This window comes from Raphanus sativus, chromosome 4 (genome assembly GCF_000801105.2).
Source record: "Raphanus sativus cultivar WK10039 chromosome 4, ASM80110v3, whole genome shotgun sequence".
Lineage (NCBI taxonomy): Eukaryota > Viridiplantae > Streptophyta > Magnoliopsida > Brassicales > Brassicaceae > Raphanus > Raphanus sativus.
The window spans coordinates 20,569,758-20,641,846 of NC_079514.1; the positions used below are offsets into that span (position 1 = coordinate 20,569,758).

A 72,089-nucleotide genomic window follows, 5' to 3' on the forward strand; every position below is an offset into this window, starting at 1 on the left:
TAAATAGAAATAAATTACTATAATATATTTAGTTATAAATATTTATATCCGTGCATGAGCAAGGGAAAATCACATAGTCTATATTTAAGTATGCATGTCTTTTCCCAAATTAAATAATAGATTGAAGCATTTAATCTTTTTCCTAATTTAAATAATATAATTCCTTTATCAAATCTTAATCAAAATAGATTTCCTAATATATTTCTTATCAACATATTAATATTTATTAGTAATAAATAATAAAATAAGAAATCACATATCCTAATAAATTTATATAACATTATAATAAAATATAAAATAATTTATCATATATTATTAGTAGTTTTTCATAATATAAGTCTAATTAGTTTTGAATATAGGATTTTTATATGATACACTGTGATACAATAGACGATTAAAATCACAAAATATAATTATTTTAAATTAATAAATAAAATTGTAATGTTTTAAAATGTTATATTAAAAATTATGTAATACATTTTAATTTGCAAATATATATATATAATATACCATTAGTACAAAGAAAAAAATTGAAATGAAAGCAAATATTTATACGGGCATGAGTCAAGCTCTAGAAATAAATAAAAACAGCAAGATAATTTTCTTTAACAAAATTATTTGAATAGAAATTATAATTCCAAATATGTTTATATATTTTATGTATTCATAAATATATTTTCTTTGTTTTAAGGGATGTAAAGTTTTTGAATTGGAAAGAATTATGACACACCTCTATACTATTTTAATTAGAAAATTTTAAATTTATATCAGAATATTTTATTAAAATTTTAATTTTAGTTTTTATTATAACTTCAAAGATTAATTTTCAAACTAAATTTATATTTAAATATTACAAATACATCATATAATATTAACTAAAACTAAAAACATAAAATAAAACTACAAGAAAACACGAATCTAAAGACGACCATTTCCGTAGTTAATTCGTCGTAAAAGAGGGTTTACGACGAAACCTGTTTCGTCATTAACCATTTGTCGTAATGCATAATTCGACGCCAACTCGTCATAAGTTTACAAGGAACTACTTTACGACAAGGTTAACATTTCGTCGTAAAGGAGACATAAATGTTCCACGTAAAACATACGCTACTTTTCCACGTAAAAACACGTCAAATTTTTCCATGTAAAGTGCACGTTATTATTTCCACGTAAAATACACGTAAAATTCTCCTCGTAAATTCGACGTAAACATTTCCTCGTAAACCACACGTAAACATTTCCACGTAAAGACGACGTTAATATTCCACGTAAATTACACGTAAAATAATCGTAAACTCGAAGTAAAACATTCCTCGTAAATAAATCGTAAAGTGTTCAAGTAATTCCTCGTTAAAATGACGTGAATTAGCTACGGATTTTCTTCATTTCCTATTTTATATTTACTTTTATTTTTTTTTTAAATTATTTCAAAATATTTGAAATTTAAATAATTAATGCAAAAATATTTTATAAATAATATAAGTTTGGAATTTATATTATAGAATAAATAAAAAGTAAGGGTTTCTCTTAATCATCTCCCGGAAGAGGTCTTGACTCTTCCTCTCTACTGCTTCATCTTCCTCCTGTGTATGGGAAGGCTCTAGAATAGGATTCTGTCGTCGCATCTCCACCAACAACCCCTCCCATTGCGGATTTCCAGAAGCTATGACTTCCAGAAACTCCTCCACTCCACCCATACGAGTTTGGAACGAAGACCGCGTCGACGCCAAATCAGTCCGCGTCGATTCCAACTCAGAACGCAGATGAGTGACTTCATCAGCCCGTCTCTGACCATAAGACGATGTCGTTCTTGGGACATCGTTGACGGAACCAATCCCCAACGTATGTCCCTTTTTCTTAGGGACAGCCTATAAAAAAATTAAAGTTTAATAATGTTAATAATTAAAAATAGGTAGATTAATGATTAAAAATAAAAATAAAAAATTTTACATCCTCGTAAGTCTTATCCACTTCTTGAGTGGATAATGTGACTGGTATTCCATCGGAAAATTGCTAGGGCAGCTGGGGTTTGGCGGTTTTCAATCCGAGCAACCACATCGTTGTAGATTTGCTCGGACCTAGGATCCACAAATTCCCCCGCCTTGTTCTTGTGGGTGCTCTCGTAAAGCTCGTCTTGTGAGTTATCCCGTCTCTTTGGCCTGAAAAACATTTAAAGAAAGTTAGAATCAATATATATACATATACTCATTAATTATTAAAATATTTAATATGGGAAAAAAATTATTTAATTACTATTTTCAAGCGGATACAGGCAAGGGTTTTTGACCCGTACAGTGAAGCATTGGGCTGTTGCCGTGTTCATCTTTGGTAAGACGGGAGGCGGAGCAACTGTTGGAGATCGCAATGGATGATGGCAGCTTCCAATAACGGATGAGGCCATCCCACACTTCCGTGGTGAGCTCAGCGTGTTTCCCGTCCTCGTAACCCTTACACAACCAATCTTCCTTTCAGTTGGCCACGGTGTCCAACAATCGCTTCTTCGCTTTGCTGGTGAACGCCTTCACGTCCTCGTTCACCCCAATGGACCAGTGATATTTTTGCTGTAAAAAATATATTAATAATTAGTTTAAATATAATTATATAAAAGTTAATAATTAAAAATAAACATAAAATAATTAATTAATAAAAATTTACAGCGAACATCTTGTACCATGTGTTTCTGACGTGGTGCGGTGTCTTCTTCTAGTTCGGATGAGCCTCGGAGAAGTATCCTTTGATGATATCGGATACGTTCCCAGCGACAGAATTGTCAACCCCAAACCTGAAAAAACAAAGTTAAAGTATTAAAATTATTTATTACTTTTAAAAAAATAATTAAATTATAAAATTAAAAATTTACGTACCACAGAGTTCCCTCCGGTCGGTCAGGGTCTAAAACTGGTAAACCGCTTCGGCCTTGTTGAGCGAGAAGATCCTCAACCATGTAATATCATATGGAGCGTTCGGCGGCACCCTCAAATCGGGATGAACGTATCCGGGTGCCACTGGCGGAGGCACCTCCTCTAGAACATGCTCAGGATGTGCGGGTGGCGGTGGCGCACCAAACCGAGCAACCGGTGGTGGCGGTGCACAAAAAAGAAGCGACTGAGACTGAGACTCGGAGACATTCTCCGGCATGGAGAAATCTGGAGCTGAAGAAGATGACCCAGCAGCATGATCACCGAACAGTTGTATTTAATGAGAGGTTTTCTTCTTGTTCTTTCTAATCATCTGAAAAAAAAATTTCCAGATGGTTAGAAAACACAAAAAGATAATAACAAATCAATAAATTTAATATTTTAAAAATTAACCAACTAATCAACAAATTAAATAAACCTATCTAAATTCCCTACACTAACCACCTAATCAACACTAATTATCCTAAACTAACCACCTAAGCTAAAACTAGAGAGAGATTAGAGAGAGTACCTTGAGAGGTATAGGAGAGGAATTAGGGACGAAATGAGAAGTGAGATGCTTTCGGGTATATATAGGAAATTACATTTCCTCGTAAAAGGGTCGTAAAATTACGATTAGCAAGGCCCGTGTTTTTTTAACGACGAATTAGCAAGGCCAGTCTTTTGTATTTTACGGCGAATTAGCAAGGCCCGTGTTTTTTTATTCACGAGGACTTTACGAGGAAATGAGCTTACGTGGATTTCGCGATTTTATTTTTTTTTGTTTCGTCGTAAAGGACACGTTAATTTACGAGTATTTAACAAGTTATACTTATAAATCCCTAAACCCTAAACCCCAAGTTCCAATAATCTTAACTAATAAACTATATATGTGCTTAGTTATTTTATTAATGAAATTTTAATTATACAGATTGAGGTTTGGGGTTTGGGGTATAGGGTTTTAGGGTTTTACACATAAAAGTCGGTATTTCCTCATAAATTAACGATTGCTTTACAAAGAAATCGATAAAAACCTTGCTAATTCCACGTAAGACAGTTTCGTCGTAAAGAACTCGTAAATCTATGTGGTATTAACAATGTTCATTTTCTATTTCGTCGTAAAATCCATGTTAATTTACGAGTTCTTAACGAGGTAACCTTTTATATCCCTAAACCCTAACCCTAAATCCTAAATCTCAAATCCCAATACTCTTAACTAATAACTTATATATGTGCTTAGTTTTTTTAATCGTGAAATTTTAATTATGCAGGTTTCTTTGTCTTCTAAGTGAATTGAGGTTGGAATGTAAACCATATATATATATATATATATATATATATATTGACTTATAATTTAAGGAAGTTTTGGTTAATTTTGGGTTTGAGGTTTAAGTTTGAAAATTTTAATTATACAGGTTAATTATGTCTTCTGAGTGAAACCATATATAGATTGAGGTTTGGTGTTTTGGGTTTAGAGTTTTTGGGATTTACACATAAACATCGTTAATTCCACATAAATGAACGAGTAATTAACAACGAAATGAAAATAGACTTCCTAATTCCACGTAAGTATGTTTCGTCGTAAACTACTCACAAGCTTAAGTGGAATTAGAAAGGACCGTGTTTTATTTTTACGTGGAGTTTACGACAAAATGAGCTTACGTGGAATTAGCAAGGTCCGTGTTTTTATATTACGAGTAATTAACGACGTTTACGTGTAAATCCCTATAACTCTAAACCTAAAACCCCAAACCCCAAACTTCCTTAACTTATAACTCAATCTCTTCTTTCCATTCCAAACCCCAAACCCCAAACACTCAATTAACTTAGAAGACAAAATAAAATTATAGAATTTAATTTTCATGATCAAGTAAACAAACTAAACAAATGCATTAATTAGGTCTGAAAGTAAATCATATTTTAAAAAATTACATCATCATACGGATACATCATTCTCTTCATCACTAGAAACATCATCATTTTCATTAAAATCGTCTTCAACAGCTTCGTCTGTGGTATTGTCGGGAAGATCTTCATACTCATGATTATGCGGATCAATGATTAGGACGTCATCCATTTGTTGTTCAGGTTTTTTGACTTCATTGATGTGTTCCTTGAAAAGGTGGTTCTTCTCCACCGATTATTCGTCCACGAGGTGTAACTTTGATAACGACTAACCAACTTATTCATGATTCTCTCATCCTAGGGTATGGTAGGAAGCTAATGTGGTCTGCTTGTGAAGCTTATATGAAAGGCTCGAATTTGTTGTACATTCGTCCACCATTGAAAGCAACTACACCGAATTTGTTAAACCGATGACGACGGGGTCAAACCAGTCACATTTGAATATGACGCATTTCAGCTTCAATAACCTAGGGAATTCCACTTCAATAATCTCCTGCAAGATCCCGTAGAAATCTGTTTCGCCTTTCACACATATTCCATAATTACTGGTCGCCCGGTGTTTACCATACTCGTACGTATGAAAAGTAAAAGCCTCGTGTGAAATAAACCGGTGATGTGTTGACCTTTGCAAGTGGACCCTGAACTAATTCGTGAAACCATGTGGGGTAATCTGGATCCTCATATTCAACCTGCGAAATTAAAGAGAACATTGAAAATAATCATAATAACGGTGAATACATATCATGTATATGGCAAAAAATAGCGGATTGGAATAAATACCTGGCTCTTCAACCGTTTAATAAAGTGTTGATTTTCCCTTTTACTTACCTCAGTTGTGGATATACCTGGGATTTCTTTTTTTTGACTTGAGTAACAAATAGGCTGTAAAATTCACATAATTGTTTATTAAAGCATTCGAAAAGTATATGTTTAATTAGAAGTTTCGATATATGTTACCTTTCAAAACAGCGCATCAATGGATCCTCACAATTAAGTACAATGTAAGTGATATACTATGGATTTCACCCATTTTATACCATGCTATAATGATATTTTTGTTATATAACTAATATGTTTTCTAGCCTATTAGGTATGTTTCAGGTTCAGGAGTGTTTCATGATAAAGTGCTGCTTTTGGAGCATTTTAGAGCACAAGAGATAATACACCCGAGTTGACCATTCAAGACCAAGTCGGAAGTCAACATTCAGAGAAGAATCGATCGATACTCACCTAGAGTTGTATCGATCGATGTAGCTGTGAAGATCCGCGTACTTGAAGATTATAATCGATCGATACACATAAAGTGTTGTCGATCGATAGCGAGGACGAAATGGTTTAGCCGACTACTTCACCAAGGCTCCATCAAATTACGAGATTACCCCTGACGAGTTTTTAACCTAATAGAAATGCTTAAATACCCTGCCTAAGTGTTTTTGGCGGCAAGCGAAAGCAAGCAAGCAGAGAGTGTTAGAGAGAAAGCTAGAGTTTAACTTTTGTTCTAAGTTTTAAGAGAGATTAGAGAGATATCATTGAGAGATTTGTGATTGAAATCCATTTGTTTTCTATTCTCTATCTAATACAATTTCTTTACCTATCTTGTGTTATGAATTGCTTAGTCATGTCTGGGTAGTCTACTTGTTAGATCTAGGGTTTAAATAGGTTTGTGGGATTAGCCGCAAACTATACTTGCTAAGTTGTGATATTCATCAAATGGATTGTACCCTATGCTTGTTCTAGATTAGCTAACTAGAACATAGATCACTAGGATTTTTATATCTTGAATTATCTATTTGAACTAACTTGTCTCCTGTTGAGAAGAGCGAGAGCACTCCTTGAGACCTAGTGTTCATTATCGGCTCGCGCCTAGGCATATCTAGAAGTCGTCGATCGATATCCCGACTGGAAAATCGATCGGCGCTGCGAAAAGTGTATCGCTCGATATCTCTAAAGGATATCGATCGACTCTTTTTCTGGTCAACAGACGACAGTTGAGATCAGAGATCTAGTTATTTAACCAGTGAAACATCACTGATTGTTAAGAGGCTGAGTTCTATAATATCATGCAAACAACTTGTTAGACATTTATAGACATTATAATCTCCAATACCTGAATAAAAGCCCTATGTCTAGCACTCTTCCTTATCTTATAAACAACCATCATATTGTTAGTAGAGCAACTACCTTGCTCATTTAGGATTTTCATTTTATATTTCCATCATAAAAATCAACTTCACCTAAGATTGATTTATTAATTAGATTTAATTAGTTCCATATCTCCTCGTGATTCGATCCCTAAGTACTACAGCTGAACCTCTTATTTGAGAGAGTAAAAGCACTCTTTAGGGTAATTTGAGTGGTATCAGTAAGTGAGTGCACTATGGGCGTCTTCATCACTTGACCACCAAACCTCTTTCGATTTCCCACCCATTCGTCCAATATGACTAAAGATGTTCGGAACACCAGCAACTGCATATGTCGGCGCAACACCTCCATCATCATATCTTCTTGGGGCTCTTTTTCGGGTACGTACATTTGGTGCAAAGTACTACGATGTGAAGTGAGATGTTTCTTCTGTCAAACTTCCAACAATTATAGAACCTTAAACTTTTTCGAGGTTTTTTGCCTTTCCCTTCAAATATTTCATGGCCAGCTCATACTGATACATCCATCCGTAATGTACTGGTCCCCGAAGCAATGCCTCATACGAGAGGTGGACAGCTAAATGCTCCATGACGTCAAAAAATGCGGGAGGAAATATCATCTCCAAGTTGCACAATAAGATGGGAATTTTCTCGTGAAGTTGTTCTACGACATTCTCTTTAAGAGTGTGTGTGCTCAAATCTCTGAAAAATGTTTCAATACCTTGTATATTCCAAAAACAATTAAACACATTAGTAGTCATATTATTTACTAGTGCATATTTTTAAGCAATAAAGAAATTAATGAGTAATAATATATTACCTACAAGTACTTCATGTACTTTTGTCGGAAGTAGCTCCGCAAATGCAAAGGGAAGTAGTCGTTGCATAAATACATGACAATCATGACTCTTCATCCCGGAGAACTTTTGACCATTTTCAACACATCTAGAGAGGTTTGAAACATACCCATCAGGAAACTTCACTTCTGATGCCACCCTGTTGAACAAAACCGACTTTTATTCTGAAGACAATCTGAATATCGGTATGGGAACTTGTCCATTGCTTTTTATATGTAACTTAGGTCTTGAGAAAATATCAGGCAAGTCCAACCTCAATTTTTGACTGTCTTTTGTCTTCCCTGGGACATTCAATATTGTATTCATGATGTTCTCAAAAAAATTCTTCTCTATATGCATCACATAGAGGTTGTGGCGCAAAAGAAGATCCTTCTAATACGGCAACTCCCAAAATATACTCTTCTTGTGCCAGTTGTGGTGAACTCCGTAATAATCAGGCATATTATCGGGAACATGCCAATTACCACCACGAGGAACTGTTTGTAGAGCTTCGTAGTAATTGATTTGCTTTTCAATTTCTTCTCCGGTTAAATATGGAGGAGGAGTGTCTCTCACAACCCTTTTCTGCCTAAACAATTTCTTGTTTCTTTGATAAGGATGATTAATGGGAAGAAATCGACGGTGACAATCGAACCAATTTGTCTTCCTACCGTTCTTCAGCTGAAATGCATATGTCATTCCATTACAATATGGACAAGATAATCTCTCATGTATAGTTCATCCATACAACATCCCATAAACAGAAAGTTACTTATGGTCCACAAAAGCATCGTTCGCATCGTAAAATTTGTCTTCGTTGAGCAGTCATACGTCCTCACCCCTGTTGACCACAAATCTTTCAACTCTTTTATCAGTGGCTGTATAAAAACATCCAGATACCTTTTTGGATGGTTCGGACCAGGTATTATTATGGTCAAGAATAGAAACTCCCGTTGCATGCACATATCCGGGGACTAAATCCATCTGTGCATAATCCGAGATACACATTTCGGCTATTGCTAGCGAATTCTGGATGTACTTTGTTAAAATGTTTCCAAGTTCTTGCATCTGATGGATGAGTCATCTCACCATCCGTCTGAGTATGCTCGGCATGCCATCTCATCTTTCCAGCAGTCTCCTCAGATTGGTACAATCTTTTCAATCTGTCGGTAATTGGTAGGTACCACATCCTTTGATACGGTATCCTATTACGTCCTCGTCCTTACGGTTTGAATCGTGGCTTTTTGTAGAATCAACACTCTTCTAACTTCTCATCATCTCCCCAGTAGAGCATGCAGTTGTCGATGCAAACGTCTATCATTTCAGAAGGCAACCCAAGACTATAAACTAGTTTCTGAATCTCATAATAAGAATCTTTAGACACATTGTCTTCTGGCTAATATTCTTTAAACAAGTCTGCCCATGCATTCATGCAACTTTCAGGTAGATTGTGATCAATTTTAATACTCATCATTCTAGCAGCCAATGACAATTTAGAGAGACATTCTCTACAACCACTGTAAAGTGGCTGATTCGCAGCATCAAACATTTCATAAAACTTTTTTTGCATCTATGTTAGGTTCTTCTGCTCCTTCTGCCATCTGCTCTTTCTGATGGTAACTATTTTGATTCATCCTGAAAATTGCTATTACTACTACTAGCTTCATTCTCATAATTATAACCTTTTCCATGTTGAAACTAGATATAGTAATTTGGCACGAAACCTTTATTTATTAAATGCTTCCAAACATTTCACGAGATGCCAGTTTTGAATTGTTGCATTTCCGACAAGGACAAAATATCTTACCGCTTTCCTGGGCGAGCGGTGTAGAATCTGCTTGATGCATAAATGTCTCTAGTCTTTCCAGATATTCTTTCGTCACTCTTCCGTTAGCATCTCTGTGCGTGTACATCCACCTCCGCAACTGAAAATAATTTTCATCATCGGACATTTTTTTTTCTTTCACGTTTTTAGATTATTTTTTTGTGGTATGTTTCAAATGAAACACAATGGACATATTTATAGACAATTTTTGAAACTGGTATGTGAAATTTTACTAGGAATTTACGATGAAATATAGGTAGTTAACCAAAACAAAAAAAACGTTTTTCAACTAAAAAGTAAGTGGACTTGAGAAGCTGTCGCAAATTACTCGTAATATATTTCCTCGTAAAAAACAGACTTAGTTTATGTCGACTTTATGACAAAATACTATTTTCTCGTAAACAACATGTTACTTACGTTTTATTTGTCGTAAAGTCGACGTAAGTTTACGAGGAAAAAATTTTGTCGCTAATTTTCGTTGCTAAAACCGCGTCTTCTAGTAGTGAAATACCCATCCGGTCCAGCGGGTCAAGATCTAGTTAGCCTTCAAGCAAAAGTTTGAAACAGAACTCAGAAACAAATAGTCAAATGTGCAATTAGGTTCTCTTATCGTTCTCATTAATGGGAATCTTCCGTCTGATAGGTTAAGTGTTTCCTCCATAGGCCTTATCATCTTCATGTTAGTTGTATTAAAGGAATTTGATCTGAAAAAATATTGCATGCAGATGAAGTTATGGAGGCAATGTCTTTTCTCGACAAATTTGAATGCAATGTTTTAACTTGTTTCAATTTGTCAAAGACTGACTTGAGATCTGAGATGAAGTCTGTTCTTCTCTTCTTATAGTCAGTGTGGAATAGTTATGGCTGTTTAGTGGTACCGACATTTTGTTACAATTTGTTGAAAGTGAGATAAATCTCGTTTTAATTATTTGAGCATAATCATCGCTTGATGCTTAGCTTCATTTTCACTTATAAATTCGTTTGAATTTCTACGGAGATAGAAAATGGAATTTTTGAGTTTATGGTTTAATATGTAGTGATTTTGTTCATATCAATAGTTTTATACATTCAATTGCCAACAATCTCCTACACAGTTTCTATGGTGTGAAAGACTCATATACTTGTTCTGCAAAAGTGTAGCAGTGGAATAAGTGAGCTTACATGCTCACATTAGTTCTCTATGGATTTATTTATCTGGAGGCGGTGAACCCGAAGCCTCAACCAAATACAAGCGGCAGCACGGTGTTCCATCGTCTGGATGGATCTGTGCAGTCCTTGGCAGGCGAAGAAGTTTGTTAAAGAGATTGAGTGGATTGTGCAGCAAACCGAAATTCGCATCTGGATCACCAATCTGTGAAAGCGTTACATGAGAGAACCCCAAGGATGGTAAGAGCTGATCAGGCCAGTCACTGTAAAAGTGGAACACAGAGTTCGGGAGAGAAGCAGACGGTTTGTTCATGAAATCCGCCAAGAGAACCGTCCTGGTTACTGCACATTTCTCAGCTATGAGATTGAGTACTTGCATCGCCTCTGTGTGAGACAGGTAATAGAGAATGCCTTCAAGAACCCATACAGTGTTAATCTCTGGCACAAAACCTGATTTCTTAAGCTTTTCAAACCAATCCTTCTCTCTTATATCAGTTGCTACTTCGATTAGTGATTTGGCCGTCATCTTAAGCTCCTCTCTTGAACTTACTGTAGCTTGGACCAGTCTCGTTTTGGTTTGCAAGACATCAGGAAAGTCCACTTCGAATACATCACTTTTGTTCAAGCAGTTTAGTCTGTACGATCTTGCGTCCATTCCTGATATTTCAACCATATCATTATGTGTTATTGGCTATTTATCTTTTATTATTGTTTCACAAAAACATAAATAATAAAAATGCCCAAAATAGGGGAAACCAAACCTGCACCAAGTAGAACAACTTGTGTTGCATCATTGTCGAAAGAGTCTAAAGCAGCTTGGATCCTTGTATCAAACCAAAGAGTTCGAACGGCTAGAATCACACCAGAGACCTCTCGAGCATTGTTTAGCCGGTCTCTCTTAATCTTTGTGTGTAAGTTTCTCAAATGTGTCTCTCCAGCAAACAAGTGAGCGAGAGGATCGTGAATGACATGTTTCCAAAGTGCTCTTCCTGCAGCAGTTTGGCACGCAGACTTCTGAAGGTAATCCCACTCGTTTTGTATGCTCATGTGAAGTTTCTTCACGCCTTCGATATGTAAAAGCTCAGGTATCACGAATTCTTCTTCAATATCCGGCCATGCCATAGTATTGGTTGTAGTTGATGATTCTTCTTCTTGCTTTTTGTTTTCTATTTTAGACATTGTTTCTTCTTCTTTTTTCTCCTGATGCGAATAAAGGTTTTGTCTGGATATATAATGAAGGAATGTGGCGAATTGCTGGATAAGAAAAGAGAACCACACATAAAAACAAAGGCATACGTTCATCTATGCTTAACCAGTGGCCTTCTCTTTTCTGCTAAAAGATCAAACGAGTGGCTCCACACTCAAGTTGCATCAATTACGAGAATACTGCATTAGTGTAATGATTTTGACCAACTAAATCTCGAGCTCGAATGTCCACTAGTTTTAATTCTTTTTTTTAAATAATAAACGTTTGATTTAAGTAAAACTCAAACTCTCAAAAAAGGACAGAGAGAGAAAGCTCTGTCTTCTTTCTAGATCTCAAGAGAAGTGTGTGGCCGGCCGGCGGAGTGGGCTACCACAGCCACTACCGGTCCGGTTTTTTTTTTTTTTTTTTTTTTTTTTTTTTTTTTTTTTTAACGCTGATTTATTATGATATTACAACTATTAGGAACATTACATAGACGATTCGACAACCGACAATACTACCTGTCTTATGAAGATCTACACCTAACTGCATCATCTGAGCCGTCCTATGAAGATCCACGCCTGACCAGATTTACTTGCACCATGTTGAAGATCTCTTGTAATCTTTCCTTCCATAATCGCATAGTTGCCTGTAATCTTTCCTTCCATAATCTGCATAGTTGCCTAATAAATCGCGCTTTTTCCGGGACTTGAAACCTGGATTTGAGAAATTCTGCAATAAATTGCATAGTCTGGGAGTTGAACCCCAGACCTGGGTGTAGAAGCCTTTAGACCTTAACCATTAGGCTAAGGTGCTTCCACAAAAGAGAACCACACTGGATAAGAAAAGAGAACCACATTTCTAAGTATATCTTGATGATAACAATTCTTTTTGTTTAAGCTTTCCTCCTTTTCGTTTTAGAGTTGTTTGATATTTTCGTCGGTTTTTCGGTTTCGGGAGGTGGAGGCTTCGACAGCTCCACCGTCGCCGGCTTTGTCTCCGAGAGGTAGAGGCTACTATAGCTCTGCTATCGTCGGCTTTTGTTCCCGAGAAGCGGTGGCTTTGTCAGTATCGCGGTCGTCGGCTTTGGCTCCCGGGAGATAGTAGCTCCTCTAGTACCGTCTTCTCTGGTTTTATTTTTTTGGTTCTCAGTAGTTTGTTCCTGGTCCTTTTGATCTATGAGTCGGCACTTCAAAGCCTCTCTGCCTCTTGATCTATCATCTGAAACCGCTGCATGGAAGCCGGAGGTGATGGATCGATTGTAGGCGGTTATCTGTTCGAGTGATCTCATAGATCTGTGTTGGTGTGTGGTGAATCGAATGGCTTCGGTTTCGGACGAGATCTCGATGAGTTAGATCGATGGATGCTCTCCGATGAAGGTTTCCGGGCGGTGATGGTCGCGCAGTCTCGATCTGGTTGTAGTGCGGCGCAGGTGACGTCGGTGTGGTTGGGGAGATTAGGGTTTTCTGTCTATGGGCTGTGGTTTGGGCTTTAGACCCGTGTTTTGGTTTTTTTTTAGTTGGGCCAGATGTTTGGGCCTTTTGTTGTAATATTTCGGTTGGGCTTGTTCCTTTATTATTAAAAATTTAGAAGGAAAAAAAAAAAGTAAAACTCAAACTCTACGCATTTATGGACAACTACATCCAACAGTACGATTAATTTGTCCAATGTGTGAAGTTCTGACGTGGTAAGAATTGATAGAAAGTTTTGATCTTGATTGGCATTGCCATTCTCATTTCTAAGTATATCTTGATGATATTTAATTTGTCACACAGAAAAAAGTTCTATTGAGAAACTAGATTAGGTCTATTGAAAAACTAAACCAGAGTAAGTGTTGGGTTTCAGACAGTGTTTTTAAAACCTGACCAGAAGCTGAACCGGAAATTTTTGGGTCATAGTTCAATATGGTTCGACCGGATCAAATCTGGTTTAATATATTTTAGTATATAAGTATAAACTTAATATTTGTAAATATAATACATAATTAAAATACAAATAAATTTTAAACATAAAACATTATAAACTAGTTATGTTTATTTGGATGATTTATAGATTTTTGATAATTTTAATAGTTTTTATAGTTTAATAATTTTGAGATCCAGTTCAGCTATGAGACCGGTTTATGGTCGAACCAGTTATTATACCCAACCCGATATATAATCGGTTTATGGTCGATCCCTGTCCAACCATTGGGTCGGTCCGGTTTAAAAAAGTTTCGGAAGGAGTATGCTTCTTTCAACTTACGGCTCCAGAGGAATTTAGTTCCTTGTCGGCTCTTGGCTCTGGAAAAACTGAAGTCTTTATTGGCTGTGTAATTTCCTTCATGCTTTAAATATAATATACTATATGAGAAAAAAATAAATAGATTAGGTCTGGACATCTGAATATTCAGTCCAGCTCCAAATAAAAGAACTAAACAGCTCCTGATAAGAACTATCTGTTTCAGACCTATCAGGTAAATATTTTTATACCCATAACGAACCGGTAAAAAATCGGTTGGGTTACAGATGGATTTACCGGTTATATATTGGTTATATTTTGTAGGATCTTGTTGTCTTCGCTAGAAATTCAGATGATACATTTTCAGTACGAGGAATAAAAAAATTGAAAAATCAGGGAAATTGCTCTTAGCTTCTGCAGCTCATCCTGTTCAGTTGAGAAGTTTGGTCATGCTCTTGGGTCTTGAGTCATTGAGACTAGATCCTGACAATCAGTGCCAAAACCTGGCACGTGGATAGTTTAAGCATGCATTCCATTGCCCATATAAGGGCCTCAAGCTCCGAGTAAAGTGGTGAGATTCTTCGTCGTTGGTTTCTTGCTCACAATAGTTGTGCTGTTCCTTCTGCAATTTTCCATGTCCATCCACAACCATTAAAGAGTGTGTCATGTGTCCATGAACCATCTTTGATGCATCTTTCAGAATTCAATTATTGTGCATGAGGCATTCTAGTTATTTGTTCTTCATGTTTCCTATTTGCCTCAAACCAAGCATAGCATTCTGATTCAGCATGTCGGACAGTTTCCACCGAGTCTCTGTCTATTCCTCGGAATAGTTTGCTATTCTTTGATTTCAAAATATACCACATAATCCAGGGATATGGATCTCTATCCAACTCAGGATCTTTTATATCATTTTTCCTCCATAAAAGATAGTATATGTTCGTGTAATGACTTGCGGGAAACATCGATGGTGGAGTTGGGGTTGCTGCATGTGCCCATGTGATATATGGTGTTTTAGATATCTTGTATATATGTTTTCTAATTGGTTTATAAGTCCTTATCAAGTCTTTCTAGTGCTTTCGAGTCATTACAGGTCTGGAGTTGCATTGGAGGAGAGTTGGACCAGCTGGAATAAAAGATGCAGAAAATAATGCAATCTGGTGATTTTCACGCAGAGCAGTCTGATGACTGTTCCCAATTGAGCGGAGCACCCGGGTGCCTGTTCCAGCGGCAGAGATTATTAAAGAAATTATAAGACATATCAGAATTTACCCCAATTATTCCCTTTTTCTCTATTGGCCGCCAGTAACTTTGATATATCTTCTTTTTCTATTTTTCTACATTCTTGGACGTGATTTTACACAGAGAAACAGACTCTAAAGCTTTATACTTTTGGATTTCCTACTTTGTAAAGGGTGAAGGCTATCTCTCTCCATATAGAAGAATCCCCTGAACTCTATCTCTTTGTTTATATTACTATTATGCAGTATTATTCATCTATGAACTTGATATTCGTGTTCACGCACACCAATTAACCTAATGTGCACACTACAACAATCGAATGGTATGTCGATGTAGCACTTTAGGATCGAATCCACAGAGACCAACTCTTACACTTTATTTCTATTGGATCAAAATCAAGTTAAGACAAATATGGGGTTTTGATTTAAGTAGTGACGTGCAAGTAAAATAAATGTTTGCAAAGAGTAAATTCAATTTAAAGAGAAGCCAGTCTAGGGTTACTTTATCGGGTGCTAAAACTTGTGAGCTAAACAATTATTCAAGTGCTAATAAGAACAGTCTAGAACTCGGATCACTCAAGTAGAACAGTCCATTGTCGTGGTACTGCCCCCTATGCTGATCGATCTCACCGTCTAACTGTCGTTGAGGTGAGAAGCGACAACAAGCAATAGAGATCAAGTCCGATAGGTTCACAGAACACCCTAATATCTACTTTCGCTGATTAGGGATGCAATGCTCATTCAAAACAGATCTAGCAACCTAAGCACTTTTGATGATCAGATTAAACCTATGATCTAACATTAAGCGGCCAGTTTAATGCAAGCAGTAAGAATGGTTATGAATGAAGACAATCGAGTGATTCACTTATCTATGTTTAGCTCACGAAATCAACACCCTAGAACCCTAGACAAGCTATCCAACTACTCAGCCATGACACAAGAGATCAAAGACATGGATACTGAATAATACTTCATAAAAATAACAGAAACAAAGAGAGGGTTCAGGATAATCTTCTCTATGGAGAGAGAGATGGAGCCTTCTCCCTTTACAATAAGCAACTCCAATAATCTAAAAGTCTCTAATGGTTTTTTGTGTCTAGAATAGCGTAGAATGATAATGAGAAAACAGAAAATATGATATATCAAAACCACAGGCGGCTGGGAGAGAAAAAGAGGATAATTAGGGCAAATCCCGAAATAATAGTGGTTTCCATAACAATCTCTGCCGCTGGAACAATCACTCGGGTTGTTCCGCTCGATCAGGAACAATCATCAGACTGTTCTGCGTGAAAATCACCAAACTGCACTGTTTTCTGCCTCTTTTGTTCCAGCAGGTCCATCTCCCATCCAGTGCAACTCCAGACCTGTAATGATCCGAAAAGGACTAGAAAGACTCGATAAAGACTTGAAAACCAATTAGAAAATATATATACAATGATGTATAAAACACCATATATCAATTCCCCCAGACTTAGATCCTTGTTTGTCCTCGAACAAGACCAAGTATCAAGAACATGGAGAAAGGTTTGAAAGTGTGGAAACTCTCCTATTCTCAGCAACCATACCTTAACCACGAATCTCTGAACCATACAACCAGTAAACTAGGACAACACACCCTTACCAGAACCCCACTGACTGCTGTTCGAAAATCGGCTCCATACTCTACATCTCAAACCTGAAAAAGCAACACTATCGAGACAGAACTCCCTACATTCATTTAAGAGCAGCGTGAGCTTCTCATCACAGTATTCAGGGTAGACGGGCTAGGTGTGGAACAAGATAATTTTATGGTGGAGCTAAAGAGTGTTTAGGGGCTACCATTTTTTTGTAGTGGATGCAGGATATCGCGCAAAATAGTCGTGAGAGGACGGCTCCATTGATGTCCACAGCCCCTTACTCGTTTTGCTATCTCAGGAGCGACTGTTCTTTTCGTTCGGGAACAATCATCAGACTGCTCCGCTCATCTGTCTGCTCCTCATCTCTTCATATTGATACCTACTCTTCTGCTCGACCTTCCCAATGGCTCATGTATCCGGAATTCTTCTCCTTCTCTATCCCCATATGCTAAATAAAATGAAAGAATGATTTTTTTTTCTTTTTAATTTTTTTTTTTTTACAAAGATGGTGGGGTGACGAAGAAGGAGGTAACATGTGATGTTTGGATTGCCACTGGTGGTTCTTCTGGTTCAAATCATTCTGGTTCTCCACCCATGTTCTTGCACAGCTCATTGGTTATGGACCGGTTGCTCCCTTAATCTGCTTGTTCTCCTTCTGACTGAATCTGCGCAGCAGTAACGAGTAAGAGGCTGCGTCGATCCTTTCCTCTCCGATCTTTTTGCACATATCTGCACATATAACACTGAAAAACAAATGCATGAAGGTGGAATAAAGGCTAAGGCGCAGGGTGGGAACTAGCTAAAGATGAGCTAGCCACTCAGGAACAACAAGATGGATATAAAGGATAAGAAGTCCTGAGTGTAGTTCTCGTTTCCCTGATCTAGTGCCCATAACAAGAAGAATTTCAGTCAAGATTAGGTTCAAGTTAGGTGGAGTTGAGTCTACCCAGTGTAACCTGATCGGCTGAGAACTTCTGGAGAATCAATGTGAGAAATGTCAGGGTGTTCCAGGTCCACATGTGTGTCTTTCGCCACTACTAAGGTCACTAAATAAGATAACTAAAGCACGAGGTGGTTAGTGATCAACACAGAATAAGGTCCTAATTCCCACAAATTTTTGATTGACTCAATTCTAAAAACTGACTCAAGAGAAAAACAAAAGAAAGAAACGAGTTAGTAACCGATGAAGACCCTCCCCGAGACTTACTTCACAACGTCTCGGTGTGAAAATAAATCAGAGAGAAGGTGAAAACAAGAATTTACAATTTTTTTTGGTCGAGATACTTACCTGGAGCGGGTGCTCCGAAAAATTCTAGGTGTTCTATCGCCAGATTTTCACCTGGGCGGTTGTTCTTGGCTCCTGCGGAACAGGGAGCTCCGTTTCTTTAACCCAAAATTTTTCGAAGTATCTCGAATTTTCTGCTTTTTGATCTGAAACTCAATAAACTAAAACGAAAATAAGCAAACAAAAACAAAACCAAGTTATATTTACACTTACCAGTGGGTTGCCTCCCACCAAGCGTTTGGTTAAAGTCACTAGCTTGACTTGGTGACATGGATCAGTCGGGTTGAGCATGAGGGCTTGTTCCAAAACAAGCTCCACAATCAGACATGTTCAGCTTCAAAACTCTGGTCAACAACCCTTTCACAGCAGCTTCTCCTTTCTCTTTCAGCTCATTTGTGAGAATAACTCTGACCTTGGAGAAAGGTTTAGAGGTACCCTTGCACTTTACCTCATATTCAATGGATTTCTCATCACACATGCAAGGTATCAAAGTCATGGTAGGATCTCTCTTGGCCCTTTTCTTCTGGATTTTTACATTCACCTTAGCATTCCCACTGAATGTATGGGTATCAGTGTGAGGATCTCCATCCTGGACTTCCTTGACCTCACTGTTTTTATCAAGCTCCTTCCTTGGAACAACCTTCAGCTTTTCTCCACTGAACACTGAGATGCAAGAGGCATGTAGTTTCTGAAATCTGGTGGGAACAGCATGATAGAAGACATTCTTGTTGATGTGGGAGAAGGAGACTCTCTTATTAGGCATATCAACGATTGCTCCGACTGTAGCCATAAATGTCCTTCCTAAGATCAAAGGCATCTCATGATCCTTGTTCATCTCAACAACATGAAATTCAGTATGGAGAACACAGTCCCCAACTTGGACAGGAAGGTTGCGAATGGTGCCATAAGGAACTGCTCTAGAAGAGTTTGCAAAAGTCAGAGTCACCTGAGAAGGCTCAACATCAGCATTGCCCAACTTGTCTACAATCGCCTTTGAGACAAGATTCACACAAGATCCAGAGTCACAAAGAGCTTCCTCAAATTCTACTCCAGCAATGGAACATGGAAAAGCAAAATTTCCAGGGTCATCAACCTTAGGCAACACCTTCAGGTGTCTAGGTGGAATCGGATAGGGAACCTTAGGAACATAGACTCGCACTGGTGGAATATCAGTAGATCCGTCGGGAGCGGGAGCAGTCGCGGGAGCAGTCACTCTATAGCTAGCAGACTGCTTTGTTCTCTGTTCTGCGCCCAGAACAGTCTCAGCGAACAGTTGTTCCGCTTGTTTTTCCCCAGATTTCTCACGTCTCTGCTCGGTTGCATTACAGTGCTCAACCCTAGGATTCATCACACTTTTTCCACGAATGATCTCTTGCTGTCTTTTAACAGTTTCAGCAGTTTGAGCAAGCTGAACAACAATCTTCTTTATGTGGTTGCTCACAGTATCATATTTTGAATTCAGCTCGGTGAACATGCTGTCCATCCTGGTGTTGATGTCTGTGGTAACATGATTCAGTGCCTTGACCTGAAGTTGCTGGCTCTGGAGCATATGCTGCATCATAATGTTCAGATTTTTCAGATCATCTGGCGGACTGTTCCCTGCAGTCGGAGCACTCGCGGCTGGAACAACTTGCTGATTGCTCTGCGGGATGGTGTTCTGATACCCAGATCCTTGTGCCTGGTTGTTCTGCAGTAGCTGATCGACCTTAGCTGTTAGCTCATCAATTTTCTGGGTGTGTACACTGTTCCCTTTCTTGGAGCGGTTGCTCTCCTGATTCTCATTGGCTGAGCTAGCTGCCATGTTCTCAATCAACTTGAGCGCTCCATCAGTGGTCTGAGTCATGAAGTCTCCATTGCTCGAAGAGTTTAGAGCACCTTGGTATTTCCAGTCCACCCCATCATAGAAAATGCCCACGAGGTAATCATCATCAAATCCATGGTGAGGGCATTCTCTCTGGTAGTCATTGAAGCGCTCCCATGCATCACAAAAAGGCTCATCATGGAGCTGTCTGAATGAAGTGATCTTGTTCCTCAATGCAGATGTTCTCGCCTTAGAGTAGAAATGGTTGAGGAACGCTGATCGGACCTGTTCCCATGAAGTGAGAGAGCCGGTAGGGAGGGAGTTCAACCACCGTGCAGCTTTTCCATCAAGAGAGAATGGCAATAGCATGCACTTGATGTAGTCTGGTGGCACACCATTCGCACGAGTAAAACTGCAGACTTTTTCGAAATTCTCAATATGCTCCATTGGAATTTCTGCAGAGAGACCAGAGAACACTTTTCTCTGCACCAGATCAATCAGAGCAGGCTTGATCTCGTAGTCCTGCCTGGTGCAGAGTGGAGGAACAATGGCAGAGCGCGTAGTAGGAATGTTCTGCGGAAGGTTTCTCTCCCCGATTGGAACAGTCTGCGCTGCTTGTTCCTGTCGCGCGAGAGCAGCCTGTTGAGCAGATTGTTCTGCAGCTGCTTACTGAGCTTGGATGGTCTGCTGCATCTGAAGCATCTGCTGTTGCATCAGTTGCATTGCTGCAGCGAGATCATCATGTTGGCCGTGATCACCCATGGTTGTGTTGGTTGGCCTTGATTGTTGTCTGTTCTGATTTTCTAAACCTTGCGATCTCCTACAACAAAGAGAAAAGAGCAAGTTAGAGGTCTTAGACTAAATAAATAACCAAAAAATTAAGGTAAAAAAAGATGGTCCCCGACAACGGCGCCAAATTGATATTCGTGTTCACGCACACCAATTAACCTAATGTGCACACTACCACAATCGAATGATATGTCGATGTAGCACTTTAGGATCGAATCCACAGAGACCAACTCTTACACTTTATTTCTATTGGATCAAAATCAAGCTAAGACAAATATGGGGTTTTGATTTAAGTAGTGACGTGCAAGTAAAGTAAATGTTTGCAAAGAGTAAATTCAATTTAAAGAGAAGCCAATCTAGGGTTACTTCATCGGGTGCTAAAACTTGTGAGCTAAACAATTATTCAAGTGCTAATAAGAACAGTCTAGAACTCGGATCACTCAAGTAGAACAATCCACTATCGTGGTACTGCTCCCTATGCTTATCGATCTCACCGTCTAACTGTCGTTGAGGTGAGAAGCGACAACAAGCAAGAGAGATCAAGTCCGATAGGTTCACAGAACACCCTAATATCTACTTTCGCTGATTAGGGATGCAATGCTCATTCAAAACAGATCTAGCAACCTAAACACTTTTGATGATCAGATTAAACCTATGATTTAACATTAAGCGGCCAGTTTAATGCAAGCAGTAAGAATGGTTATGAATGAAGACAATCGAGTGATTCACTTATCTATGTTTAGCTCACGAAATCAACACCCTAGAACCCTAGACAAGCTAGCCGACTACCAGCCATGACACAAGAGATCAAAGACATGGATACTGAATAATACTTCATAAAAATAACAGAAACAAAGAGAGGGTTCAGGATAATCTTCTCTATGGAGAGAGAGATGGAGCCTTCTCCCTTTACAATAAGCAAATCCAATAATCTAAAAGTCTCTAATGGTTTCTTGTGTCTAGAATAGTGTAGAATGATAATGAGAAAACAGAAAATATGATATATCAAAGCCACAGGAGGCTGTGAGAGAAAAAGAAGATAATTAGGGCAAATTCCGAAATAATAGTGGTTTCCATAAAAATCTATGCCGCTGGAACAATCACTCGGGTTGTTCCGCTCGATCAGGAACAATCATCAGACTGTTCTACGTGAAAATCACCAAACTGCACTGTTTTCTGCCTCTTTTGTTCCAGCAGGTCCATCTCCCATCCAGTGCAACTCCAGACCTGTAATGACTCGAAAAGGACTAGAAAGACTCGATAAAGACTTGAAAACCAATTAGAAAACATATATACAATGATGTATAAAACACCATATATCAGAACTCTTTGTTTTCTCTATTCATGTCTGAGTAATCCACTTGCTTAGTCTAGGGTGTTAGGGTGCTTAGATCGATGAGCTAAACACAAATAAGGTTAATTGTTTGATTGTCTCCATTCATGATAAGCTTACTACCTGTATTAAACTAGCTATTTAGTGTTTGAAACTAGGTTTAATTTAATCATCAAAAGTGCTTAGGTTGCTAGAAACATCATGAATGGGTAGTTGTCCCTAACCAGCGAAAGTAGATGTTTGGGCAATCTGTGAACTAATCGAATCTGTGCTTAACGTTTGTCTTCATGTTTTAATCCAAATGATAGTTTAGGTATTAATACTGATTGATGAAAGGAGAGATGCCACGAAAGTGGATCGATCTACTTGTGTTATTTGAGTTCTAGACTCGCGCTTAATAAAACCTTGAATAGATGTTTGGCTCACGATCGTTTGACACCCAATCCTTCACCCTAGGCTAGCTCTTTAATCATCTGAAACCCCCCTTTTAATCGTGTTGCTTGCTTGTTTATTTCACTTCTTTAAACTTAAAACCCCCATATTGTCTTAGCTTAATATTGATCCTATAAAGATAAAGTGTAAACTGGTCCTCTGGATTGAATCTTAAGTACTACAATCAACATTGTTTCCTTGCAGTAGGAAAGACCCAGTTTTAGTGTATCAAGTTTGGTGCCGTTGCGACGGGGACACTATTACCTTTATCTTAAGTACTACAATCAACACTGTTACCTTTATATTTAGGTTATTTATTTAGTCTAAGACCTCTAACTTGCTTATTTCTCTTCGTTGCAGCTAATGTTCCAGGTGCATGACCAGTAGACATACTCGGATCAACACACAAGGACATTTAGTTACACTCAGCAACCAGGAGCTCGTAAAGTTAGAAAGAGAGAAAAGACAACAGCCAAGGCCAAACGACACCACTATGGGTGATCACGGTCATCAGGATGATCTCGCTGCAGCAATGCAACTGATGCAACAGCAAATGCTTCAGATGCAGCTGACCATCCAAACTCAACAGGATGATGCTCAACAGGCTGGTCTCGCGCACCAGGAACAGGCGGCGCCGACTGTTCCGATCGGGGAGAGAAACCTTCCACGTAACATCCCTACTACGCGCTCTGCCACTGTTCCTCCACTCTGCACCAGGCAGGACTTCGAGATCAAGTCTGCTTTGATTGATCTGGTGCAGAGAAAAGTGTTCTCTGGTCTCTCTGCAGAAATTCAAATGGAGCATATTGAGAGTTTCAAAAAAGTATGTAGTTTCATTCGCATGAATGGTGTGCCACCAGACTACATCAAGTGCATGTTATTCCCATTCTTTCTTGAAGGAAAAGCTGCACGGTGGTTGAACTCCCTCCCTACCGGCTCTCTCACTTCATGAGAACAGGTCCGATCAGCGTTCCTCAACCATTTCTACTCTAAGGCGAGAACATGTGCATTGAGGAACAAGATCACCTCATTCAGACAGCTCTATGATGAGCCTTTTTGCGACGCATGGGAGCGCTTCAATGACTACCGTAGAGAATGCCCTCACTATGTATTTGATGATGATTACCTCCTGGACATTTTCTATGATAGAGTGGACTGGAAATACCAAGGTGCTCTAAACTCTTCGAGTAATGGAGACTTATGACTCAGACCACTGATGGAGTATTTAAGCTGATTGAGAACATGGCAGCTAGCTCAGCCAATGAGAATCAGGAGAGAAACCGCTCCAAGAAAGGGAACACTGTACACAGCCAGAAAATTGATGACCTGACAGCTAAGGTCGATCAGCTACTGAAGAACAACCAGACGCAAGGATCTGGGTATCAGAACACCTTCTCGTAGAACCAGCAACAGTCGCAGAGCAATCAGCTAGCTGTTCCAGCCGCGAGTGTTCCACAAGATGAGCTGAAAACCTCAACATCATGATGCAGCAGATGCTCTAGAACCAGCAACTTCAGGTCAAGGCACTGAATCAGGTTACCACAGACATCAACACCAGAATGGACAGCATGTTCACCGAGCTGAATTCAAAATATGATACTTTAAGCAACCATATGAAGAGGATCGATGTTCAGCTTTCTCAAACTGCTGAAACTGTTAAGATGCAGCAAGAAATCCTTCGTGGAAAGAGTGTGATGAATCCTAGGGTTGGGAATTGTAATGCAACAGAGCTGAAATGTGAGAAAGTTGAGGAAAACGAAACGGAACAGCTATTCGCTGAGACTGCTTTAGGCACAGAAGAAGGAACAGAACAATCTGCTAGCTCTGAAGTGACTGCTCCTGACAAACCCGCTGAGATTCCACCAGTGCGAGTCTATATTCCTAAGGTTCACTATCCAATTCCACTTAAACATCTGATGGATCCCATTAGTACAAAGCAACTTGTTGGGTTTAGGAAGATGGTGAGAAGGCTTCCTAAAAAGATCTCATTTGAACATGCTTGGGAGATTCGGCCATTGCATATGTTCTTCAAGAACAGTAGAGAGACCCAAGAGGAAATTAAAGCACTCTTCGCCGAAGCATTGACACCATCACTAAAGGTGTTGCCTAAGGTTGATGACCCTGGAAAGTTTGTTTTTCCATGTTCTATTGCTGGAGTGGAATTTAAGGAAGTTCTTTGTGACTCTTGATCTTGTGTGAATCTTGTCTCAAAGGCGATTGTAGACAAGTTAGGCATTGCTGATGTTGAGCCTTCCCAGGTGACTCTGGATTTTGCAAACTCTTCCAGAGCAGTTCTTTATGGCACCATTCGCAACCTTTCTGTCCAAGTTGGGGACTGTATTCTCCATACCGAATTTCAGATTGTTGAGATGAGCAAAGATCATGAGATGCCTTTGATCCTAGGAAGAACATTTATGGCTACAGTGGGAGCAATCATCAATATGCCTAATAAGAGAGTCTCCTTCTACAACATCAATAAGAAGGTTTTCTACAAGGTTGTCCCTACCAGATTGCACACACTACACGCATCTTCCATCCCAGTGGTGAGTGGAGAAAGGCTGAAGGTTGTTCCAAAGAAGAAGATTGGTGAAAATGGTGAGATCAAGGAAGTCCTGGATGGTGTGGGGCGTTCCAAGGGACTCTGTGGGAAAGAAAAGGTGAATGAAAAAGTCCAGAGTAAAAGGGTCAAGAGAGACCCTACAATGACTTTGATACCTTGCTTGTGTGATGAGAAATCCATTGAGTATGAGGTGAAGTGTAAGGGCACCTCTAAACCTTTCTCTAAAGTCAGAGTTATTCTCACTGATGAGCTGAAAGAGAAAGGAGAAGCTGCTGTTAAAGGATCGTTGAGCAGAGTTTTGAAGCTGAATATGTCTGATTGTGGAGCTTGTTTTGGAACAAGCCCTCATGCTCAATCCGACTGATCCCTGTCACCAAGTCAAGCTAGTGACTTAAACCAAGCGCTTAATGGGAGGCAACCCACTGGTAAGTGTAAATATAATTTGGTTTTGTTTTTGTTTTGCTTATTTTCAGTTTTACTTATTGAATCTCAGGTCAAAAAGCAGAAAAATTCGAGATACTTCAAAATATTATGGGTTGTAGAAACGGAGCACCCTGTTCTCCAGAAGAGAGCGGCTGCTCCAGGTGAAAATCTGGCGACGGAACACCCAGAATTTTTCAGAGCATCCGCTCCAGGTAAGTGTCTCGACCAAAAAAATGTATATTCTTGTTTTCACCTTCTGTCTGATTTATTTTCACACTGAGACGTTGTGAAGTAAGTTTGGGGGAGGGTCTTCGTCGTTTACTAACTCGTTTCTTTCTTTTGTTTATCTTTTGAGTCAGTCTGATTCAGTTTTTAGGATCGAGTTAGTCAAAATTTTGTAGGAATTAGGACCTTATTCCGTGTTGATCACTAACCACCTCGTGCTTTAGTTGTCTTTTTCAGTGACCTTAGCAGTGGCGAAAGACACACATGTGAACCTGGAACACCCTGACATATCTCACTTGATTCTCCAGAAGTTCTCAGCCGATCAGGTTACACTGGGTAGACTTAACTCCACCTAACTTGAACCTAATCTTGATTGAAATTCTTCTTGTTATGGGCACTAGATCAGGGAAACAAGAACTACACTCAGGACTTCTTATCCTTTATATCATCTTATTGTTCCTGAGTGGCTAGCTCATCTTTAGCTAGTTCCCACCATGCGCCTTAGCTTTTATTCCACCTTCATGCATTTGTTTTTCAGTGTTATATGCGCAGATATGTGCAAAAAGGTCGGAGAGGAAAGGATCGACGCAGCCTCTTACTCGTTACTGCTGCGTAAATTCAGTCAAAAGGAGAACAAGCAGATTAAGGGAGCGATCGCTCCATATCAATGAACTGCACAAGAGCAGGGGTGGAGAACCAGAATGGTGTGAATCAAAACCACCAGTGGCATCCTTAAACATCACATGTTACCTCTTTCTTCGTCACCTCGCCATCATTTTTGTACTAATTGTAAAAAAAAAAAAACAACCAAAAAAAAATCTATCTTTCATTTTATTTAGCATATGGTAATGGAGAAGAAGAAGAATTCAAGGAACCATGAGCCACTAGGAAGGTCGAGCAGAAGAGTGGATATCAAATTGAAGGGATGAGGAGCAGGCAGATGAACTGAGCAACCTGATGGCCGATCCAAAGCAGAGCAGTCTGATGAATGGTCTTGAACGAAGAACAGCCGTTCAAGAGATAGCAAAAACGAGTAAGGGGCTGTGGACATCAATGAAGCCATCCTCTCACGGCTATTTTGCGCGATATCCTGCATCCAATACGAAAAGTTGGTAGTCCCTAAACACTCTTTAACTCCAACATAGAATTAGCCTGTTCTATACCTAGTCCGTCTACCCTGAATAGTGCCTGTGATGAGAAGCTCACGCTGCTCTTAAATGAATGTAGGAAGTTCTTTCTCGATAGTGTTGCTTTTTCAGGTTTGAGATGTAGAGTTTGGAGCCGATTTTCGAACAGCAGTCAGTGGGATTCCGGTAAGGGTGTGATGTCCTAGTTTTACTGCTTGTATGGTTCAGAGATTCGTGGTTAAGGTGTGGTTGCTGAGAAAAAGAGAGTTCCCACACTTTCAAACCTTTCTCCCTCTTCTTGATACTTGGCCTTGTTTGAGGACAAACAAGGATCTAAGTCTGGGGGAATTGATATATGGTGTTTTAGATATCTTGTATATATGTTTTCTAATTGGTTTTCAAGTCCTTATCGAGTCTTTCTAGTCAGTTTCGAGTCATTACAGTTCTGGAGTTGCATTGGATAGGAGATGGACCAGCTGGAATAAAAGATGCAAAAAATAATGCAATCTGGTGATTTTCACGCAGAGCTGTCTGATGACTGTTCCCAATCGAGCGGAGCACCCGAGTGCATGTTCCACCGGCAGAGATTATTAAGGAAATTACAACACATCTCAGGATTTACCCTAATTATTCTCTTTTTCTCTCTTGGCCGCCAGTAACTTTGATATAACTTTTTCTATTTTTCTACATTCTTGGACGTGATTTTACACAGAGAAACAGACTCTAGAGTTTATACTTTTCGATTTGCTACTTTGTAAAGGGAGAAGACTATCTCTCTCCATAGAGAAGAACTCCATGAACCCTATCTCTTTGTTTCTATTACTATTATGCAGTATTATTCATCTATGAACTCTGTGTTTTCTCTGTTCATGGCTGAGAAATCCACTTGCTTAGTCCAGGGTGTTAGGGTGTTTAGATCAATGAGATAAAAACAAATAAGGTTAATTGTTTGATTTTCTCCATTCATGATAAGCTTACTGCATGCATTAAACTAGCTATTTAGTGTTTGAAATTAGGTTTAATCTAATCATCAAAAGTTCTTAGGTTGCTAGAAACATCATGGGCTACTAGCAACCTTTAAGCGTGTGGTTGAATACAGTTCGCCAAGGAGTTTGCCAAGTCAGTTGTCGCTTGTTCCCAGCAAATTCCTAGCTCAGAAAAGATAGATCCAAGGATTGATATCTCTAAATTCATGTGTAGGTTAGCTACTCCTACACAAGCATTAAGTATGATCTTCTAAGATGAATATCACATTCTCAGGTATTCATATTTGGTGCTAATCTCTCATACATATTTGAATCATAAATCTAACAGAGGTGTTTACTCAGACATAGCCAAGCAAAACATAAACATAATCATAAAAAGCTTCATAGAATAGAATAGAAAAGGTGTTCAAGATTACTCTCAATTTGATAACTCTCTCTCTCTCACCAAAACCAAAGAAACTATGTCTTTTAGAAAACTCTTGTAAAAACCGTGTATGTGCCAAAACACATAGGCAAGACATAAATACTATAGAATTAGGTTAAAACTCGTCATGGGGAGTTTGGTAAATAGATGGTGTCTTGGGCTTTAACTCGGCTATGACCAAATCCGGGCTTCTGCGGTTAAGTGTCATCGATCGAAGCGCTTCTCTCCTTGTCGACCTCGGGTGGTCGATACGGTCCTCTCGGGTGTAAACTCCAAAGTGCTCCAAAATACTCCAAAATTATATTCTTTCTTCTATTTGCTCCTGAACCTATAAATATGCAATATAGACTCCAAAATAAATATAATATATCCTAAAACACTAATATACCATGGCTAAAAGTGGGTTAAATTCATGGTATATCAATGACTTCATCACATTCACGGGGATCCGTCTTACAGAAGAACAGACTATCATCAGCGAAGAGAAGGTGCAATATCGGGGGGTTAGCGTGCGAAACACGCATCCCCATTATCTTAGCTTGATTCTATGCATGATTAAGAAGGGTAACGAGTGCTTCCGTGCATAAGATGAATATGAAAGGAGACAAATGATCTCCTTGACGCAATCCCCTGTGTGGGGTTATATTTCCTCTAGGTTGACCATTAAACAAGACATGGTATTTCACTGATGTTACACATTGCATTATCCATTCAATCCACACTTCTGAGAAGCCCATTTTACGTAGGACTGCACTAATGAAGTCCCATTCTAGACGATCATATGCTTTTCTCATATCTGTCTTTATTGCCATTCTTCTATTTCTTCCTCCAGGATCTGTACGGAGAGCATAGAACATCTCCTGTGCTATTAAAACATTGTCAGATATTTGTCTTCCAGCAACAAAGGCTGACTAGGTCTCTGATATTCGGTCCGGAAATATTTTCTTTAGTCGCTGGCATAAAACTTTAGAGATAATCTTATGTATATTGATATAGTGAAAATATTGCATTATTACCCACAGTTGTCTAATGATAATATTAATAGACATTCAGAGCTGGTACTTCTATTAGTAAAGTCTTCTTTTAGGGGTAGAGATATCAGATCTGAATCTTAGCAACTGCAAGAAGGAATTTAATAACTGGCTCTAGTTCCAAGCTGCCCGAAGTGTTTACGGGTTTCGGTTCAAAACTTATTGCAGAAAGAAAAGGTAGCCATTCGCCTCCCATCCGGAGTTTGAACAACATATGTGACATAGAAAGAAAAGGTAGCCATTTGCTCCTTTTGAACTGTTTTCTCCCGATTCTCAGCTTCTCGTTTGAACTTCTCCTTCAATGAGTCGAAATCTCCCATAATCGCGACCTTATCCGACTCACCAGCCGCCAACGCTGCATTTAGGTCTTCAAACTCCTTCACTCGATGTTGCTCGTTCGCCTGCGATGCGCTTAATTTGGATTGCAACTGTTGAATAATAAGAAACTGGCCTTCTAGCTCTTCTCGACTCTGGAAATTCGCCAGTCGTGCCTCCATCAAAGCAGCATACTCATTACTGGCTTCCATAGCCTAAGAAAGAGAAAGATTAGAACAACGATCCCGAAATCCTAAAGATTGTTGCAAATGCCTTACCTTAGCATTCGCAACGGCCACATCTTCTCCAAAGAAGGGAGCTCGCATCTGGGGGTCCTTATCTTGCGCCAGATCGACGTGAGATGCTCCGGATCCTCAAGAATCGGAACATCATTATCATATGAGAACGCTAGCGAAGAATCACCTCGACCACCCGGAGGAAGATCGGTCGGAACAAATCAGGAAGTTCCCTCACCTGGAGCCTGCGTCACAAGAGGAGGCATCGAGCTCGATGAACTAAGGTCTGCCAAGACGACCTCATTCAGATCCAGACGACGAGTTCGGCGAGCCCCAGAGTCGACTCTATCACCACCAACATCCAACTCAACCGGGATATGAGACGCCGACTGGTCCTCGAGAACCAGAATAGCAACCGACACCGGCATGGCCAAAAGGAGGGGAGACGGAGCCTGAGATCTCGGCCTGAGTACATGTCCTTTCGGAGTTCTCTGAGCTCGCTTCAAGGGTTCGGCACCCGCAGAAGCCTCCGCTCTCTTCACCTCTAAAACTTTAACAGCAATTACTTGTCAAATTCATCAAACTGACAAAAGCATAATGATAGTCCTGAGAACGACTTACTTTTCCCTTTGCGATCTTGTTGAGGACGAACTGGTTCCTCAAGCGCGATAGGAGCAGCCCGGTTTCGCTCCGGAGTCATAGCGTAAGCATACGCTCTGGAGTAAAAGAAGACCATAGACAATCACTCCGGCATAACGCCGCAATTAACCCTCGCAGGTTCGGAGTCATATTGGCACAACCAAATAGTTCTGTGCGGAAACAAAGAATCAGATCATCAAAAAAAATGACGAATGTATATACCGAAAAGAAAAGCAAGGAAATCGCTTAGCAATATTCTCATTACATTCCCTTGGGATCCGAGAAAAATCAAAATCGCCAACCGACGCCGGATTGACCTTAAAGACGAAAAATTTGTCTCTCCACTGAATGTCTTTGTTGGGAATACCACTGATAATAGAGAGACCTTCACGCGGAGCCAGGATCATCGTCCCCTGAAAGCCGCTGTTCTGCTTTAAAGTATAAAGTTGTTTCAGCTCCGCCAACTCAAACTCCAGACCTTCCTCTCTAGCTCGAACCCATGTAGCCTTGAGATAACGAAAAAATTTGGGTTCATCTGAGTGAACGCCATTCCGAGCTCCGCTAAAAGCTCTAAAAGGAAGGAAGGAAGAGGAAACGATAAACCGCCATCCTTGAAATGAGTCATAAAGGCTCCGCAGTACCCTGACCTTACGGTCTCGGGGGTGCCTCCATCAGGAAGCTCGCCTTCAACGGCGTAGAGAACTCCCCAAAGCTCTTGGATTATCTTGAGCTCATCCCGAGTGAGCGTAGAATTAGTATATGGGCCAAACTTTTCCTTTGCCATAACTTTGAGCAGAGAGAATAATTGCAGGAAAAAGGAAGATCGAGATGGAGAAGACGATGAATCCACTACGCGAAAATAAATAAACAAATAGAAAGAGAAAGACGGTTCCCTAGGAAGTTACCGCATTTGAAACCACGAACTATCGATGTGAGCCACACGATTTGGAAAAGTGGCTGACCGGTCAAATCAGACGGACACACGTGGCGACCCAGTTCCGAGATTTGTGACCGAGTGAAAGGTTATCGCCCTTTCGACTTCCTAAAGTAAATCGACTGGGCTGGGGGGCAAATGTTGGACTCAATTTTGGACAATCGGGCTAATGGGCCTATTCTAGAATAACAGGCCGCTAGATAGAAGCCCGCAAGAAGAGCTCGACATGAAGACGGAGTCGAAGGAATAATCGGAGATCACGGAGTCAGTTACGATGATGGCGGAGTCGATACTATAAAAGGAGAGCAAGATCAACACTTTAAGATACAGCGAAAACCCTAGAGAGATAGCACATCACACACTTTGACCTCTTTTACTTTATCTTAGAACTCGATCTTGTTCGATCTCTTTGCTATAGTCGATCTCTTTGTTATTCCTTGTAATCGACCTCTTATTCAATAAAAGTCTATTTTTGTCAACCGATTTTTGATTATATTGTTGTGTTCTAAGGATATCGTTGCCTACATCCTTTGTCACTCTCCAGTTTACTTTACAAACACTACAAAATACTTAGTGTAGATTTTAGGTTCTACACTTATCACCTAGTCAGATACTTGATCGACATAACCGTTCCAAGCCAAAGTGCTATCTCAAGATTCAGTCATGCCTTAGCAGTCTGTAATGCTCTAAGCACATGGACTAACCCAGACGCATCAATGGAAATAACTGATTACTCAATCTAAGCCAGACCAGTGCAGATAATTCAAATTATATAAGCAAGCAGTACAGAACAATCTCCTAGCATTCAGACTAAAATAATATACATTAGACTATGGTCACACACTCACCTTTGTCTTTAGAGCCGACATGATTCAGTTTGATCACGTCTTCCTGATACCTCTTGCGCAGTTTTCCTCAGATCTTTCGAACCTTACAACAGTCAGAATCACCCAACAGACAATTGTTTTGGACTTGGACTTGATTGATCCAGCTAATTAAATCTTCAATTTTCTCTCTTGATCGGATGATTTCTCTTTCTAAAGTTTTTCTACTTTATGTTTTACGATTTTTGTGAAGAAAAAATAAAAAAATAAAAGAAGATACGATTATATGAACAATTAGGCAGTTTAAACTCAAAGAAAACTGCTAAAAAACCATTCTCGCTCATTTCACACATGGGCATAAAGTGTAAACCGACGTCTCACACTAAAGAGACTTCCCAGCACGATTTTTCCATTTTTCGCTACACCGGGCCAAGGAATCAAACTAGACATTTGTTGTACAAGCTCTGCGGTGGAGCTCTGATTCATATCACCTTCCAAGTTTTGGAAGTAGAGAAACTGCTCAGCTCTTTTTTTCTTTCAATGCCACCTCGAACAGGGTTTAGTTACTAGGCCTAGAATTTTTCGGCTAGTGCTACATTCTTTTACTTGAACTGAGGCTAAAACATAATGTTCGGATCGGGTGAATAATGAAATATTTATTTCTAACTGTGTTGTAATCTGTTTATATTCTTCGTAGTACATTCATTTCAGTTAAATTAGTCAGAGACAAATATTAATGTAACACAAACTTGAAAATGGATGAAAATACTCCATAATTTTTATATGATCAATGCATACATAACCGAAACAAACAACATCATCGATGGAACAGAAAGAGAAGAACATAAGTGAGCTAGAGAAGCAGAGCGTGGAGTAGAATTATGAACATCGGTTTGTCCAGAATTTTTGTCGGAGGGAGAAGTCGGTGAAGGGAGGATCATCTGCGGGGGAGCAGGCAACGTTTGACTCGTCGGAGCTGCAGCTGGTGGTAGACGTGGAGACTGCGGAGCCATGGAAGTCTGAGAAACATAGCACAAAAAAAATTGTTTTGTAAGTTATTTTAAATAAAAAGTTATCAGAATGTCTTTATTTTGACTTTCCTCAGCCTTAGATCAGCATCATATAAAAATCTTATGTAATAACAGCTTTTTAGTTGTTCTATTTTATTTCCCTGTAATTTTTTTAGTAGTTTTTTTTTGTTTCAGTGACTGGTTATTAAGATGTTGATCAAATTTTCGGTTTGGTTTTTAGTGTTTTCTTTGTTGAATACTACCACTGGAATGCAATTTCAGTTGATTCTGTTTTCATAAAAATAAAAAGAAGACTTAAAATATTTCTTTCAGAGAATAATTTTGACAGTTTATTTTTTTTTCAGTTTAAAGTACGGGAAAATTTGTGAAATAACCAAAAAATACTAAAGCTAGATATATAGAGTGAGACTAGTGAGAGATAGGAAGAGGATGGAAGAAAGAGATGGAGATTTTGGTTTGTCAGGTAATTTTGGTTTTTTGTGTAGCTTTAGGTGTGAAATTTCCGTTTTTTAAAATACGGGTGGTATAAGAAAAGAACAATACTTGGGTTCACCCCTGAGGTGAACTTATGAATTCACCTCTTTCCTTATTTCAATTATATTTTCATAAATATTAATGTCACATAAATAAATAAATTATAAATTACAAAAAAGTAAACTTTAAATCATAAACTCTAAATTCGAACCCTAAACCCAAATCTTAGATTTTTAATTTTAAACCATACCCTAAATCCAAACCTATACCTTAAACCCAAACCTATACCCTAAATCTTAAATCTAAATTTAAATCCTAAACCCTAAACTCAAACCATAAATCCTAAACCCAAACTCTAAACCCTAAACCCAAACTCTAAACGCTAAATCCTAAACCTTAAACCCAAAATGTAAATCATAAACCCAAATTTTTCAAATACCTTTGGGTTAATGATCATCAAATGTATTTTCAAATACATTTTAGTGTATAGAGTTCGGGTTTATGGTTTAGAGTTTGGGTTTAAGGTTTAGGATTTAGGGTTTAGAGTTTGGGTTTAGGGTTTAGAGTTTGGGTTTAGGGTTTATGGTTTGGGTTTAGGGTCTAGGATTTAAATTTAGATTTAGGATTTAGGGTATATAGTTTGGGTTTAGGGTATAGGTTTGGATTTAGGGTTTGGTTTAAAATTTAAAATCTAAAATTTGGATTTAGGATTTGAATTTAGAGTTTATGATTTAAAATTTACTTTTTATAATTTATAATTTATTTATAATGTGATATTAATGTTTATGGCAATTTGATTGAAATAAGGAAATAGGTGAATTTATAAGTTCACCCCAGAGGTGAACCTAAGTATTGTTCATAAGAAAATCATCGCGGAATCGGTTTTCCTTTTTATTCTATTTTGCAATTGTTTTTAAATAATTTTGGTTTGAATAGGTTAAATACAGTTGGACACTTCTACCGGTTACGGTATAACTCACATCATTTATCATTTTATCTAATGAAAACTTACTTGGTTGGTAGTTTTGGTGAGACCGATATCGTAAGTCATGGTTAGATCAGGTTTGAACAAACCGAAGGCTCGTTCAGATCCTTTCCCGGGCTTGAGATTCTCGTCGTACAATGCGAACAAGTATGTCTCGATCACTTTCCCAGGCATCAGCGGTGTTCCGACCATTGATTTCAAATGTGCGATAAGATTTTTATTGTAAGCTTTAGCGTTCTCAATTGTCGCGCCAACCTCGTCCGGGTCTCCCTTGTATGGCCACCCAGTCTCAGCCACCACTATCTCTACGTCCTTGAACCCAAACGAGCTAAGAGCTGAATACACCGCATCAACCTTCATAAAATCGAATTCATTATTTATATCTTCCTTCTTTTATATGTTATAAATCACATTTTCTATTACTGTCAAAAAAAAAAGCTGTCAAAAAAAGAAAATCACATTTTCTATTAATTTTTGTTTCCCTAATTATACATACGAGTTCATATTTACAAAATTTGATGTCAGTTTTCGTTCTTCCATTATCTGGCAAGGTCTTTTCCTTCAAGGCAACCTTTTCACTTTTCATTAAATTTGACTTAACTAAATATCCCTTACTCTCTAACCAAACGTTTTAAAATTAACCAAGAAAAAACAAAGTCCTTATATAAAAATGAAAGTTCAACTAAAATTCCGTGAAATAATTACTTTTTAGGTATAGAAAAATATTTTTTCCGAATTTCCTGTTCATACACCTAGTTAATTTTTTTTTATTGACAACACCTAGTTAACTCGAACATTTCAATAAGGCAAAACCAAGTAAATTAAGAGGTCGTCGAAAAGAAAAACTAAGTAAAGAGGTGTTAAACCTGAGCATCGAACATATTCATATACTTGATCTTGCTGTTTGCGTCGACACGGCCAGGATTAGGCTGAAACAAGCAAAAGGCCAATGTCTCGGGTCTAGGATCGCTCTGGTAAGCGAAAAACGGGTACGGGTTAACCGCAAAAGGCGACCCCGTCTCCCTATTAAACTCTAGCAACCCCTTCAATATATCAGCATGGTCGGAAGCAAATACCCCGGCCGAAGGAGGGTCGGACTGGCTCAGAATCGACATTGTGTGTACTGTTGATACCTTAATCTTGCCGTCGAGAGAGGCTGCCTCGAGGGCGCTTTGGACATTTTTCATAGCCGGCAAGAGCTGCAACATGAAATTGCGGTCGCCAAAGGTTGTTGCCTCGTTTCCGACGTCGATGAGAGTGATCTTGCTCGCAGGGTAATAAGGGACCACGTTGGTTTCCACCCAGCTCCGAGCGAAACTGGGGTCGGATGCTAAACCGGGTACATCGCCTGTTCCGATGACGATCTCGATCCCAGTGTTTGCTAGGGCCTTGATTATAGCAGGGTCAGATCCGTAAAGACGGACTTTTTGGATCGTTGTGGATTGCAGGAGCTTTGCGGTGGCTGACGGTGGAGGAAGATTGTCGGCGGTTTGGCCATAGTTTACTCCAATGAATGGCTGAGACACTGTTTTTGGTACATATGAAAGTATCCGATTGTTAGAGAAGTTCTATACGTATAAAAATATGAACTGAATAAACTTACTTGTTTGATGGAGAGCATATGAACAGAAGAAGAAGAGTAGGAACAATCGATAAACAGAAGCTTCCATGGCTGTATTGTTTTGCTCTGTTTTGCTGTTTTGTATTTAAATGCCCAAGTTTTTTTTCTGTTCTTTTTCTTACAGAGAATTATCGACTAGATTTGGGTAATCCATATATATAGATCCATCAAAAACGACCGACGTAGGAAAAGTAAAAGTAAAAGTAACTTCTTTTTTCTCACATTTCAAATTTTAACGGTAAGTTGATTGAAATAACTTAATTACGTGAAGGGTTTCTTTTTCTGACATAGACATCAAGTGCTTTTCACTATACACTTTGTCACTTTCTTACCACAGTATATTGATAGGAGATTCTAACGAAATTCGAAGTATTATGTTGGTACCATAAAACCAAACTATGAACATACGTACTGATAAACTATTCTTTTTTTTGTAAATCTTTTTGATTAGTGGGTTTCAGTGGGTGATTTTGTAGTAAGCTTGTGGGATTTTTTTCTGAAATTTTTGTTCACCTCCAAATTTAGTAAGGAGCTCCACTGAAAGCCTGACACATGGAGACAACATACTTTTTTATAGAACTCATACATACCAAATGAAGTAAAATACAACATGACAATGTATAAGTACGTGTTACAAGGCCTTCTAAAGAAACAATAAATGGGACTAAACCCTAAAGTATCTTTAGTTAATTAGTTGCATGAAAAAGTGAGACAATTATTATGATGATATGGATTTCCCCCCTCTTAATGAGCCATTAGTCACATAATTAACTAACTGTAGTAATCTGTGGCTTTTTGATGATTGGATTTTCCTTCTCTACTAAGAAATGGAGCAATGCGACTAAGGTGGTGGAGAAGGAAAGCAAGGAATTAGACACTCCAACATCTACCACAAAGATGGTAAAAGAATAATAAAAAGAAGACCAACTCGCTTTTGCTGTGGCACAAGGAAAAAATATAAAGCAGCAATAAACCCCCTCTTTTCTCTCAAAAAGACGGAAACGATTATTAAAAAACAAAAGCGGAAAAGGCGTAGCATTTGAACAAGTTTTTGGGTATTTGATTCATTTTGTTTTGCGACGTCAAAATCTTATATTATAAAGAAAAGGTGTCTCTCTTCTCCTCTTGCCACCTAAGAAAATAATGCAAGGATATAATGACACGTGTACTTTTCTTAAAACGCACAGCATCAGTTAATCTTTGATTCATTGGGCTTTCTTTTGTTGGGCCATATCTCAAGTTACTGAAACCATTACGTGCTATACGCAATAGAGTGCGATTAAACGCGGCATTTTCCGTCAGGACTAACGCGAGTTCGTCTTTGCAATCTCCACAGCCAATGGCGACAATGGTGTCGCAGCCGATCTTTCATCTTCTTACTCGGGATAGCGGAAGCCGTTTTATCATCTTAATCCCTCCATTAATCCCTCCATTAATCGATCCACACGATCTAGATTCAATGCGATTTTTTCGATATGCAGGGCGGTGGAGTTCGAGTATAAAAGGTATGCTTTCCTCATCTCAGATTCATCATTTTATTCATGCTAAACTAATCAGTAAACAAAAATCCTGCTCTATGGCTAACAATAATTGTTAGTGTGTGTTTTAGTTATCTGTTATCGGTTTTACACCTGTAACTTTACAGCTTTTGATGATTGCTGTGTAAATTTTTTATGTTCATACGTTTTTGGTCTGAGTTAATTCACTGGTTCACAACTTTACACATCTCCGGTGCCTTGAATTTAGATTCGAAATATCCCATGTTTAATCATTTCCACCGTAGAAGATTTTTTTATGATTTGTTAATTGTATCTGTGTATATGTTTTATACGACTTTGTTAATTATATATCTGTTTATGTTTCATGTTCAGTCGACCATGTGCCGGCGTCTGTGAATGTCAACTGTCTTGCGCCACACCAGCCTAATTTTAAAGCGGGTTCGGTCTACTCTCTAACCGTTTTTGATGTCACGATGTAACCAGAATTACCGTCTGCAGACTCTCCCTTATTAATCCGGTAAAGCGACTCAACCTCTTTCAAGGAGGTCACCGAACCGACTGTTCCAATACCTCTTGAGTCATTCCGCTTCCGTAACCACAGTGAGATGCTTGGTCTTGCGAACTCTAACAATCAGCTTCCGGGTAATGCTTCTCTCACCACCTCCTCTGATAACGGAATTGGATATCTGATAGTCTTTGTTATAGACCTTATTGGGGAGATAACTGCAGTCAAGACTACTGTTACTGACTCTCCACGGGATAAGAATCGTGTTATGGCGACGATCAAGATGGAGAAGTAAGTTTTGGGGCTTGGGGCTTCCTTATCTTCACAATTATCTGGATTTGATAACTACATTCTCCTTACTGTTCTGTCTTCACATGATAACAGTGACATGTCTGTGACTATGACCTCTTTGACGCTCAGGGTGTTAAGATCCATAATCAACTAGAGAAGATGGGAGGTTATCCAAGGATTGTCGTTGCAACAGTGTGAATCCGAAAATGGTGGGAGGTAAGCAACCAGTTTGACACATACATGGCCAGCTTTATAATGGAAGGGAATACATACACGTTCCATGTCAAGTTGAGTACATATAATTTCACTGCAACCTATCAGAGCTTCACTATCACACGTATTCTTGCTGCACATGAACGTATGCCGCTCCCCGGTTCGTTGACAATGTGAGTCTACTGTTATTATGATGTTGCATTATTTGTATACATTTTATTTGATGGTGCCATCCGTCTGTAACAGGGAGGAGATGATACCGATGGTGACGACATGAGAGGGTATAAACCAATTCCTACTAAGGTCGAATCTAGAGGGTGCAGTTGTGAAGCAACTTGGATTTCTGCTACGAAACCAATTGGTAGTGTACCGAGCAAGATGGACGACCCAACTTCGCAAGTCGTCGAGAAGGCGCAAATGGCTTAGGTTGAGAAGGTATATGATCGAAGTCCTTTGTATTTAAATAATGCTTATGCATGAGATTTTCCGTTTTACGAATTTTTCTTATCTACTTTTGAGTTTTTCCATTTTTTTTTGAATTCAAGCAATCTATTTTTTTTGCCCTGTTATAAAGAAATCTTCTATCTTTGACCAAAAGGAAAAAATATCTTAATGGTCGTATTCAGAACACGTTCCTACAAGCCTACAACCGGTCACGCATAATACACTTATACTTATAACATGTGGCTTAAGATTAAGGACTGATTCTAAATCATGTGCCTAAATTTTGACTCAACAATTATAATTACGGTGTGAAATATGTAAACCACTTTGTATGCGCCATCAACTATGCATGAAAATAGGAGCTCCGGTCATGATGATGCGCAACCTTAACCAGACGCAAGGACTATGCAATGGTATGAGAATGATGGTCACCGACTTGGTAACATGATTCTTAAAGCGGAGTTCATGACCGGTACATAGGTTGGTGAACGGACCTAATCATTTCTCCTCACACGGTTAGCTACATGATCATCACTGTCCTTCTTAGTAAATCAACCAAAACCAAAATAAATCCGTTTTGATTATTGAACCCACCATTAATACACTGAGACTGAATAATAAAATTTTATTTAAAAACAAAAAAAAAAACTGAACCCACCATGATCATCAGTGTCCTTCTTACTATGTATAAAGAAATAGAACAAACATTATATTCTCTTCAATAAATGTATGCCATTTCAGACATTAAAATTTTATCATGTTGATGCAACATATGCGACAAAGTAAAAAAAAATATAGACATGCGAAGATAATATAAAATGTGGTAAAAAAAGAAAGATAATAACTAAGTAATATTGTGTAATAAAATATATTGGACAACAAATACAAAAAAAAAACAATTGACAAAATAAGCAAACATCAAACAAAATATCGTATAAAAAATGGAAAATCGAGATCACAACTCAAGTAAATCCCGCCCGTAGGGCGGGCCTATCCTAGTGTTATTATATTTGAAATGAAACAATGTTAACATCTTAATTTATGTTATACGATAGAATATATTAATACTATTAAAACAGAAGGCCCTTTTCTGAGGTGCCCTTCTACTTTAATAATATTTACAGGTGTCTGCCACTGGATTATTTTAAACATATGCTTTTTATTAAATACTATATTTACCGAAAATCCTTTTAATTAACTATTTACCGAAGATTGGGGACAGGTCTTCGTTTCAATCTTCGTTTTTGATTGAGATCTTTATGGGTCGGTTGCGATTCGGATAGTATGGTTAAAGGGAGTTCACTTTTTGTGGTTTTCGAATGGTTGTGACTCGAGATTTCTCTAGCTTCAGTATAGAGAAACGAAGGAGGTTCGGAAGATCCATGGGTTTGATATGGATTGTGGTAGGTTTTGTCGAGAATCGAGATTCATGTAATCTCTGATTAAAGAGATGAATTACTGTAAAGGAAGAGTTTTTCTGAGGAATTTTTTGAACTCAATATTCTCCACGGATTTGCAATCGGGATTCAAAAGCAGTGTACAGATTCGATTGATATTTTTAATTTCTTTTGTTATTCACTCTCATGATTGAAGTGGGGGAAGAAAATCTATTAGATGTAATGGCTTCCGGGATCACATCAAAGGTTTTTCTAATCTGTTTTTTTTTCTGATGCAGGACATGAGATACAAATTCAAAGGAAATACGAGGAAGAGGAGCTACCAGGTATTGGACTATAGTTTCTTTTTGTTGAACAACATTGTATTGGAGTACAGTTGTACGGTCCCTTTTGGTGTTTTATTGCTTTCCTTATACTATGTTTCTCTGTTGAATTTGCTATAATTCTAATAAGATATTGGTTCACAATTGATATTTCTAAATGGTCTTTGATGGAATCGAATTTCAAATATTGTTCATGTTTAATGGTATATGGATCATGTTTTACTATACAACTTAAGGCTATATCTGTACTTGGTTTTTATTTTGACAATAAAGGTATAGTAAGCTCGACCCAAGCTACACAGTGTATGGTTTCTGGGAATGTACAGATCATCTCTTTATTGTTGCAGTGCAGAAGAGTAATGGCATATGTTGGGTCCACTAATATATTGTGGTTGTTTTTTGGTGTTGGCACGTTATGTTTTTTGGGACTGTCATGGATCTGAACAGACAGAGATATAGAGTTTATATCCATTGTTTACGTGAGGTTAAGGTGGGGGGAAAGAATAAAGAAATCCTCACTGGAGTTTTGTTTCCTGAGACAATAATTATTCATGCTTTGGTTTTATATGCAGGAGTTTTATGCCAACTGACACAATTTGGTCTATTGAAGTGGCTGGTGATTTGGACAAGAGTGATGGAAGGGATAAGATTCAGTCCAATGAAGTATGGCTTATGATATTGGTTGAATTTTTGGTACATAATTGTTTTATTTAGATCCAGATTGTTTTGGAAAGAGTCGAAACAGCACTTACGTTCCCAAAATTAAACACATTTTGTCTAATAATTGTCTGAGCTTTGTTGTGTAAGTTCATATATTGTTTGGGGTAAAAAGAATATAACTGGGTATTTGTTTCTTTTGTAAAAAATGACTATTTATTTCTTTGTATTTAGAGTGGTATATTTATATATTTTTAAACTGCACAATTGAAATAATGTGTTTAAATTGTATTGATATTGTTGTTTCCAACATATAAATACAAATTTTGCCTTTTTTTTATAAGATAGATTGATAGAAAACCTATGTAAGTGTGATAAAAGAGGTGATAAACTACTAATTGAAATTAAATTATTTAATCTATGTGTTCTATTAAATTAGGAATATGATCAGTTGATATTATTATGGAAGTATTATTCATAAAAATATATTTTACGGGTTTTAGTTTAACGGGTTTCAAATAGGTTATTCGATTAAAAATATTTATTAAATGTGATTTTTACTTAAAATTAGTGAAGACCATATTAATCTATTTACACACACACACACACATATATATATATATATATATATACATATTTAACAAAATATTTTAAAACAAATTCAATAATTTTTCAAAAAATTTGTTCAGTTTTCGATACGGGTTGGATTTGATATTGGTTTTCGGATAAAATACTTTAAAAATCGTCCGAGTATATATGCCAGATATAATAGATTATGGGACTTTGATTTTTGGGTCCATTCCGAATCATTTTTGGATACGAATATTCTTTACTAATTATGTTAGGTACCTACTAAGAAAATATAATATGTTACAAAATTTAGAAATAAAGTTTAAATTAATTTCTGAAATACATATGACATAAGTGTATAGTTATGCAACTTGACATATTTAATATAGTTATAAAATATTATATTAAAATATTAAACACAAATATGATTAAAAAATAATAAAAATATAAAAATTAAATTTCTCACAAAAATTAAAACAGAAAATATACCCGCCCTTTCAAAGGGCGGGTCACAATCTAGTTGAGAGATTAAAAGAAACTGATTTAAATACGTATATAACCCATTTTTCAGTTAAATTCCAAGGTTAAGCATGCTTAGTAGTGGGAATCTAATGTTATTTCTTTTCCCGAAAAACTGGTGAGATATCTCTCCCAGGCACGAGTTGCGAGGTGAGCGTCCCAGCGGATAATAGTTTGAAAGTGACCACTCACTTTCTTACCCTGAACGGAAAGTATCCTCTGGTCTGTCTTCAGATTTGGCTTGGAAACCCTATTTCTTTACCGAAAAAAGGTTCCTCCAAACCCTCTCATCCTTTCTAGCTCAGCGCATCACCTGAGATCTAGAAGCATTTCTCCTCCTTTACTCCACTTCATCAGGTCCGGATCCTCAGTTAGTGTGTTCTTGCATCTTAACGGCTTCACTACGTTCAAGATTCGCTCTCTCCCACCTCCAACAGCACTATAATCCTCATACAACCACTTTTCTTCGTTCAGTTTAGTTGCTAGGAGTCGACTGGTTTACTCCTCCGGCAAAGACTCTGTTCTAAGAGAAGTTTCTTGGGATTTCAATGGCTCAAAGATACTCTGCAAAAGAAAAAGGCAAAAAGCAAATGGAAGAACCTCGAGGAAAAAGTATCAAGAGAATCAAGGCTCCTAACCTTGATAACGCTGCTCTCATTCGAGACAACAGACTTACGCTAATAGGGAGGCTAACAAACCCCCAAGAGCAGCAGATCTCAGCACTCATCCCCTCTCTCCCACGTAAGTGGAACCTGCAAGGAAATGCGGTAGGCTCAGACTTGGGAAATCATTGCTTCCAGTTCCGTTTTGAGAAGGAGGAGGACCTACAGAGAGTTTTAGACAACAGACCATACCAGTTTGCCATTGGATGGTGATAATCCAACGATGGGAGCCAGTCATCTCTGCGACCTTCCCGTCGCTTATCCCTTTCTGGATTCGTATCAAAGGCTTACCCCTCCACTTCTGGCATGGTGACATGGTCTGTAGGATAGGCCAAGAGCTGGGTACCCTAGTCAACCATGAGCTAACAAAGACCACTGCTAGAGTCAGGGTACTCATTGATGGGCTTAAACCCCTTGTCAAGGAAGCTATAGTGGATTTTGACTCAGGAGAAGAAGGTCCTATTACCTTAGAATACGAAAAGCTGGAGTCACATTGCTTCTACTGTTTCTCTCTCCTCCACGCGAGGAAGAACTGTCCAGAGAGAATGTCTGAAGTTGCGGCAGACCACTCGAGCTTTCAAAGAGATATGACGGAGGCGAGAACTGGTAGCTACCCAGTAATATCAGCTCCGGTGTCTACCCTTGCTCGAGCCCCAGGATACATAGAGCCTGAGAGCCAGCCATCTCGACTTCCTGCGGCTCCACTACACAACCTGCAGTCTACAAACATCTTAAATAACGGGGAGCGACGTTCTTTTCAAGAAAGAGTTGATAGATATGGCAATACCTTTGGCGAACGGGTGAGCACAAAGCAAACTAGGAACCCCCTCCCCCAGTGAATGCTACTGCTGATCTTGAGAAGGCTCCCTCCACATGGAAAAGTAAAACAGATCAGGAAAAATCCTTGAGTTTCGGCTCCCCATCATATGCTAGAAGAAGGGATAACCTAACCCGAAACTCACAGTATGGAAGAGATCTGTTTCCTCAGAGAAGCTTGGGTCAGTGGAGACCTAAACAAGGAGCAATCTTAGAGCCACCACTCAACCCTCCAGCTGAACCGGTAGTACATACAACTCAGGATCTGACTGTAGCCCCACAGGCGCAGTTATCTCCTGTCGAGGAACGTGCAGCAGCCTACGATACAGTAATGGAAGAACTGCAAGAAGTAACTCGCCAATACCTGAGCTGCCCCGATCCAGTTGAGGCAGCAGCTAGAAGGCAAAGAGTTCACTTTAGTGATGCTAACTGGCTTATGGAACAAACAGCGTCTGCTATCCTAGCAGCCTCAGCAGCACAATCTCCAAGAGCCTTCCATCATGTCGTCTGTGAGAGCAACCCAGCCACTCCGCCTCCCCTGCAGAACTACTCGAGTATTGAGGGTAGACTTCCCCCCCAGACGGCTCCTCTCAGTCCGAGAACAGTTGAAGTGAATAACCATTGCTACGGAGATGAAGCGTCCCCAACTGATACCACGCTTCTCAGGAGGACTAAAGCTGCAAAAAAGGTCAAATCGATAATCATTAGTCCTCTTGATGAGCAACCACAGCCACATAGCGCTCAACTGAGCCCGATAATCCTTCAAGAAGATAATGAAACACTACAGGAGTTTCAAAACAAAGTTAGGAGGAAAGCTGCACCTACCTCCAAGAAGAGATCCTCCAAGGAGAGCCCTAACATACTTTGGGGAGCGAGTTCAAAAAAGAGAAACCTATCGCAGTTTCACTACTCTCCAAGGGCAGCAGTTGGATCCTCAGCAGCAGCTGGATCCTCAGCTGCAAACACTGCCAAATCACAGAAAGGATCATCATCAACAAGGGAAGGAGAAGCTATCCCAAAAGAGACATCAAACCCACCTATTCAGTTGATCCCAGCAGTGAAGAGGAAGAAGTCGGATTTTCGGGTTCTTCTTCCCCATGCTCCTTAGGCATTCTTAGCTGGAACTGTTGTGGTTTGGGGAACACCATAACAGTCCAGCGGTTGCGAAAGATGAACAGGAAAATTGATCCGGATATCATCTTTCTTATGGAGACTAAGAACCCCAGTGAGATGGTGTTGAAAGAGCTTCATTGGCTTCAATCGAACGACTACTTCGTTGTAGAACCTCACAGCCCAGGAGGAGGAGGTCTCTTCTTATCCTGGAAAAAAGATATACAAGTAGTTATCAACTCCTCATCTCACAACTTCATTGACACGACAATCACCCACAAAGGAAAATCGTTTCACACAACCTTTGTCTACGGAGAAGCTGACAGTTCTAAACGTCTACAAGTATGAAACTCCCTAGCATCTCTACATCTAACGACAGAAGACCCTTGGTTCCTAACAGGGGACTTTAATGAGATGGTGGATAATAGTGAGAAGTGTGGAGGCCCTGCTAGAGCAGAAGGAACCTTTTGTGCATTCAGATCTTTCCTATCCCAAAATGACCTTTTCGATCTAAAGTTCACAGGAAGTTTCTTATCTTGGAGAGGGAAAAGACACTCTCACCTGGTCCTTTGTCGACTCGATCGAGCAATCTGCAACAGTGCTTGGATGGACTTGTTTCCTTCCTGTCGTAGCCAGTATCTCAAGTTTGAGGGCTCAGATCATAGACCGCTCCTCTCATACCTAGACACGTCAAGAAAGAAAAGCCAGAAGATCTTTAGATTTGACAGACGTCTAAATGATAACCAAGAAGTGAAAGCGTTAGTCAGGGAGATATGGATCAATACAGCTCACCTCTCTGTAGAGGATAGACTCTCCCAATGTCGGCACGCTATATGTAAATGGTCAAAAGCGTTTCATGAAAACAGTCAAAAAGTCTAGAGGAGACTAGGGAGCTTTTGAACTTAGCAATGTCGGATACTCTACCTGATGAGGCCCTCATTCAAGAGCTTAATGTGAAACTGCTTCATTTATATAAAGAGGAGGAGAGCTTTTGGATGCAGAGAAGTCGCCAACTCTGGCTCTCTCTTGGTGACTCTAATACTGGCTTCTTCCATGCATCCGCTAAGGGGAGATCAGCCAAGAATAGATTCTCTGTGCTAGAGAACAGCAGAGGAGTCCCGGTGTACGAAGAAGAACAGATTGCGGAGGTGGTATCCTCCTTCTACACAGATCTCTTCCTTTCCTCTAACTCTGATAGCAAGCAAACGGTGTTGGAGGCTCTGACTCCCTGCATTACAAGCGTACAAAATGAGAATCTAATTAAGATACCGCAAGCAAAGGAGATTACAGAAGCAACCTTCGCTATCAATGGAGATAAAGCACCAGGGCCTGACGGTTTTTCTGCTAGCTTCTTCCAGGCAAATTGGGAAGTAGTAGGCCCTGCGGTTATCAAGGAGATCCAGAGTTCTTCATCTAAGGATATCTGGAGCCATCAGTAAACAGAACACACGTGAGGCTTATTCCCAAAAACAATGGTGCAAAACGTGTGAAGGACTACAGACCGATAGCCTTATGCAACATCTACTATAAGATAATCTCTAAAGTGCTCTCATTCAGACTAAAATCCGTTCTAGAGTGTATCATATCAGAGAATCAGTCGGCCTTCATTCCTGGAAGAGCTATTGGGGATAATGTTCTTATCACACACGAGATGCTACATTTCCTAAAGACCTCTAAAGCTGAAAAACACTGTACTATGGCAGTAAAGACAGAGATGTCAAAGGTGTATGACAGGTTGGAATGGAGCTTTATATCAGAAGTACTACAGAGACTAGGCTTCCATGCAACCTGGACTAATTGGATCATGCAATGCATCTCCTCGGTGACCTACTCCTACTTGATTAATGACTCTGCCTACGGAGAAGTAAAACCATACCGTGGAATTAGGCAAGGAGATCCAATCTCTCCCTACATCTTCATCCTTTGCAGCGAAGTCCTTTCGGGTTTGTGCAAAAAAGCAGGAAGAGAGGGAAGTCTGCAAGGCATTAGAGTTGCTCGAGGGAGTCCACGCATCAATCATCTGCTTTTCGCAGATGACATGATGTTTTTCTGTGAAGCTTCGGTCTCCAGTTGCAACACACTGCTCTCCATACTCCAAGCGTACGAAAAGGCCTCAGGTCAGAAGATCAACAAGGAGAAGTCCTCTATCACCTTCTCGTGTAAAACCTCACCTGAAAAAAGAGCAGAGGCAAAATCAACTCTAGGAATAAGCAAAGAAGGAGGCTTGGGGAAGTACCTAGGCTTACCTGAACACTTCGGCAGGAGGAAAAGAGATTTATTTACTTCTATAGTGGACATGATCAGACAACGAGCCATTAGCTGGTCTTCAAAACGCTTGTCTAGAGCAGGGAAGCTCACTATGCTTAAAGCAGTCCTCAGTGCTATCCCCACGTACTCAATGTCGTGCTTCCTCCTACCGGTTAGCCTGTGCAAAAGAATTCAATCGGTGTTAACGAGGTTCTGGTGAGATGAACCCGATGGTAAAAGGAAGATAAGCTGGGTGGCGTGGGATAAGATGACAACACCTAAAGCTTAAGGAGGTTTAGGTCTAAAGGATATCCAAAGGTTTAATCAAGCGCTCCTAGCTAAAGTGGCCTGGCGAATCACTACTGCCCCACATTGCCTACTAGCACGAGTGCTTCTAGGAAAGTATTGCCACAAGAAATGCTTTTTGGAAGTCAGTGCATCACAAAGCGTATCACATGGTTGGAGAAGTATCTTACATGGGAGGGACCTATTGGTTGAGAACCTAGGAAAATCTATAGGAAATGGACAGTCTACTAAGCTTTGGAAGGACTCCTGGATCTCAACGGAGGAGAATCTAAAGCCTATCGGACCCATAAGGCAAGAAGCACTGGATCTAACATTGGCAGATATCCTAACATCTGATCTGAAATGGAATAAGAGAAGAATCGAAGAGCTCTTACCAGAGTTTGTCCCCCAAATCCTAAGTATCCAACCAAGCACAAAAGGAGGGGATGATTCTTTCATTTGGAGAGCCACGAGTTCAGGACTGTACACCACCAAATCGGGCTACTTTGCGGCATCAGTACCTACACAAAACCTTGCATTAGTGCCTCAAGAAGAATTCAGCTGGATCAAGGATGTTTGGGCCTCAAAATCCTCACCTAAGTTACAGACTTTTCTCTGGTCCATCCTCCAAAACGCTTTACCTCTTGGCGCAAACCTGTTACAAAGAGGAGAAATCTCAGCTGGGAACTGTATCAGATGCCAAGAAAAAGAAACAGCTACCCACTGTTTCTTTACCTGTCCGTTTGCGAGCCAAGTATGGAGTTCAGTGCCTCTCCGCCAAGAGATTCACGTAGCTGTGGATACGCCATTGAAAGAAATAATGGTCAGCTTCCGTCAAGCCACTTGTCTTCCTCCGACGGGAATCACTCAAGACGTTCTCCCCTGGGTCCTGTGGAGTATTTGGACGGCTCGCAACAAACTCATATTTGAAGGAAGAGCATTTCTCCAACAGAAACTGCAACAAGAGGATTGCAATTAGCCCTAGAATGGTCTCAATAAAAAGGAAGGCATATGAAGGAAAATATTCTACTTACAACCTCTCCATCGACGACAAGACAGTTAGCACAGATCGACGGCAGTAATGACGCGATAACTTGTAAAACCGATGCGGCTTGGGACAAAAACACGAAGACAGCTGGATTTGGTTGGGTGCTGGAGGGACCCCCTCTGATTGCTCCGATTCATGGTTCCGCTAGCCAATCTTTCATTGGGTCACCTCTCGTTGCTGAAGCTTTGGCAATGAGATCGGCTCTTTGCATGGCACAAACCCGAGGGATCGCATCCCTTAGGGTTTTCACCGACAACTCAACGCTCGTCAGAGCAATTTCAGGAAAGCATCAGTCCAAAGAAATCATCGGTGTCGTTCACGACATCCGAGTGATCTCCTCTGATTTTGCTTCAATCTCGTTTTCATATTTTTCTAGATCAAAAAACTCTGTCGCTGATGCCTTAGCAAAAGCGTCTCTGCAATTTCATATCCTGTAATGACTCAGTGTGGGTCAAGCTTGGGCCTAGACTTTCTGCTTTTCTTTAATTAAGTAATTCTGTGATAAAAAAAAAGCATGCTTAGTAAAATGATGGGTAAAGTAATTAGAAAGTGCGATAACTTGCGAATTAGATCAAATAGACAAATACATAAAATATCAGGTGGTGATTATAAGGTTGTTAAACAAGTATTTAAAATTTTCAAAAAATTTATGCATCTTTCGTCACACTAAATGGATCCAACAGGGAGCAAGCATAAAGTCTCATTAGTTGTTGGCGGTTAAGAAATTACAAGTGGTATCAACGAAAAATTCATACTATATGTGGGCTCGCGTTAACATGAATTACAATCTGCAGATGCATCGAGAACATTGCGTTATGTGTTAAGGGATAACAGAAATATATGATAGTATACATTTTTTTTTTTTAAAGAATTGATTTGATTACTTATTTCATTAAAATGTACTTATCTTTTTATTATGGAAAAATTGTTTTTAGGCCAAAAATGATAATTGTGTTCTGTTAGGCTAATTTCATTTTTGTACCAGTTTTTTCTCTAATACCCTTTAGAATTTTCTAAAATAAATTAAATAAATAGTTTTACAAACAAAAAAAATTCAAAAATAGTAAATATTAATGAAATACCTATATCTACGTATTGATATTTTTCAGTTATAAAAATTTTTAAATTATAATTTCATATTTTGTTCTGAAAAAATAGAATTGACATTTTATATAGTAGAAAACGTAATCCACTTTTTTCATTGAATATACATTATGTTTAGAATACGCGTTCTTTGTAAATAATAGTAATCTAAAAATATTTGGAAAATACATTCCGCGCTTAACCTATAGTTCTAAAATTTATAGAAATCAAAATCTACACATTAATATAAATCTAAAACCTGTAGAAATCAAAATCATATATTACTATAAATCTAAAACTAGTAGAAATCGATTTCAAATATGTTTTTACTCTATTCTACATATAGTAGAATAAAAATTCTATGGATAAGGATAATTCCAAAAATATTGGAAAAGAATACTTGGAAGATTATGTTTCCTTATTTATTAATAAAAATAATTTTTTTTAAAAAATGAAAATCGATTTATTTTTAAAAAAAATAGAAAATCGTTTTGTTTTATATTTTTTTTAAAAGTAAATCGATTTAAAAAAGTAAATCGTTTTTAAAAATAGAAAATAATTTTAATAGAAAATCGATTATAAAAATATAAAATCTTTTAAAATATAAAATTGATTTATAAAAATAGAAATTGATCTTTTTATAAACAGTGATTTATAAATAGAAATTGATCTTTTTTAAAAAAAAAACAGAAAATCGATTTATAAAAAATAGAAAAATTGATTTTTTTTTAAAAAATAGAAAACAGTGATTTATAAAATAAAATTTTAAATGAGAAAAATAAAAATTATAAAATAAATTTTTAAATTTTAAAAAAAAAAAAAAAAAAAAAATTAAAGTTCAGTTTTTTTGGGATTTTCATATTTTTAATTACTTTAGTTAAAAATTATATTTTAATGTTTAACAAACTTTTAATTGTAATTTGATTTTTTTAATTGAAATTTAGGGTAATATTGCCATTTTGAAAAAAAATTAGCCTAATAGAACATAAAATATATGAGATTAGACTAATAGGACATAATTATCATTTTTGCTCTAAAAAACAATTTTCCCTTTTAATTAGACATCCGTAAAGATCTTTTGGATTAAGTGTGATTCAGCTGAAGTAGTCAAATAATGAATGACTTATATTGAGAAGTGATTCACTATATTGTACAAGTAAGGCTAAAGCACATGAAAAATCATATGACGATAATGTGGCGCAACAAGGACATTACTTATATGTGAGGTAGTGGACTTGAGAATCTCTGAGTTTCTCTTAAAGTTTTGATAGTCCATCCCCGTCCAGCAACTCTCGATGTCTCACTCCATGCCGCATCAGATTGGAGAATTATGTCGAAATGTGGTACTTTCGTTAACGTATGATGAGAGAGAGAGAGAGAGAGAGAGAGAGAGAGAGAGAGAGAGAGAGAGAGAGAGAGAGAGAGAGAGAGAGAGAGAGAGAGAGAGAGAAGGCTAGTGTAACAACCCCGAACCGTCCTAAACATATGTCGGACCACCGGCCAACAATCAAACAAGAACATGACCGATGAACCAATCAATGCCAAATGTTGGAGATGAAAGGCCAACCGGCCAGCCAACAATCAAACAAGAACACGACTGACCGTCCAACCCAACACCCTGATCCGGAAGCTATGTGACGTGTTAGAAACAATCCGGTCAGAGTCGCATAACTTACACTACAACTTAGACCAGTTCACCCACTAACTCGTCCCGCTAAATCAAGGCATAAGGCTTTTCAACCCGTACCAAGAGTTAACAGTTTCCGTTAGATTGAGGCCTAAGACTTTTCAACCCGTACCAAGAGGTAACGTTGTGTTTGACCGGACTAGTAAATTATCAGAGTACTCATGATGCATATATAGAACAATTACTTTATTAACTCAAAGAAATATTCATACATTGAATAATTCAATACTGGGCCCGACCTAATGCCAAATCGAGTCAACTAAACACAAATCAAATACCGTTTACAAAAGGCTTGAAAATCTACACCGGCGGTCCAACGTTCAGCACCAAGCTATCCGATCGTCCTTACTAAAGTAACCTGCAAAAATGACAACGGAGTTAGATGCGTAACCTAATGTTACTCAGTGAGCTGGCGACATCTACCCGCAACCTAGAAACTAACCCAGACAACCCAAAATAACAATCAATCTAGCCTAAGCAAGCAATCTAACTAAGGCTAGGCAAACCGTTACTAAGTTAGACTTGGCCTCCTGCCATGATCTAACTTCAAGTAACGGGAACCTGCATGAAAGCAAGTCAACAACCAATCCCCTAGTTAACCATATATATGCATGAGTTCAATACTCATGTAGTGTTAGACACTTAGACTATATAAGTATCATTAACCGGTCGACCAACAATCAGACAAGAACATGATCGGCCAACCAATGAAACCAAGCTTTAATATCCACCACCCTTCACAAGCAATCTTTCAGACACACCAACATCAGGCCTACACTAACCAAATACACATCAAGTCTAATCCGGTACCTAACCCGAATTAGATCTCAATGTTAGAAATCTACAAGCAAATCAATCAACAACAATCACAATAACAATAAGAAGATAATAATTAACTACGACTCGACTCTAACTCGTAACACTGTATATTGGTGCTACATTTACTCTAGGGTTCCATAACCCTTTATGACACTCTAACACAACACTCTAACCTGGGCCCTGGTGACTTCGTGTTCCTTCTCAACATCGGCAATATCCTATCTCCCTACCACAAAGGCCAGGAGAAGGAACTTTCGACTGACTGTGGCCCACAGTCCTTCGGCTCACCGGGCGACAGCCCACATTCCTTTCGGATCACTACCACATTGCACCGTCGTATAATACTCAGCCATAAGTCATGACTTCGTTCCTCTGTGTCTTCCCGATCCAGCAAATAAGGGGTTTCCTTGAACCCGTTGGGTACGAGGCTGAGGACACTAATCACCCCTAAACAAGCCCAGTATGGGCGGGTTACGCACATACTGTCGGCATACACACAACCCTATCCTAGACTCTCGACTCTACAACACTAACAACTAGCACCAGTAATCCGGCCTATATGGCCTAGGATCCCAAGTACTAACATCAAATAAACTAAACAACAATAGCATAACTAATCAAATCAACCGGTTAGTCACTCCCTTACCAAAAGCTGAATAACCTCAATCAACAAGATTAATTAAACAAGCAAGCATGCATTTAATTAATCTACCAAACAAGAAAGTCAATCAAACCGTTACCCAGATAGTTCAGCCTTCCGCTAGAGAACTATCTTTAAAGATAACGAGAACATGCACTCAACCATATAACCACGCAACAATAGAAAACATGATGCATCCTAGTCCTAGTCCTAGTCAGGTTATTAACTCAGTCTTAATTTCATTTCATCTCAGCTTAACCTGTGCTAAACTAAGTCAGGTTCCATTAAAATAACCCTAGGGACTCTATCATGCAATAACGTGATCATTCTAATCTATATGCAACTCGATCTATCCTAAGTTCCAAGTGGAACTCAAGCATAACCATAAAACTACCCTAAATTCCAAGTGGAATTCAAACAAACCAACTCACGGAACTATCTTAAATTCCAAGTGGAATTCACACAAATCAACTCACAGTGTTCTATGTCGATAATCAGCTGGTTGATCGGAGAGGACTTGGCCAAACCCAACTCTGATGTCTTGAATTGACTGGACTGGACTGATCTTAACTTGGACAAAACCTCCCCTGATACTGGTCTTGACTGAACTCAACTCGATCAGAACCTTCCCTAGCTGCTGGACGATTCTTGATATGTGCTCAAATTATCCTAGAGCAACCTTACTCTCATCAAAAGAGGTCAAGTTGTATTACTTAGGAATTGAATCCACATGGAGCGATTGAACACGCTATATCTTATTATAACTAATCTAGGTTGAAGATTTCAAAGCAGTAAATAACAAGTAAACTTAAAACTGTGAACAAGACAATTGCTCAATTGATTGATTTGGGGTTTAACAAATATGATGAAGGCGTTAGACTTAGAATTTCTATTCAGGTTATCAGGATTATAATGATATGAATGCTTATGTGAGATGCTTGCTTGATATTAAGAACCCAACGGTAACAATAACCGTACCACTGTCGTTTTCTGGGTTATCTATTACTGGATTCAATGATTCAGTACACGCGCAGGTCATAATCAGGAAGGCATCGATCGATGTTCTGTCGAACGTATCGATCGAAATAGCCTTGTGTCAATCGATCGATATCTCTATAGGAGAATTGGTCGATGCGCCTCTAGTAAGCTGATATACCATGGATTTTACCCATTTTTACCCATGATATATAAGTGTTTTATATACTATTTATTATGTATTGGAGCCTATTTAGAGTATTTACAGGTTCAGGGACGATTTGGAGAAATATGGTGATTTTGGTGCCTTTTGGAGTCTTTCGCAGTGCAGGACTGTACAGACGCTTCAGATGTTTATCTCTCGATGGAGACCTTCCCGCCGTTGGATTTAGCCCATCGTTTGACACAAGATATAACTTTGAGTTAGCTTTCCAATGCCACCGGTCTGAGGTCAATCGGCATCCTATATCAGAAGTTATGCCCGTTTTACTGAAGGGTGGTCAATCTGCCTCGCGAGAGGAAGTTGTCGAGAAGAGGATTGTATGTCGATCTACACAGCACACTGCATATCGATCGACAGAGACATCAGAATGTGGGCTGAGTATATTTCATGACTGACTGAAGCCCATGAGTCACTACAAAGTTACCAAAATACCCTTGACGACCAGAAACCCTATTTATGTTATTTCTAAGTCACTGTTGATGGCGACACTTTCTACGCTTTCTTTTGATTCATTGTTTTTAGTTTAGGAGAGAAGAGAGGAAATCCTTGAGAGTCCTCTTGGAACTCCTTTGGTTTTTATATCTATTCTGTTGCAATTTCATCTACTCATCTATGATTTCTGTGACAACTATCATGTCTGAGTAGATCCACCTGTTAGGTTTAGGGTTCAGATAGGTTATAAGGGATTAGCCCCAAATATAGAATTGCTAAGTTGTGGTATTAATCATTGAGACTGTTATTAATGCTTGTTCTTGAGTAATTAACCTGAACTTGATCATAGAATCATTAGGCATAAGCGAGAGCTTGGTCTCTTATCTGACTTGTCTTCTCTGATCTAGGATTGCTAGATAGCAGCGAGAGCTGGTCTAGAAACCCTAGTGAACATTTATTCCACCCGCGCATTAAGCTTACTAGAAGCGCGTCGATCGTTATTCCTATAGAATAATCGATCGACGGAGCGAAAGGTGTATCGATCGATACTCCTATAGAGTCATCGATCGACACTTTCTAATTGATCATCCCGACAGGTGAGATCATTGGATCTAGTAATAGATAACCTATACAACGAGAGTTGATCTGTTATTCTTATTGTTGAGTTCTATAATATCATAATTTAGTATCTATATCATTATAATTCCAGCCTGAATAGAAACCCTAGATTTAGCTACCATCCTTCCATCAAACAACTCTTGGTTAGATAAGAACAACTGCCTTGTTCACTTTGCTTTCATTTATTTATCACATTCATATTTACTGCTTTATAACTGTTTGCCTAGTTTAATCTTAATATATATAGTTTAGTGTATGCCCTAGCTCTCTGTGGATTCGATCCCTAAGTACTACAATCGAACCTTTTATTTGAGAGAGTAAGATCACTTGTTAGGGTAATTTGAGTGGTATCAAATTTGGCGCCGTTGCCGGGGAGCAAGGATTCGCCATTAGACTTGATTAATAGGTTTATTCTAGGTTTTATTTACTGTTTTAAGTTACTTACGAAATTTTTGTTTTCTTGTTTTTCAGGTACATGCCAATTAGTACCAGAAGCAGCAAGTGAGATTTGCTTTTCTTCTCAGACCCATCACGTTTGGAACGCTCGATCCACAAAGAGAAACTTGCAGCATCGATCGATACCACTTATACATCATCGATCGACACTTGTGAAAAAGAATCGATCGACACATCATCTGCAACATCTGTCGATACCAATCTGCGAGCAACCATGAGCGAGATACTTGTGCTACAAAGGGATGAGAATGGGGACCTGCATGACCAGGATGGTCATCTGCGTAATGCAGCAGGTCAGAGACTTGATGCTCAGGGGAGTGTAATTCCTGACTCTGATACTGATGCTACAGGAGCTGCTATACCTGTAGATGGGGCTGCTCGACAAAGGACACTGGCTGACTACAACCGTCCAGAGGAGTACTATGTCAACAGATCAGCCATTCGTCTACCAGATATCCAGACACAGAATTTCGAGCTGAATCCAAAGTACTACACGCTCGTGGCACAAATACCTTACTCTGGATTATCTCACGAGCATCCTATGGACCATCTGGAAAGGTTTGAGGATCTTATTGCTCTTATCTGTATGGATGAAGTCCTTGAGGACTACTTGCTTTGCAAGCTCTTCAAATACTCACTTGTTGGAGAAGCTTCGCATTGGCTTAAGCAGCTACCACCAGGATCTCTTACATCCTGGACCGACATCCAAAATGCATTCCTACGTAAATTCTTTGATGAATCATGGACTGAAGAAATAAGAGATAAAATTTTGACATTCTCTCAGGGACCTACTGAAGGCTTCAGAAGCTCTTGGGAGAGGTTCAGGAGCTACCAAAGGGACTGTCCACATCATGGTTTTACGGAGGTTCAGCTGTTAATGAAGTTCTGCAATGGTATTGATGTGCAATATCATGTAATGCTGGACACTGCAAGCGAGGGGAACTTTAGAACAAGGACCCCAGAGGAAGCTCAGAGACTGATTGAGAGCTTGGTGTCCAGCACCAGTGCCAAAAATCTAGATATGCACAGGATAAAATCAGCTGTAAAAGATGACAACAAGTTAATTGAGGCTGAGATTGGTTCTGTACATGAAGTCTCATTTGTGGAACATAGGATGAGGATCAGTACAATTTAGAAGAGATGGAATTTATGTTAGAGGAGCGTTTGAAAGAACAGCAGGAAATCACTGAGGAGCTTAATCTGCATTTGGATTCTCTCTGCAAAGAGGTGAATGGAATGATATATATCATCGATACCCGTTTCAAGATGTTGTGCACCCAAATTTCTCAGATTGAAAAACCTGTGAAAAATGAAAATTTTCTTCAAAGGAACGACACTGTTCACTCGGGTACTGTTCATCCGGTTACTGTTCATCCCGGTACTGTTCATCCCAGTACTGTTCACGCGAGTACTGTTCATCTGATATCGATCGACACTGTTCATCCCGTATCGATCGACACTGTTCATCATGGTACTGTTCACTGAAACACTGTTCATCGCGGTACTGTTCATCGTGACACTGTTCATCAATAATACTGTTCATCGTGACACTGTTCACCAAGAAACTGTTCATCGGGATACTGTTCATCGTGACACTATTCATCCCGACTGGGAATAGCAGCAGGTTGATTCCAGATGGGATAACTACTTTGGGGAAGTAGTAAAACATGAGAAGTTGGAAGAAGAAGTCTTTTTAGTCGAAAGTTGCATGTCCATTGGTAGCTCGTACTTGTGTCGATCTACACCATCAGCTCAACATCGATCAACACCACTTTTAGGGTCATGCAGTACTGTTCAAATTAAGAGCCACTCAGATTTCGCTGCTCAACACCCACATCCTTCCATCCCGTACCATGCTAAAAATATGACATCGAGCAACACAAACAAAACGGTATCGATCGACCTCCACGGGAAAGCATCGATCGACAGCGGCTCACTATAAATCTAGTGTGTTTACCAGACCCTTATGCCCACGTTCGAATGCAACTCGCAACCCATCTCAGACGCCAGTTTGCTTAAAGACAATGGAGAAGACCAGACAGAAACCTGCAGATGCACCAGACCAAAAGCAATTGACTCTAGTTGAAACTTCTTTCGTTGAGAGTGTCGATCGACGACATCCACCTGGTACCGATTGACACCAAATGGACGGACATGAACCTGTCATGGAACGGCAGGCAACAAAAGAAGTGATTCATATTGGGATGAGGTCGAAAGCTAAGAAACTCGATGTTCCCAAACACCTGAGGAGAGAAGCTAACAAAGCTGAACTTGATGGATTTCACAAGAGGGTGTAGAGAGTTCCTAAGGGTATGACTTTTGAGGAAGCCTATTATAAGTACAGAGTTGGTAATTTCTTCAGAGAGAGAAGAGAGACAGAAAAGGACATGGAGATATTATTCAACAAGGTCTGCCGTAAGTCTAAAAGGACTTTAAAGAAGGAACAAGATCCTGGAAAGTTTCTGATTCCATGTTCTATAAATAACCACGATTTGCCAAACGGCCTCTGCGATACTGGATCTGCAGTGAGCATCATGGCTATAGACACTGCTGAAGTATTAGGATTAAAGACGGAACCTTCAAAAAATAGTTTTGCTTTCGTTGATAACTCCAAAGCAAACTCAGCAGGCATGATTAGGAATGTTAAAGTGGAGATAGGAGAATGCACTATTCCTGTGGATTTTCATGTCGTGGAGCTCAAATCAGGCAGGACATCTTCCCTTCTTTTTGGAAGAGCCTTCATGGCTACAGTGGGAGCAGTTTGTGATCTTAAGAAGAATAGGATGTGCCTAACTAATGTTGATGAAAATGTCTTCTATGATCCTGTGGAGAAGAAGAAAAGTGAAGATTTGATTTCATACATAGAGATGTTTGAAGATCCAGCACCTCTAACATATGCAGATCGCGAGCATACAAAATCAGGAACAACATCGATCGACATTCAACTTTCAAGATCGGTCGACAATGAGCCTCCTGAATCGACCGACACAGAGCCTTTAGAATCGGTCAACAGCATCCAAATTTCAGAACAGAACGAGACTGAAAAGTCTAAGTCTGGTGGAAGACCTAGAAAGAGGGAGAAGAAAATGAAAAAGAATATAGATGCATATTCTCTATCACTGGTCCCTTCTCAGTGTCAGGAGGGAAGTCTTGAGTGTAGAGTGCACCGTAGAGGAGGTCCAGCTTCTTTTGCTAAGGTTAGAGTGCAATCTGATCCAAAACTGAGAGACAAAGGGGAAGCATCTGCAAGAGCTTTCATCAACTGCATCAACCAAATGAGGAAGAGAGACACAAAAACTTGTTTTGGAGCAAGTTCACATCCTCATCCAGATTAAATCAGACCTCCAAAAGTCTAGCTAATGACTAAAAATAAGCGCTGAGTGGGAGGCAACCCACTATTAGGTTTGTTTTAAATTTGGTTTTATTTTCATATTCTACTGATTTTTGTTTATAACTATTGCAGGTTAAAAAAAAAGATGAACAGTACGCACAACACTGTAGCAACAGTGCCGAGCGACACTGTAGCATGCAAATCGATCGACATTATAGCAGAGTTACTGTAGCAGAATCACTGTGGCGACGCTACTGTAGCAGAGTTACTGTAACAAAATCACTGTAGCAACGCTACTGTAGTAGAGTCACTGTTCATCCGGAAAAAAATATTAGTTTTATATTTATCTATTACTGACTTTTAGTGTTTTATGTTAGTAAAAATAAAGGAGATAGATTCAAGGAAGATGAATTTCCACAAGAATCGACGATGGCTAGCTAGCATCGGTCGACAGAGAATCACTAGCATTGATCGATCGCCACTTAATTGTGTTGATCGATAGAGCATCAAGAGTATCGATCACCACTTAACTGTGTTGGTCAATATTCACATCAAAGTTAGGTATACTGTTTTTCCTTGTTAATTATTGTCCTTATGATTTATTCTTCCACCAATCCAGGTAAACGATTGCTCAGCACATCGCCTGATGAAACCATATCGATATCGTTCGACAGCGCTTTCTTCAACGATCGATTGTCACTTCATTGTGTAGATCGTCACAGACATTAGCGAGCTGGTATATCTTTCTTATTTGTTAAATTTCGTACTTATGGTTTATGTTTTTCATACCACCGACTGTGTTACACTGGGGACAGTGTAATTTAAGTCTGGGGGGGGGATTACTAATATCTATCTACTTGATGAATCTTATTTAAAACGTTTTCAAAAAATAAAAGTTTCTATTGAGTCAAGAAGGGGATATAATCTTAATCGATTTACTACTTGTCATCTAACCACACTTTAGACAGTCTTAGATTTATCGACTGCAGAAGTACTAGAGATACTAAAGTGGATCAACCTGTCAACTATATTTGCACTTGCTGAAATTGTTTGAAGGAACCAAATCTGACCTCCAACCTAATACTGACTTGATTTGCTTGTCTTGGGGCTTGGTATACAAGGGATCGGAATACTCCTACAAGTCTTGAAGGTAAAAAGCCTGTGTGTTTCTGGTTCCTTTCCTTCTCTCTCTTTGGCATCTCAAGATCTAAGTTTATAAAGAAAAGATTGATATGATTTCTTGAGAGGCAGAGGGATATGAAAATTACCTGCGACCCTATTATTCTAAATCTCAAGGATGATCACACATTGTGGAAACGAGGGATAGGTAAATTACCCGTGACCCCATTATTCGCTACACTTTGTCAAAATGTATGAGTTACAAATGCAATGTCAATGAGATAGACTAGATGACCTTTGTTGGCATCGAAACCTGTTGAAATTGAAACTAATAAGAGATTCAGAGAAGAGAGATGAGAGGAGAAAGGGATCAGAGAAGACTACCTGTGTGTTCAGATACCTGTTTGAGTTGAGTCCATATGTCCTTTGATCGATACTTCCAAGGTAAAGCCTACACTTTTATTTTTATGTAAGAAATGAGGTTAGTAGAGGGGATTGTCAGACAGGAACTGTTAGGTTGTGGAACTAGTGGAATTTGGTTGCTATACTAGGATATTGTATAATGTGCTTCTAAGGTTAGGATGTTTAATGATTTGTTTTGCACTACTAGAGAGATGATGAACTGAGTTTTTAAAATCCTTCGAGTCCCTGCTATTTTCAAACCTCTTTCAGAGAGACTGTCTGTTGGTTTTGCTTGTTGCTTGAGGACAAGCAAAAGGATAAATCTGGGGAGTTGATATACCATGGATTTTACTCATTTTTACCCAAGGTAAAGCCTACACTTTTATTTTTATGTAAGAAATGAGGTTAGTAGAGGGGATTGTCAGACAGGAACTGTTAGGTTGTGGAACTAGTGGAATTTGGTTGCTATACTAGGATATTGTATAATGTGCTTCTAAGGTTAGGATGTTTAATGATTTGTTTTGCACTACTAGAGAGATGATGAACTGAGTTTTAAAATCCTTCGAGTCCCTGCTATTTTCAAACCTCTTTCAGAGAGACTGTCTGTTGGTTTTGCTTGTTGCTTGAGGACAAGCAAAAGGATAAGTCTGGGGGAGTTGATATACCATGGATTTTACTCATTTTTACCCATGATATATAAGTGTTTTATATACTATTTATTATGTATTGGAGTCTATTTAGAGTATTTACAGGTTCAGGAACGATTTGGAGAAATATGGTGATTTTGGTGCCTTTTGGAGTCTTTCGTAGTGCAGGACTGTACAGATGCTTCAGATGTTTAGCTCTCGATGGAGACCTTCCCACCGTTGGATTTAGCCCATCGTTTGACAAAAGATAGAGATTTGAGTTAGCTTTCCAATACCACCGGTCTGAGGTCAATCAGCATCTTGTAGAAGAAGTTATGCCCATTTTACTGAAGGGTGGTCAGTCTGCCTCGCGAGAGGAAGCTGTCGAGAAGAGGATTGTATGTCGATCGACACAGCACACTGCATATCGATCGACAGAGACATCAGAATGTGGGCTGAGTATATTTCATGACCGACTGAAGCCCAGGAGTCACCACAAAGTTACCAAAATACCCTTGACGACCAGAAACCCTATTTATGTTATTTCTAAGTCACTGTTGACGGCGACACTTTCTACGCTTTCTTTTGATTCATTGTTTTTAGTTTAGGAAAGAAGAAATGAACTCCTTGAGAGTTCTCTTGGAACTCTTTTGGTTTTTATATCTATTCTATTGCAATTTCATCTACTCATCTATGATTTCTGTGACAACTATCATGTCTGAGTAGATCCACCTGTTAGATTTAGGGTTCAGATAGGTTATAAGGGATTAGCCCCAAATATAGAATTGCTAAGTTGTGGTATTAATCATTGAGACTGTTCTTAATGCTTGTTCTTGAGTAATTAACCTGAACTTGATCATAGAATCATTAGGCACAAGCGAGAGCTTGGTCTCTTATCTGACTTGTCTTCTCTGATCTAGGATTGCTAGATAACAGCGAGAGCTGGTCTAGAAACCCTAGTGAACATTTATTCCACCCGCGCATTAAGCTTACTAGAAGCACGTCGATCGTTATTCCTATAGAATAATCGATCGACGGAGCGAAAGGTGTATCAATCGATACTCCTATAGAGTCATCGATCGACACTTTCTAATTGATCATCCCGACAGGTGAGATCATTGGATCTAGTAATAGATAACCTATACAACGAGAGTTGATCTGTTATTCTTATTGTTGAGTTCTATGATATCATAATTTAGTATCTATATCATTATAATTCCAGCCTGAATAGAAACCCTAGATTTAGCTACCATCCTTCCATCAAACAACTCTTGGTTAGATAAGAACAACTGCCTTGTTCACTTTGCTTTTATTTATTTATCACATTCATATTTACTGCTTTATAACTGTTTGCCTAGTTTAATCTTAATATCTATAGTTTAGTGTGTGCCCTAGCTCTCTGTGGATTCGATCCCTAAGTACTACAATCGAACCTCTTATTTGAGAGAGTAAGATCACTTGTAAGGGTAATTTGAGTGGTATCATAAGCTTTAAGAGCGGGTTGATAACAGTTCACTAGGAGTTTGCTAAACCATGATGTCGCTTGCGCGTAGCAAATCCTAGCTCAGAGAAGATAGATCCAAGGATAAATCCACTATTATCATGTATAGGTTACCTACTCATACACAAGCATTAAGAACAATCTTCTTAGATGAATATCACAATCCAAGTATTTATATTTGGGGCTAATCCTTCAAAACCTATTTGAATCCTAAATATAACAAGGTGTTTACTCAGACATAGCTAAGCAAAACATCATAAACATTAAATTAAACTGCATAGAATAGATAGATGAATAGAAAGTAATGAAGTACAAGAAAACTCTCAATAGTAACTCTCTTTCTCACAACTTTGTAGAACACTCGTTAAAAACTTGTGTCTCTGCCTCAAAACACTTAAGCAAGATATAAATATTAGGTTAAAACTCGTCAGGGGCATCTTTGTAATTAGATGGAGTCTTGGGCTTCAAGTCGGCTGTGACCAAATCAGGCTTCTGCATGCTTACTACCGATCGATATCACTGAGTGTGTATCAATCGATATCTCTTTCTCTGTGTAGACCTCAGGTGGTCGATATAGTCATCTCAGATGAAATCTCTAAAGTGCTCCAAAATACTCCAAAATCACCATATTCTCTCCAGTTGCTCTTGAACCTGTAAATATGCTATCTAGACTCCAAAATTCATTAAATCTATCCTAAAACTCTTATATACCATGGCTAAAATCGGGTCAAATTCATGGTATATTCTTTCGGACTTCTGGCGGAGTATCGAACTTCAGAACTTCGACTGATTTAAACCCATGGAACTGAAATAACCTTGGAAAGCACCTCTACTTGATCACCAAAGAATATGACTGATTTGGACGGAATGATATGGACAGAGACTTCCCCAGGCACTCACTCGAAATCGGTAGAGAAACTGATCTCAAAAACTCTCTAAAACCCTCGAAATAACTCGGAAACTCTTGCTTTTTTTTCTAATTCTCTCTCACGTTTCTAAGTTTCTTTGGAAAGTTCTGGATGTGGATAAATGATCTGGCGTCTTGGGGGTATTTATAGGATACATCAGCCAATCAGATTCAGGTTAGTGGCAGCCCATGTGTCGCTTTGCATGGCTCCGGACGCATGTGCGGCGACACCTCGTGCTCCACATGTCTCTCAGAATGGACATGACTCATGCAGGACGCCACATTACCTCCTATATGTCAAGCTGCATGTCTGAAATTCATGCAAGTTGACACCACATCGTCCACATGTCGATCAGCATGCTTTGTTCGCAGATACGGCGACATCCCGTGCTTCTGCATGTCAGACTGCATGTTCTACTTCCATGTACGGTGGCACCTCGTGCTTGTGTAGACATATAGGTCATCAGATGATTGACACCATGTCCTGATACCTTAGCTCAAGCCACCTCGAGCTTCTCGGTTGATTTACGCGATTTTGAGCCTTCCGGTGAATTTTCGTCTCGCAATCAATCCCGAATAATCTTTCGCTCCCGTTCTGATGCTCTGAATATTTTTGATGAACTCCATAAGAATTCTGAACTTGATGAAAAATATTTCTCAAGCTTCCGGCTTCCCCGAAAAATTCCAAAATACCGAAATTAGGGTTTTCGCCCAACTTTGGGTTTTCCCATCGTGCTTGCTTTCCGTCCTACTTCCGACTTAATATGTCTCCAAAATAATATTTTAATGATACAAAGTTTTTCCGAAAACTTCGGGCTTCAGAAACGTCGTGCTTCTAAAACGTCAAGTTTCTAAACCGTCGTGCTTCCAAAAATGTTATGCTTCCAAAACGTCCATCTGATCAATCCAACACATTGTCTAACTATGGTCGAGCAGCTTATTCGACTCATGGTTCATCCACGATAAATTCTTCGACCACGCCGTATTTTAAAATTTCTCGATCGATCCTTATCGCCCTCGATTCGATCTCCAAGTAGATGCTCGACCAATCTTCTATTTTCTTTGAACCATGTTAAGTTTTATATGACCAAAGATCAAAATTCCTCTTCATACTTATTCCAAAAAACTTGGTTCAAATTTCTGACTTTATCGATCTCGATCATTTTACCTTTTCGGGAGGGTTATCACAGTTAGGGTTTTCTGTCTCCGAAAATTTTCTGCGGAGCTCCGCTTTAGATTTGTAATGAAACAAAACATAAGGAGACGCTGCCTATTTATAAGAAATTTCATGCAATCCTAAATCTTTTTTTTTTCAAATGGACGTACATAAACATGTTCTCTTTAGAAAAATTCTCTTAGAAAACTCTCTTAAAAAGAGAAAGAAAAAAAAACAAAAGTCTAGAAGTTGAAACACCAAAAATATCTCTTTGAATCTCAACACCCAGACACTATTGGAAAGATAGAAACCTTAGAAATCGAAAATAACAATAAAAAGAAGAGTATGAACCTACGCCCGGAGCCGGCGCCGGCCAAAGATGATTACAAATGATTAAAGAGAAAGTTGAGCTAGGAATAGTCGAGTTAGGAATAGTTTATCAGTTCTGGAAACCTGTGATAGAACTCTCGTCAATGAAGAAGATCATATAGCTAACGTCATATCTAACTACTTCTCAGACATCTTTGCTTCAGCACCACATGACTGCATCTCCACTGTTCAGAGAATCCTGAAGCGTAAGGTTACATCAGCTCAGAACGAAATGCTCACGGAGATTCCATCGGCGGGGGAGATTAAGGATGCTCTATTCTCCATACACCCTGACAAGGTCCCAGGCCCTGACGGTTTCTCGGCCAGCTTCTTCCAATCCAACTGGGACTCTATTGGACCTGCAATAATAAGAGAAATTCAGCATTTCTTCTTACATGGATCAGTGCCTCTGCACCTCAATTCTACGCTATTAGGCTTATTCCAAAGGTTCCAAGTCCTAAACTAGTCTCCAAGTACAGACCGATAGCTCTATGCAATGTGTACTACAAGGTTATTTCCAAAATCCTATCCTTACGACTAAAGCCTATACTACAGTGCACTATTTCCGAGAACCAGTCAGCTTTTGTACCTGAACGTGCTATCTCTGATAAAGTCCTTATCACGCATGACATCCTCCACCACCTCAAAACTACAAAAGCAAAAAAGCGAGGTTATATAGCTGTTAAATCTGATAAAAGCAAAGCTTATGACCGCTTGGAGTGGGATTTCATTGAATGTGTTCTAGCTACTTTGGGCTTTCACTGTCAGTTTATTACCTGGATTATGGAGTGTATAACCACGGTGTCCTACTCCTTCTTGATCAATGAAGTTGTCTTAAAAAGTGTGACACCTCACCGTGGGATTCGACAGGGGGATCCACTATCACCTTACATCTTTATCCTGTGCAGTGAGGTATTATCAGGTTTATGTTCAATTGCACAAGCTGAAGGGAGACTTCCAGGAGTTAAAATCGCAAAAAACAGTCCAAGTATTAGTCACTTACTGTTTGCTGATGACACCATGTTCTTCATCCCCACAGACCAGCGCAGTTGTACTACACTCAAGCACATCCTTGCCCGTTATGAAGAAGCTTCTGGACAGCGGATCAACACAGACAAATCGTCTATATTCTTTGCTGCAAAAAATCCTTCAAGTGTGAGGTTAAATGCTAAATAGATATTGGGTATCACAAAGGAGGGAGGAGTGGGAAAATACCTAGGACTTCCCGAGCACTTTCGACGCAGAAAAAAAGACCTCTTCTCTTCTATTGTGGATAAATTATAATCAAAGATGTTTCCTGGTCTACTAGATGCCTCTCCTCTGCAGGAAATATGACCATGCTCAAAAGCGGTGCTCTCAGCTATTCCTTCTTATGCTATGACATGTTCCCAACTTCCTGTGGGTCTGTGTAAGATGATCCAATCAGCTCTTACACGTTTCTGGTGGGACACAAACACAAGAAAGAAGAAGATGTGCTGGTTATCCTGGGACAAATCAGCTAAACCGAAAGGAATGGGAGGTCTACGGTTCAAGGATATACAGACCTTTGATACAGCTCTGCTTGCAAAATCCCTTGGAGAATGCTCACCAATCCTAACTGCTTGCTCTCTCGGGTTATCTTGGAGAAGTATTGTCACAAGACTCCTCTCCTTAAAGTTCAACCCACGAAGAAATCATCACATGGATGGACTGGAATTCTAGCAGGCCGAGACTTGCTGCTTCCCAATATTGGAAGAGTGGTGGGTGAAGGGACTGAGATTAAAGTGTGGCCTGAACCTGAGACAGTAGAAGGATGGATAGATCCAAAACTACAAATCCTACTCTGGATTCGAAGAACGGGTAAACAAAGACCTAGAAGATGATCACTGAGGTAGAAGGATCAACTCGAAAGTCTGAGTTCGTTATGCTTAGTTCTTTAAGAACTTGTGCAAGATAGATTTAGAGAGATATTTAGTGTTTGAAGAAGATAGTTTTTATTATTGATTGATTTTGTAAAACTATGCCGTGAGGCTACATATATAGTAAAACCAAAGAGATGTTTAACCTAGCTAAAAAGGAAAATAGATAAAGCCAAGAAGAATAAGTAAAACCAGAAATAAAAAAATCAGAAAGTCTTCGTGACTTATCCTGTCACAATACTCCCTCCTTCAGAACATCCTTGTCCTCAAGGATGAATGATTAATACTTGCATCAACCATCTTGTTACACAGCAGCTCTGGTGCTCTCCGCAAATGAAACACTTCATACATCAGCAATGCAAACTCCTTATGAACATGGATCTTTGTTCTAGTGTGCTTCGAACATCTTACCAATGTTACTGCATCAGGAGCTTCATCAATATCATAAGTTAGTACCTCAGAGTCTATAGTTGCTTTTGCTGGTTGAACGAAAAGCACCGAAATCTCCTGCGGTTTCGAATTTAACAACAATATTGGACCATGACTGAGACACTTCTCTGTCCTGTCCCATATATCTTGTTTAGATTCAAGAACAAGTTCATCAGATTCAACCAAGCTCTCCTCAATCATGGGGTGGTCGGGATTGATTTGAGTTGTTTTTGTTGCGCTTTGTTCTCCGGGGAAAAGATCTGGTGGATCTGTTTGTTGATGGCTGCTTGTTGTTGTGATGCTTGAGGTTCCTTCCGCTTGATTTTCTGGTGATGGGTTGAAAGCAAAGAACTTCTCTATCATTGCTTTAAGCTCGTCAATCCGACCTCCTAGTTCTTTGCGAAGTGCCTTTGACTGTTGAATTTGTGATATACGGAGATCCTCAATTTTCTTGCTCATCTCATTTAGAGCGGTAGCATGATGGGTTTCGATTTCTTGACTGGTCATGAGGTAGTCGACAGCTCTGATACCAATGAGACAGTAGAAGGATGGATAGATCCCAAACTAGAAATCCTACTCTGGATTTGAAGAACGGGTAAACAAAGACCTAGAAGATGATCACTGAGATAGAAGGATCAACTCGAAAGTCTGAATTCGTTATGCTTAGTTTTTATTATTTATTGATTTTGTAAAACTATGCCGTGAGGCTACATATATAGTAAAATCAAAGAGATGTTTAACCTAGCTAAAAAGGAAAATAGATAAAGTCAAGAAGAATAAATAAAACCAGAAATAAAAGAAATCAGAAAGTCTTCGTGACTTATCCTGTCACAGAACCTGGGATCTCCACTTCATCTCGCATCATCCCCTTCGGTCCCTTGAAGGAGGGAGACAATGATCTCCATGTTTCAGACCTACTCAATCGAGGATCCTGCGAATGGAACATGGATATGATCAACGAAATACTCCCAAACCTGTCTCAAGAAATCCTAGAGTTAAAGCCAAGCAAAACAGAAGCTAGAGACTCTACTTCAGTCTTTTAAATTTTATATATTTTAAAAATGAGTCAAATAAAAAAAATTCATAATATTAACTATTTTTAAGTAACATCACAAAAAAATTATTTATATATAACTTTGTTGTGAAAAAAATATTCATTTTAGTTACTTTTTATTTAAATATTAGAAAATAGCAACTTGATAAAATAATATTTAAAGTAAAAGGAGAATTTTTTATATTTACCATTTTTTGGTATTATTATTCATGTTTACCACCACTGAATAGACATTTTGAAAAATATTTTCTTCGTTAAGTAGCAAAAGACTTTTATATCTCTGTTCTATATATATATATATTTTTTTCTTATGTTTTCAAATTATACTTTTCAAATTCAAACTTTTTATAAATTTGTTTTTATTTTTCTTTGCAAATTTTCTTTTCCAAATTTTCTTTTTAAAAATCAAAAATTATTTTTGAAACTATTTTTTTAATTTTTTAAAAAATTTAAATATTTATTTATATATTTATTAGAATCTCAAATTTTTATATTGTAAAAACCTATCTTATCCTTAACTCTAAACGCTAAGTCTAGACGAGTTAACCCTATGGTTATAAATAATTTTTTTTTTTCATTAAAAATGAGAGTAAAAATGGTTCGTATAAACATGAAAGTAGTACTATAAATGTGATATTTTTGATAATTTTTCAAAGTAAAACTCAAATAAATAACTTAAAAATAATAATAAAGTAACTTTTATTTTGAAATTAAAACTAGTATTAAAGAAAAGGAAGAAAAGGAAAAATTTCTAATAGGTAGTAGAGAAAAAAGGAAAAAGGAAAAAAGTGACTAAAATACAATAAATTCTGTAAAAGAATCTGAACACAAAATCAGTTCACGGTTTGAACTTGCAGTACGTGGGGCACCGATAAATTTTCCAAACCAATTGAGCTTGACAATTTTCAAACGTACATATTGTTGTACAAATTTTTATAAGTGCCACACCTCATAAAAATGTGGGTCCGGCCTCTGCCAGAGGCCATTTGGTTTAATCTATTTAAGTTGTTCACGAAAAGCAACACTGAAGTGCAAAACCTTTCACCTTCTCTATCTCATCATTGACAAGTTTCTGTAAGTAAAAAAGGATAAGAGATCCAACCACAAGATGTGAAAATTGTAAAGTGGCATCTGCATACTCCCGATCAGACAACTAATTACTTTTACGTTGATATAGTGATCAAAGGGTGATAAATTTCTTGGGCTTCCACTTAAAACCAATTGGTAATTAGTGGAGTGGTCCAAGTCCTTTATATATTACTAATGTCCCTTTTATATTTTCGATGAGGGATCTTCTCTCCAATACCCTCCCTCGAGATAATGATGCGTATAACCATTAATTTCGCAGAATCCATCATACCCCTCCGAGATAATGCTTTTTTCTAGCTATTTCGGAAAACTGAACCTTCTCTAGACCATCCAGCTAATGGGTTGATCGGGCCACTGTCCGGGCCGGATTAATGGGTCATGGTATTGGGCCGCTCTGATACCATGTTAAGTTTCTTGGACTTCCAACTTAAAACCAATTGGCAATTAGTGGAGTGGTCCAAGTCCTTTATATATTACTCATGTCACATTCATATTTCCAATGTGGGATCTTTATCCCAACACCCTCCCTCGAGATAATGGTGCGTATAACCATTAATCTCGCGAATCCATCATACCCCTCCGAGACAATGCTTTTATTCTCTAGCAATCTCGGAGAACTGAGCCTTATTTTGGGCCATCAGCTAATGGGTTAGGGTATTGGGCCCGCTCTGATACCATGATAAGTTTCTTGGGCTTCCACTTAAAACCAATTGATAATTAGTGGAGTGGTTCAAGTCCTTTATATATTACTCATGTCACATTCATATTTCCAATGTGGGATATTTATCCCAACAAAGGGAATGGTAACTACCTGCTACAGATTAAGGGGAACAACTTAGCATTGGCTTTCAATTCTCTTCTCTGCAAACGCGTCTGAAGGAATGATATTAGAGAATCAAGAGCTCTTAAAGTCAGAAACTTTCAATCTCGGAGAAATAGCAAAAGGAAGATAAGAGCAAAAAAAACTGAGAAACAGAGCAAACTGTAGAAAAGAATCTGAAGTAAGAACGAATTTGTTATTGGTGTTGCTAACCATAAAGACCGAGGTATCAGCTAGAGCTTTCGCAACTGCTATTGATTCAAAGTAAACGAGGTTCCAGCGGAAGGTTTGTAGGACTGCGAGACGGAGGTGAACGGTGGAGTAGGAGAGAAACGCTGAGTGGTTAGGGATTCGGTGAAAAGTTTGGTGTGCACGGAGGAGACGTCGGAGGCGAAGCGATTTCGGCAGTGGTGAAGAACGGAAGAGAAAAAGAGGAAGCTGTTTTGGGTTTCTTTCGAAAACCAGATAAAAAAGGTAGGATGTGTTTCCTCTTGTTTTTCACTGAAAAGTTCCTCAAAATCTATTATAACTAATTTCTCACGAAAATCTGTGTGATATTGAATAACAGGGGAAAATAATTCTTTTCAAATTCTAAATGATAAATCCTTAATCTAATAACAGTGGATTTTGATTCACTGTCTTCAAATCCCAATTGAATAACACTGGAATTCGTTTGAGATTTAGATTCCATCAAACTCTATTAAACTTTCAAATCCAATAATACCTCCTTATTGTCTCTTGTCGGGAAAGAGAGTTACTATTTTGTTAAAAAATCCACATGTAAACATAATAATATTAACTGTATAAAATTGAAGAAAACATTTGAACGGGTGCGGTCAAACTCTTGTGCAACATTATGTTGAGGATTCAATCGGTTTCCTGCAAGCTTCAATGTCATTCAAATTGCAAGTCTAACGCAAATAATCAATCACAGTGTGGAATCAAATCGAGCGAGAAAGTAAACGACACAAGAGATTTTTGGTAACTCGGTGTTCACCACACTCTTCCGATATGGAGAAGCCGCTATACTCACCGGAGAGAGAATTAGGTCTCTCAACCTTTCCAATAGATGAAACTGAGAAGTACAATCACCGGAGGTTACACTTGCCTTCTTCCTCTCTCGGTTACAATCACCACGAGATACAAATGGAATAGAGGAAGAATATACAAGAGGCTCAAGCTCTCTCACGAGCTCTCCGTTCCGTTACGGAACCGACGACTCTGCTCCGAGCTCTCACACTCGCTACCTCGAGCTCTCTCACTCCAAATCGAGCTCTCGCTCTACGTCTCGAGCTTTCTGAGCTCCCTTCTCAGATTCTGTTACGGACCTTTTGTAACGACCCGAATTCTGATCTCGAAATTTTTTAGCCGGCTAAGACCA

General features: G+C 38.8%; 4 protein-coding genes, 2 non-coding genes and 1 pseudogene across 6 annotated transcripts; 2 read left to right on the forward strand and 5 right to left on the reverse strand.

The window, feature by feature from the left end:
- Nucleotides 1–10,602: 10,602 nt before the first annotated feature.
- On the reverse strand, nt 10,603–11,987 carry LOC108854025 (uncharacterized). The gene is made up of 2 exons (XM_018627514.2): nt 11,512–11,987; nt 10,603–11,407 (listed from the first exon to the last, which is right to left on the reverse strand). The coding sequence occupies exons 1-2, from the start codon at nt 11,927–11,929 to the stop codon at nt 10,791–10,793; spliced, it is 1,035 nt and encodes a 344-aa protein (XP_018483016.1). The 5' UTR covers nt 11,930–11,987; the 3' UTR covers nt 10,603–10,790.
- An 8,242-nt stretch (nt 11,988–20,229) lies between these two features.
- Nucleotides 20,230–20,336, forward strand: LOC130512119 (small nucleolar RNA R71). The gene has a single exon (XR_008945680.1). It is a non-coding gene; the product is annotated as a small nucleolar RNA R71 (small nucleolar RNA).
- Nucleotides 20,337–23,659: 3,323 nt separating this feature from the next.
- LOC130512128 (small nucleolar RNA R71) lies at nt 23,660–23,766 on the reverse strand. The gene has a single exon (XR_008945689.1). It is a non-coding gene; the product is annotated as a small nucleolar RNA R71 (small nucleolar RNA).
- A 5,815-nt stretch (nt 23,767–29,581) lies between these two features.
- LOC108850557 (uncharacterized) lies at nt 29,582–31,403 on the reverse strand. Its single transcript, XM_018624068.1, has 6 exons — nt 31,098–31,403; nt 30,842–31,047; nt 30,602–30,696; nt 30,219–30,530; nt 30,023–30,117; nt 29,582–29,959 (listed from the first exon to the last, which is right to left on the reverse strand). The coding sequence occupies exons 1-6, from the start codon at nt 31,401–31,403 to the stop codon at nt 29,582–29,584; spliced, it is 1,392 nt and encodes a 463-aa protein (XP_018479570.1).
- Nucleotides 31,404–33,110: 1,707 nt separating this feature from the next.
- On the reverse strand, nt 33,111–36,627 carry LOC108855651 (glucan endo-1,3-beta-glucosidase 7). The gene is made up of 4 exons (XM_018629518.2): nt 36,471–36,627; nt 35,734–36,392; nt 34,895–35,221; nt 33,111–33,396 (listed from the first exon to the last, which is right to left on the reverse strand). Exons 1-4 carry the CDS (start codon nt 36,535–36,537, stop codon nt 33,157–33,159), a joined length of 1,293 nt encoding a protein of 430 aa, XP_018485020.1. The 5' UTR covers nt 36,538–36,627; the 3' UTR covers nt 33,111–33,156.
- A 12,410-nt stretch (nt 36,628–49,037) lies between these two features.
- LOC108850558 (uncharacterized) lies at nt 49,038–49,511 on the forward strand. Its single transcript, XM_018624069.1, has one exon. It carries the CDS (start codon nt 49,038–49,040, stop codon nt 49,509–49,511), a length of 474 nt encoding a protein of 157 aa, XP_018479571.1.
- Nucleotides 49,512–68,565: 19,054 nt separating this feature from the next.
- Nucleotides 68,566–72,089, reverse strand: part of LOC130511178 (protein TIC 22, chloroplastic-like) — a 3,908-nt pseudogene continuing 384 nt past the window's right edge.

What these genes read in the sequence shown, in the direction of transcription:
- LOC108854025 (XM_018627514.2), bottom strand. Translation starts at nt 11,929, where the DNA reads ATGTCTAAAATAGAAAACAAAAAGCAAGAAGAAGAATCATCAACTACA. An exon ending in AGTTGTTCTACTTGGTGCAG is followed by an intron (nt 11,408 to 11,511) that starts GTTTGGTTTCCC and finishes TTGAAATATCAG; the next exon opens with GAATGGACGCAAGATCGTAC.
- LOC108850557 (XM_018624068.1), bottom strand. Translation starts at nt 31,403, where the DNA reads ATGGCAAAGGAAAAGTTTGGCCCATATACTAATTCTACGCTCACTCGG. An exon ending in GGTTCGAGCTAGAGAGGAAG is followed by an intron (nt 31,048 to 31,097) that starts GTCTGGAGTTTG and finishes ACTTTAAAGCAG; the next exon opens with AACAGCGGCTTTCAGGGGAC. An exon ending in TGGCCGTTGCGAATGCTAAG is followed by an intron (nt 29,960 to 30,022) that starts GTAAGGCATTTG and finishes TCTCTTTCTTAG; the next exon opens with GCTATGGAAGCCAGTAATGA.
- LOC108855651 (XM_018629518.2), bottom strand. Translation starts at nt 36,537, where the DNA reads ATGGAAGCTTCTGTTTATCGATTGTTCCTACTCTTCTTCTTCTGTTCA. An exon ending in ATATGCTCTCCATCAAACAA is followed by an intron (nt 36,393 to 36,470) that starts GTAAGTTTATTC and finishes TACCAAAAACAG; the next exon opens with TGTCTCAGCCATTCATTGGA. An exon ending in TCACCAAAACTACCAACCAA is followed by an intron (nt 33,397 to 34,894) that starts GTAAGTTTTCAT and finishes TATGTTTCTCAG; the next exon opens with ACTTCCATGGCTCCGCAGTC.
- LOC108850558 (XM_018624069.1), top strand. Translation starts at nt 49,038, where the DNA reads ATGAAGGAAAATATTCTACTTACAACCTCTCCATCGACGACAAGACAG.